Source organism: Amborella trichopoda, chromosome 3 (genome assembly GCF_054954075.1).
Source record: "Amborella trichopoda isolate Santa Cruz 75 chromosome 3, AtrichopodaSantaCruz75HAP2 v2.0, whole genome shotgun sequence".
Taxonomy (NCBI): Eukaryota; Viridiplantae; Streptophyta; class Magnoliopsida; order Amborellales; family Amborellaceae; genus Amborella; species Amborella trichopoda.
In genome coordinates this window covers 40,447,931-40,498,647 of record NC_142338.1, presented here as the reverse complement: position 1 = coordinate 40,498,647, position 50,717 = coordinate 40,447,931, and the positions used below count along the sequence as shown (strand labels likewise).

The following is a 50,717-nucleotide window of genomic DNA, read 5'->3' as shown; positions in this document are numbered from 1 at the left end:
TGCAATAACCAAGTGGAGGTCGCATATATACTGTCTCTTTCAAATGTCCATGAAGAAATACATTTTTCACATCCATTTAAGATACGGTCTACTGACAAATAGCGCAGAGGGCAATTACGGTTCGTACAGTAGTTATTTTAACAACAGGAGCAAACGTTTCATCATAGTCTATGCCATACGCCCGTTTGTAACCTTGAGCAACTAATCGGGCTTTATATTGCTCGATCCGTCAATCAGATTTAAGCGTCACAGAACAAACCCATTTACTGTCAATAATATATGTGTGAGGAGGACACGAAACAAGATCCCAAGTATCGTTTCCAACAAGGTACTGATTTCTGCATCCATTGCCTCTTTCCAACAAGGCATAGTCAAGGCTTGCTGGTAAGAGGGAGGAATATCCAACGAATCTAAAGGGGCAAATAATGATCTAGGGAGTAAATATAGATCTAGGTCTTTAAAAGGGACCTCAATCGTATCAAGAGAAGTAAACAAAGCTCTAGGCTGTAGTGAAAAGTCAAAATCATCAAGGAAGAAACCATATCGATCAGGTGCTTGAGGTACACGTAAAAAACGTCGTAACTGAGTAAAGCTATCAATAGGAGTAAGAAAAGAATTACTTATAAGTACGGCGGAGGTTTGATCTTACTCTGGTTGGTGAGAAGGAGTGTGCGTGGATTGGTATTGTTGGCCTTGATGTTGAGGTACTAAAAGGTGTGATGGTTTATCAATGCAGAAATTTGGAAAGAAAGGAGCAGAAGACCCTGATGATTTTGCTATTGAAGAGTAATAAAAGATGTTTTCCAAAAAGACAACATTCCGAGAAATATGTATACGACGAGTTGTTGGATCATAACATATAAACCCCTTTTAATTGGGACAATAACCCACAAAAACACAAGTGACTGCTTAAATCAAAAATTTTATTCGTTCATGCAGTGGAAGATGAACGAAACATACACACTAAAAAACATGCAAGAGTGAATAATCAGGATGAACATGAAATAATGAATAATATGGAAATTGTTTATGCAAAACCAAGGATGGGAGGCAATTTATGAGATAAACAGCTGTCGATGCAGCCTCAACCCAAAAACTACGAGGAATACTAGAGTCATGCAGAAGGGTCCTCACAACTTCTAAGATATTGTGGTTTTTCCTTTGAGCCATGTCATTATGTTGTAGAGTACATTGACAAGTTTTCTGTGATTGAATACCCTATGTTTTCAAAAATTCTTGAAAATCATTTGATAAATATTCCCCCTCGGAGTCTGACCGTGAGATTTTTACTTTGGTATTAAACTAAGCTGCAATCATGGATAAAAACATTTTAAAATGGTAGAACACTTTTGATTTATGGCGCATAGAGTATATCCAGGTATAACGTGTACAATCATCAATGAACAAAACAAAATACTTATATCCCATTCTGGATAAAGTTGGAGCAAGACCCACACATCACTATGAATGAGATGGAAAGGTACAATTGTTGTATTTACTCGAGTCGAAAAAGGCAAACTAGTTTTTTTATTCAAAGAATAACTAATACAAGATTTATTGATAGAATTCAAATCAAGTGCTTTATTTGGCAATCAACCAGAACGAAACAAAGTATCTAATTTATTTGCATTCGGATGACCAAGTCTTCGATGCCACATAAGCCATTATTTATTGAAAACAGAAAAATCAGAATTCGATGGAGAAAAGAAAGAAGTATTATGATTTGGTTTCTCAAAATCCAGGACAAACAAACGACCAATTCTACGCCCCTTCCCTGTCACTCTCCCGGTGCGTTGGTCATGTATTTGACAACCATCACGAGAAAATTGAACATTGTAACAATCATCAACTAGTTGGCCCACAGATATTAGATTGGCAGTTAATTTAGGAACAAAGAGGACATTACGTAAATGAAAATGTGTACCATGGGAGATAGAAAGTGAAAGATTATCAGTACCAATAATATTCAGTTTCTCCCCATTAGTGGTGAGAATCTGACTATTACCGTGGTATGGTTTAGTAGATGCTGGACTTGTGTGCACTCCAGTCATATGATTAGAGGCACCTGAGTCAATAAACTAAAGGGGATTTATACTAGGGGATAGGTGAGAGTTCATACCAGACAAGCCCATAGTGGAGAAAGCAGAAGAGATAGCCGTAGAGACAGAGTTTTGTACCAACTGTCGAATATCATCTGATGTCTGAGACATTGTCATATTTGGGTCATGAATAGTACTAAATGGAGGCTTCTCTACTTTTAGGCCCTTGGAAGCATCATTAACAGCTTGATATGTCCGGTACAAAGGTCTTCGTGTATTGAATGCCCGATTGCCTCACCGTGAAGGATTTCGACATTCTGTGATAATATGTCCAGCATGTTTACAATAAGTACACAATATTTTCTTCTTACACTGGGATGCTATATGACCATATTCTTTACACTCATAACATTGCAGTAAATAGGGATCCTTTTGTGATGGTGTTCCTCTAGCCCGTTGAACTACAAGTACCGACTCTATATCATTTTTTCCCTCAATGGTGGCTTAGGTCATGATTCTTGTTTCCTTACGAAGTAATTCACCGAGAATAACATCCATATTTGCTATTTTCGCGACTCAAAATATTGGCTCGAGTAACTTCATAGTTTGGGTGCAACTTCATCAAAAACTGCATCACCTTCCTGTCACCATTTATCTCCATTAAGCTCTGAATGCAACAAGTACTAGTGATAGCCTTTAAGTTTACATATTCATATTTTGTCCATAAGTTCATGAAACCAGCATAATATTCATGAATGGTTTTCTCCCCTTGATTATAGGAAAACATATCATACTCGATTTGGAAACGTCTTGCAATATTTGATTGCTGATAAACTTTTTCCAAATATTCCCACATTTCTTTCGCAGTATGGCAGCCTCTCATTGGCCTTCCAATAACCAAATCTACAGAGTCGAAGATCCATGAGATAATTTTTACGTTGTTGATCTTCCATTGTTGGGTATCTTTAGTATTGGGTGTAACCAGTTCAGGTTCAGTACCATCAACATACCTCCACAAATCTTTCCCTTCAACAAAGAATTGAAAATGGAACCATCAATCGGGATAATTTTTCCCATCAAGTTTTATAGCCAATACATCTCCTTTTCAGAAGACATGTGTAAGTTGTATCAGAACGCACAGACGTGATCAAGAATTTGGCTCTAGTAACTAATTCATGAACATAAAAAGGAGTTTTGATATAATATGGTCCCTATGGACCACCTCCATTTTTTTTTTTTTTTTTTTTTTTTTTTTTTAAGGAACCTCAAACTTGTAAATTTACGACAGAACATAAATATTAATCACAAAACAAACACAAGATCCCCAACACAACTCAAAGTTCCCGAAGAGTCTCAGTTATAAAAAAAAATGGAAAGCTTATCCCAAAAGGCCTATCTGGTTGGATTAAAAACTAATCTATGATAAAACAAGAAGAAAGAGACTAAACCACCATCTACTCGTCTTCTTGGCTGTGCAACCTTGCCAACTTGTTAGTAACTGCAATGTCAAGCTGAGCAGCCCTCTCCACAATGGATTTCCTCTTCAAAGTAGACACATTGTGCCTCTTCAAAGTAGACACACTGTGAGCAATCTCCGCACAGAAAGTCCTGTTATGCATCAACAGGAGGTCCAGTTCATTGGCATTGTGCACCACAAATTTCTTGAAACCATTGGGAATGTAATGCCTTATCTTTTTGTTTGAGCCGTATCCAATGTTCGGCATCAATGTGACTCCCTTGAACTTCCTCCTGACACGAGAGTCTATACCCTTAGGCCTTCGCCAGTTTTCTTTAATAGAGATCTTGCGGTTGCTCTGGGGCCTCTTAAACTTCTTGACCCTCTTCTTCACGATCCGGGGAGCAACAGATTGCTAATGGTAGATTAGATATCACAATGGCCGGGCAACAGTGGATAGCTAGTGATAGATCAACCAAGCTCTGATACCATGTTAAAATTCTGAATCCTCCAGAAAAATCTCTGTGTATTGATTAATAATCAAGAATATACAGAGTCCCCTATACATATAGGGTTAATTAATTATTGATAATAATAAACTAATCTAGGCTTATCAAGAGAGATATCTACATCAAATATAAGATAAACTTAAAATTAAAAAAAAACTATATTCAACTATCTTTATCTCCTCGACTATCTCTACATACTTCGACCTTCCTCGGCTCACTCTTTCGGGTATCCTCCGACCTCATCAAGGGATGACTCATTTATCCCTTATTAGTTTGTTTTTCTATGCCCAGGTAATATGGGTTTTACCAACTAGACTGACCTAAGACGTTAAGTACAATCTAGTATCAACAACTATCGTTTGCTTAGTATGGTCCACACTTGACACTCCCTCTGAGTTCATGTTCCACTATATAATTCATTTACAAGCACTCATAAGGCCTTTAACGTCAACACACACACCCAACATCTCCCACTTGGCCTTTGAAGGCCTTATATTCTCTCTTCCTCTCTTTCTTTCGTCCCCATCTCTTTCACATGTCTCACAAAATCATTAGGTGCAAGCTCCTTTGCAAGAGGGTCAGCTATCATTACCTCTGTAGGTCTATAGCCAATCTCGATCTCTCTCAATTACATTCTCTTTCTCTAAAGTATTTTTCACTTATTATCTCTTATTACATTAATCATGGCTTTCACCATCAATCCTTTCACATAAGGATTTATGGAGACAACGTGTCGTTCTCTTTGCTGCTCGGATCTCATCCCGAACGTAGTCGTAGTCCATCTTTCATTTTGCATCATGAATCATTGACCTATTGTCACATAAGATCATCATATACCCTTATTGTATGGGGTCATATCTTCATGGGTTCAAATGAGTTCTTCAATGAAGCAGCTCCTTTCTGTAGCCATACAACTAATGCTACACATCTAAGTTCCATGACTGAACAATATTATAGCATGTTGTTCCAGCTGGCCTGTCAAATACTAGCGAGTGCTCCCACTGGAATCTTCAGTTTATCTAGATCTTTCATGATAGAGTACTTGTATATCTGAATATCCAAAAGCTAAAAAGAATCGTGGAACTGTAACAGCTCCCACTCAATTATTGCATATATAACATATACATTCTTAGTATTCTTATTCTTATATCATGAGGTAGTATAGCAAGTTTTATGAAATAAATATTTCATTACCCATTGGTTTCACAATATGAAAAATCTTCCTGAACCATAAAGGTTCAACCACACTAATCTTATTGGTAATAAATCCATACAAGTCAAGTTATCTAATCAACACAACATGTGTCAAGGAAGTATAGCAAAACGACATTCTTACAACATTCCCTATGGTTCAAGGTCTTAGGTATTCTAAATAACTAGAAACATGGGTCAAGGCATATGGGTATTAAAAATCAGTGCATGAATAAAAGACAATTTCTTCCCAAGTTTATAAATGCCTTCAAGGCTCAATGTTTTTCTCTTCAATTAAAAGCTATTGATTTGGCATATATACATTCACAAGTGGACTTTGAAAGATTATGAAGTTTTCTCAAAATCGTATTCATAGACTTAGGTTTTTCTCGACATATTTAATTTTAAAATACATGCTTAGTCTTCAAAAATCATTATACCGCATTCACTTTTAATTACCTACCAAGTCATGTTTTACAGCTATAAGAACAAATCATAAAATCAATGTTACAATTTTATCTAAAATAAAGCATGACTAAATAATAGCTATTAAAACTTGACAAAATACTTCTTATTGGTAAATATGAAGACTTTATCATGGGAAGCCCAATAGGACTTATGGGCCCACCATGACAAATTAGGTAGGGCCTATTATGTGCCACAAAGGGTGGCACGACCCACCTAGGTGGCTTTCTATTTTGCATTGGTCAAGCTCTAAAGCTTGAAGGAAAAGAAAGTAATGGTTTTAGAAAGCTTAATCCTTAAGGAAATTTTGCAATAAATTTTAGTTTGTAAGAGAACGCTTATGCATAAAATAAGAAAGGATAACAATATCATATATGAATTTCTTATTTGAATTAATTGATGGGAAAATAGTTTAAGAAGTGGGGGATAATGGTTCTAGCACCTTCCATGTGATATTGATGACGTATCTATGGAATGGACGTTTCATAGCTCTCACCCCACAAGTCATCCAAGATTAATTATGCATATTCAATCTCACATTAATAAGCAAATCATGGAAAACTCTAAGAAACCCTAAAACCCTTGATGCAATATAAAAGGGGGGAGCACCCTTCCCAATATTCTCTACACTTTGAACTTTCCATCTCTATCTCTCATCTTGGAAACTTTCTCCCTCCCTCAAGAAAGTCTAAGGGGCACACCCCACTCTCTCAATCTCTTGGATCTCTCTCTCCCATAATATGAAAAAGGCTAATGGTCTAGGCTATGGAGAGTTGCTATCTCTCAAACTAGGTTATCAAAGAGGGTTCACCTATGTTTGAGTTTTGTGATTGAAAAAGAGGTTCATGTTCTATTGGTTTGGCTTGTCTTAAACCTACTTTCTTGGATGAGATTGAAGGTTGACCATTAGATCCCGCGCCATCAAAAGGTGGTGACTCGGTGTGGAGTGTAAGAATCCTAGTTGAGGTATGTGTCTCTTATTCTGTGGCATAGGTTATGTCTTTTCTTTGTTATTAAAAGAAAGGTTTTGAATGGCTTCAAGTTCTTGAGATCCTAGTTGTATTCTTTTTTTATTTATTTATTTGAAGTTATTTTATTGTAAAAAGACTACTTGTAAGTGATCTAAGCTGAGAAGAAAAAATGAACAAGAATTTTTTAAGAAAGAATATATACTCCGGCTAGATCGCATTAGTCCACATCTGATGGCTGTGGGAGATTGTAATATTCTTCAAAATAATAGGCTTATAGTACACAATCCCAATAGAAAATTAAGGGATTTTCAATTTGGGTTTTTTTCTCAAGGGTGTGGTTGAAAGGTTGCAATATTAGACAATCCAATTAAAACGCGCCTCCAAATTTTATTATAAAATGTAATTTTGGTGTAAAATTTTTTTAGGATTATCTGAAAATCTATTTTCATATCTAATTATAAGATTTTAAACTCAAAATAAAATCAAATAGATCTATAACATATGAAAATATTAAAAATGGACGGTCTAGATAATGTGTTGCGAGATGCACTATTTTTGGGACTCAAAATCTTTTTTTTTCTCATATTCCTACATCTCGATGTGAGATGATTAATTAGAGGGTCTTTCAGCCTTAAAATAATATTTTCCGATGGATTTTTTTAAGCTGCATACGCAATTCTACATTTTAAGGTTGCAACCTTATACAAACTTTTGCCTTTTCGAAATGCCCCTGGATTAAAACTCCAAGTTGACAACCGAAATTTTTCTTTCTTTGGTGGTCGGAATCAAAGTTTCAACATATTTTTTTTATAAAAAAGAATGGGTTGGAAGTTGGAGATCCAACCAGGTCATTCAAAAACCAATATAGGTTTTCAAGACCGGACCGAAACTTCACGTTCCAGCCCAGGTTTTTTTTCAAAAGCAAAAAAAACTGTGTAAGGGGAAGTTGGAGATATGTGCCAAACATTCAAAAACAAACAAAAACAGTTTTTATGATCACATGGGTACTTCATATTCCAACCCTTTTTTTTAGAAAAATCTAAGTTGGAAGTTGGGACCTGGTTATTCAGAAAATAAATTTAATTATTTAATTGAATGTGAACTTTATGTTTAGACCTCATGTTTCTTAAACAAAGTGTCAAAACTTGCAGTCCCAACTCAAAACTAAGCAAGAGAAAAAAGATTTGGGGGCATTTTAGAATAATAAAAAAGTAATGAAAAAAAGAATACGAGTGTATAGAGATTTCTAAATGCCAACTAAGAACTCAAATTTCTCAATTCCCAAAAATTCAATTCCTTAAAAATTTACTAGGATTATCCCTTAAAAATTATGTTATTAAAATAATCCCAAAAAACATATGTTGTTACATTCATACCCAAATTCTGTTATTAAAGTTACTATATTTTTTTAAAATAACCAAATTGCCCATACTTCGTCAGAAGTTTACTGTTGAAAATAAAATTTTGGATCTTGATCATAATTTTTTATTGATTAAGAATCTCTTGTTTGTACTCCAAAATTATAAAATACTCCTCCATACCACTTTTTGAACTTGGAGCTATGGGATTGCATGCTACACATTAGTTGATAAGTCATATTATCTATAACCACGCAGCCAAAGAAGAATGATTCAGATAAGTTCATATCCAATAGCCAAAATTTAACTTCATCTTTTATTTTTATTTTTATTTAAATATTATATTTATCTAAAATTTAGGGTATAAATTAATTTTTTATAGAAAATTAAAAAACTATTATTATAAAATATTTTGCATAAAAAATAACGTAATTGTGTTTTTTCAATATTTTTTATTAAAAATATTTTTTAACTATTTTTATTTGATTCCACTTATAAAAATCAATTTAAAAGTTAAATTTCAAATAAATAGATTTTTTAGATAAAATAACAATAAATAAAAATTATTTTGTAGCATTTGGATGAAGCGAAATTAAATTTGAGCGCTCACGCATTTAAGTGTGGACACTATGCCAACCTTTTAAAATTTTAGAGATAAACATATACAGAAGTTCACATATGTCAGAATCACTCATCCGTTGGATTGTAAATCAAGTGGTTGTGAATATGTCATCGTCTAGGTATAAAGTTCAAATAAAAATTTCTTCAACTTCATGACAAGCTGTCTAATTTAAAATCAGATGGCTAGGGATATTTGTAAGCTCCTTGTTATAAAAGTAATTGAAATTGTTTCTTGTGAGTTGGACTGCATTCCTACATATGCGGTCCAGAAAGTGTAAAGCATCCATCTTAGGTGTTCCATCTAAAAACAATGGAAACTAGCGGACCAAATATTTTCTTAATAGAATTATTATTTATAGTTTTTAAAATTTATTTATTTTTCATATTCATGAGCTCTTTATTAGAGATTACATGCCCTTAAAAATTAGGACTTAAAATCCATCTCAAAAATAGATTTATTAAGATGCCTGCACTTCTACATATGCAGGCTTGGCCGCATAGAAACCGGGTCCAAAAGTAAATGGTCTCGTAGTATATAATCAGGGCAAATAAGGGATTCCAATAAGATGTGACAAAAATTTGTACCGAAAGACGCTAGGATCTTTTTTTAGCTTGGGATATTTTAAGATGGTGGAAACTATTATTAAAAAAGATCAAAGCTATTAAAATATCATTAAGGGATCCAATTATCCCACTAGCTTTTGATTTTGAGGATATTTTATTTGGGAAAGCTTTCTATGTTCCCATTATCCAACCTTCCATTTTCGAATGGAGGGCTAAGATTGCCTCAATTACAATGTCACATCTCTATACTGTTTTATTTTTAATTTTTTTCTATAAACTGTTTTGAGACCAAATTTTGGACGTCCACTCCTATATTAAACTCGCACTAACGAAAAATATAAAAAAAATATTTTCAATAAAATAAAATGACCAAAATATTCCTGAAAGTTTCGAGGGGTATTTTAGTCATTATTTTTTATCGAAAAATTATTGTTAATATTTTTTATTGGTGCGCCCCAATGAGAAGATGGCACGTACCAAATTTCATATTAAAAAAAATTGTATTAAAAAAACTAAAAATAAAATGCTTTGAGACGTCAGATCTAAGATCAAACGGTGAGTGGGTCTCTTGATAAAAAATGGACGGCTGGATGATAAGGGGGACATAAAACTTCTATGTTGTAGGGGGAACATAGAAAGCTTCCCCATTTCATTTTATTTAGATACTTTTTCAGAATTTTTTTAAAATATCTAAATTACGCTTGTTCAATATTTGAAATGTGGAACAATGAAAGGCATTTCAATAATTTCACCTAAAGAAGCCTCACCCAAATGATATAAATAGCCCTAATTCGTTTTGCTCCAGATAAAAGGCTGAAAATCTTAGATTTAATGTCTAGGTTGAAACAAAGCAAAACCATGCTGTTATTTCGATTAAGTTAGTGCCGAGGGCTTCGTCTGCCTCTCCGATCGAAGCAAAGAAATATTTATATATTTTTCATTTTTTAAGTATTTTTTTAAATATTTTTTATATAAAAACATTTAATTTATTTATATTAAATCAGCGATAAATAACGCGAAGTTGGTTCATTTTTCTCACGGAAGAAACTCCAAAAGCGACTATGACAACATTGGTTTCATCCCCTTTAAATCATAATTTCCAGCCGAAATTTCATTTAACGAAACTAACGGGATTCAGTTATTGCGCGCTCGTCTCTCTCACATCTCTCGCCAGAGGAGCATCTCTCTCTCAATCGATGATGGCCCCCTCAGCTCTCTGTTTCTGTCCATCGTCTTCTCGCTTTTAAGTTCTTCTCTTTTAGGACACCTTGATTGACCTCGCAGCTCAGCCCCCTCCTTTTCAAAAGGTGCATCCCCTCCTCTCTCTCTCATCTATGCCAGGTTCCTCGTATTGGAACCCCGTTTTTCTCATATTACATAGTTTTAATCATGGGCCGTAAAACCCTTTTGATGGAACTGTCTTGACGGTTTGGAGGAGTTGGTTTTGCGTGGCCACTGAGGATACTAATAATTTGGCAAAAGGAAGTCTAGGGCTGCCTTCTTGGCTTACTGGGTTTTTGTTCTTTCCCCTCTTCGTTGCCATCTTGGCTTTGCTTTAATGCTTTTGTGCCATTGATTCTTACTTTCTTTGTTGTTACATTGTGTTGGTTTCTTATTAAGAGCTTTTCTTTCTTCTTAATTTTAGTCAATATATAAAAGGAGTTTATAAAATTATGCTTACCCATTTTCTGAGATGTGAATGTGATTATGTTTACTGATTTTGGGACCTCTATATCCATGAAAAATATAGGGTTATTGACTGTTTTGTCGATCGTTGGTTGGTACCCATTGCCTCCTTCTAACACATGAGAAGAGTACTTGTGTAATTGATTCGTAATTCATGATATATTGCATTAATCTATTCAATTTTTTCAATAATAATTTTGGCATTTGCAATATTCAATCATTGAGAAAGAAAATTAAAAGCATTTTGCTCAAAAAGTGAAATCTTATTCAATAGTTTCTTTCACTGCTATTGTGTAGTACAAAACGGTGGCTCCAATGCATTTCCCTAAGTATCGAGTGACAACCCCTCAAACTCCCCAAATATCAGGAGCTTTGGGAAGGAAGGAAGATAGATAAGACTAACTATTGCTACACCTTGAAGTCATGTTGGGTCTTTAACAACCTTATCAAGGCCATGATCAAGTAGGATGATATCACCTTGAGGAGAAAGTGGCCACAGCCAATCCCATCTTTGCGAGACCCTCAAATCACTGGGCAATATTGTAGAGGTCAATGAATGCGTAAAGTAGATCACCACGATTCCATCCGAGCCGTTGGTGTGTAGTTCTGTACAACAACTACACCTTAAGGATAAACTGGGTTATTCTACCCCAAAAGGCACATGGGGTAAAAGAAAGAAAAATGAAAAATTCTCCCTGTCAGATCCACCTACTATGATGAAATTGTGCCCAAAGCTGCAAAGGCCTCAAGAAGCTATTCTTTCAATGGTGTCCATGAGTGTGAATTTATTATTTCAATGGGTATCAGTCTGCTTAAGCTAGATTGAAGCTATAATAAGGAGGAGTTTGGGTTGGGGAAGTTAATGCTTGACATTGTTTGATGAACAAAAAGCTTTCATATGTGTTTTGGCATAATGAACATTAAAAGAAAAATTAGGTGTCAAAATATGCCTTCCATTGCTCCTGGATCCTAAGACCGAAATAGGGCCGATTGAACACAAGGACACAATGCTTTCTTAGTTGAAGCTCGTATATATTAACTGGATGCTATCAAGCAATGTGATGCTAGATGGTTCAAAGAAGTGGTTGGAGGTGATGACTAGCTCTATGAGTTTCTTACATAATTTCATTTGTATACATTCTGGAGGTGATGAGTGGCTATGAGGAATATTACAAGGAAATTAAGGTCAAGCATATCAAATGGAGGATCGTGAAGATGAGAATGACCAAGCACTGAATGTGACGTGGGTAGTCATTTGCGAGTTAGCATTGTGCATGATATTGCAACATGGAAGATAGTTTGTTGTATGGTTGATGATATTATGTTAGGCGATATAGGTTTCTAATTTTTTACATTGGGATCATACTTCTTTCTGTTGATTTAGCTACACTATGAGCTTAGTTTGGGATCATGTATCCTATAATTTTTCTTAATGAATTTCTTATACAACTGGTTTCATATATGGAATGGCAATAAACTTTCAATTCAAACAAATGATCTCCCTCTTTCTCGTGTAATATTAACATCTTGTGCATAAAGGTTGGTTGTCACTATAAGACAAGTCAATATCAATAAATAAAAGGAATGTGGAAAAACATGTTGGTTTGTATTTGTTTGTAGGCATCACCCCCCATGGGGGCCCCCGAACAAGAAGAAAAATTGGGTTTGTGCTTTTGTAAATTGTTTATTTTTACACATATTTTTTATGAGTAGCTTATATCTTTAATGGCGAGAGATAGTACAAGTTAGGTACAAAGCAAATATGTGCCTAATCGGAAAAATCAATGAAATTTGATTTTGTCTTCTTAAATGTAAATTTTTTTAAATATAAGACAATTCTAAAATATATGTAGATAGGGGTGGCAATCGGGTCGTGTCGACCCACTGGCACGATAAGTTGACCAAAATTGGGCCCGGGTCTAGGTTTGGGTCCAGGTCCAGGTCTAAGACCAAGTCCAAGTTTTGGATCCAGTGGGTCGGGTACGGGGGTTGACCCGGCCTGGTATAAAATACATAAAAATATATATTATACAATACATAATTTTTAAATTTTTATTTAATTTCTAGACCTGGGACTAAGTGGGGTTTGGGTCCAAATGACTTGAACTCGGGTTGGGTGACTTGGACCCCATTCCAGTCCGGGTCAATGTGGGACTATTTCGGGTCGAATTGAGTCCGGTCCGGGTCCGGGCCGACCCGGACCACCCGGCCCATTAACACCCCTATACAATCAAACTAGCACAAAAAAACTCAGGATATCATGTAATCTTGACATTTGAAAAGCAACTAATTGCTTTATTTAGATTTCCCGAAATTTGAATATTTAAATTTTGTTTTCTCAAACATACCATAGGGTGTGCTTGAGAAAACAAACACTCATGTTGGGAATATATTTTTGGCCCCAATTTCTAGGGATGTAGCCTTTAGAACCTAAAATCTCAATGAGAAAAAAATTAAATACTACTTTTTTTTTTAGAATTGTTAACATTGTATTACTAAGACAGTAATAGTTACAAAATTGTGATGAAACTGAAGACACCCTCTAATTATGGGTGTCTATCAGTAAAAAATACATCAGTCATTCATGTACAAAAAGGCTTGTAAGATCCGCCCATGTATCAAGATTTACAATAGTTTTACAAAAAAGACCTAGGAGCTGTTGGTTGCTCGAGTGGGGGACAGGCTATGTATTGCGGCTGTGGTCCTGAACAAAAAAGGAAGGGGACCTGGCCTGGTTTTCCATGTGGAAGCTAGCTCGCTCCTTCGCCATGAGATCTGCGAATTCGTTGGACGTCCTCCATGTATGCTTCCATAAGATGTTCATATCCCTACATATGTAAGTAATTTCATAAAAAATTGCTGTCAATTGCCAAGGGGGAGAGATCATGCCACTTGCCCAAGATATAGTGTTTTGAGAGTCTCCTTCTGCAATCAGATGTGTGCCCCAAGATGGGTTGAACGTTTTAATACCCAATAGTAAAGCCATAGTTTCTGCGTATTGGGAATCATTAATTCCGAGATACACAGAGTAAGTGAGGAGGACATTGGGTTTCCAGGTGAGCAGCCGTCAAAATTTCGCTTGATGCTGCCCTCTGGTGGTGGTTGCCAATTGCAAGCTCTTGAGAGTTTTGGTGGCCTATGGTGGAGGACATTTTCCCATTGCGATAGGAAGATGTTCCTCGATAATCCCAAGAAGATTTTGTGGTTGACGGCCAAAAAGGAGGTCAGCGAGGTAACCTTATGGAAGAGAGCTGGTGGGTGGAGTTGAATTCCATTGAAAATTCTGTTATAATCCATATGGTAGCAGCCACCGTGGCCTTCCATAAGGTTTTTCCGGCCAAAGGCCACTGAGCTTCCAAATTTTAGGATATTATGGCCTGACCGTGGGTGGTGTGACCCATTGGATGCCAAAGAGTTGTAGCACAAGACTCCATAGCTTATGGGTAAATTCACAATGAATAAAGAGGTGTGGGTTGGTTTCCTCCTCACAAAGACACAAAGAGCATCTATTGGGGATTGAAATCCTTCTTTTTTGTAATTGGTCCACCGTGAGTGCTCTTTGGGAACAGGCTATCCAATTGAAAAACTGAATCTTAGGTGGGGCAATGGTTGACCAAACTTTTGACAAGATTGAGGTGGGGTTGAAAGGAAAGGTGGGGGGTAGGGTGAGGCTTTTATAGAAGGAGGCTACTGTGAAGAGGCCTGAAGGGGAGAGGCTCCAAACTATAGTATCATTTCCATTTGTTTGGGAAAAAACGAGAGGAAAGAGTCGTCGAAAGCAGTTGGAATTGGTAGGTTTCCTCGTCTGAGAGGTTTCTTCGAAAAGAAGGATTCCAGACTCTTCGTCTGCCTAAAAGTGGCACTTCCTCGGCGATAGTGGAGTTTTTGTTGGATGCAAGTGAGTAAAGGGTAAGGAATGCCTGGCACAGTGGAGAGTTTCCAACCCATAGATCTGTCCAGAATTTTACCCTTTCTCCCTCTCTAGGATGGAATCTTATGTGTCTTCTGAACTATGACAAGGAAGAGGCTAAAGATTTCCAAACCCCTGACGCTCTTTGTTTGTGGAGCCTCTCTGGTACCCATGTTCCGTCCTGTATTTTGTATTTGCGACGTAGCACCTGCGAGAGACTCAGGTTGAGAGGCTAGGCGCCACCACCATTTGCTTAGGAGGGCTGTGTTTTGTTTTTTAAGGGTCCGGATTCCTAAGCCCCCTTGCTTCCTTGGTAGGCAGATGTTTTCCCAAGCTACGAGATGGAATTTGGTCTTCTCTGCCTATCCAGACCATAAGAAATTCCGCATAAGTTGTTCTATGCGGTTGGCCACTTGTGTAGGCATCTGGTATAGGGACATGAAGTAGACCGGGGTATTTGCCAAGGTGGCTTTGATCAGGGTAACTCTTCCTACTGGGGAAAGGTATTGACCTTTCCAACTAGCAAGGCGTCTCTCCATTTTATCTAAAATCGGAGACCAGAGCCTCTTTTTTGTTTTCCCTAGTCCCAAAGAAGGGCCCAGATATGTCAGTGGAAGGTCTTGCACTTTACATTCCCAACCTGGGATGAGGGCTCTTACCTCCGCATTTGTCATGGCTATTCCCATCATTTTAGATTTCTCCATGTTTACTTTGAAGCCTGTTGCTTTATGAAAACACAAGAGGAAGAGTTTGAGGTTATCGACTTCATTTGGTGTAGCGTCAAGGAAGACCAAAGTATTATCTGCGTATTGCAGATGAGACACTGTTGGGCCCTGATTACTACTTTTGAAGCCGAAAAGAAGGCCAGATTGATAGAGACGGGATAAGGTCTGGAGAAAACTTCCGCTGCGATGGCAAAAAGGAAGGGGGAATGGGGATCCCCTTGTTCCATTGATGATAATGAAAAAATGGGGATGGGAATAACAACCTCTCATCCAACTCCTCTATCGTTCCCTGAACCCCATTCTAACCATGGACTTATCCAAGATGGACCAGTTTACATGGTCATAGGTTTTCTCCCAGTCTATTTTGAAAATTAAGCCACGTTTCTTAGCTAAGTGTCTAGTGTGAATACACTCGTTAGCCACCAAGACTCCATCGAAGAAATGTCTATCTTGGATGAAGGCTAACTGAGATGGAGAGATCACAGAGGGGAGGACCTTTTGAAGTCTAGAGGCGAGGACCTTAGCTAATATTTTGTAAGTCGAGTTCAAAAGGCTAATTGGGCAGAAATCCTTGATTTCCTCTGCCCCTTCAATTTTTGGAGCAAGGGCTATGAAGGGGTATCGATTGCTTTGTGGATGACTCCCCTTTGGAAGAATTCCTCAAAGAAGTTCATGAAGTCAGGACGAAAAGTGCTCCAAAAAATTTTGAAGGGTGCAATCAGGGAACCATCCTGATCGGGAGCTTTGTCTTTGGCTAGGGCATTAATTGCTTGTAGAATTTCATCTTCAAAGAAGGGTTGCTTTAGCCAGGTAGCTAGATTGCCAGGGAAGACCAGGAAATCAAGATCAGCCATTAAAGGTCGTGGGCCAGCCTGAGTAGTGTATAGAGTTTGAAAGAACTATAATCGCTTGCTCTATTTGTGTTGGTTCGGCCGTGTAGCTGTTTTTTACTTTAAGCATTGCAATAGTGTTGTCCCTTCTACGGCAGTTGGCTGTACCATGGAAAAAGGCTGTGTTTTAGTCACCCACTTTTAACCACTTTATCCTAGATCTCTGGAACCAGTAGATCTCCTCTTTTTTAAGAGTAGACAGGTAATCCAGTTTGGATTGGGTTCTGAGGTTAATTTCGGAGGTGTCCAAAGGTCTGGATTCTTCAAGGCTGCCTAGTCCTTGAATGGTATCCAAGAGGTTGGATTTGATTTGAGAACAGTTTCCAGGTATAGCTTTGCTCCAAGTTTTGATAGAAGCTTTGAGAAGCTGGATTTTAGTCTGGAGTATATATCCTACTCTACCCTTAACCTGGGATGAGAAGGAATCCCACCAGGTTGATATCATAGTGGTAAGAGACTCCTCTTCTAGCCACACTAGTTCAAACCTGAAAGGTTTGGGCCCCCTTCTCACTAAGTTGGTGTCCAGGAAAATGGGACAATGGTCAGAGATAGGTTTGGATAAGGCCAAAGCACTGGCCTGGGAATTGTTCCTCCCAATTTGTGGTGAACAGGAAGCGGTCAAGTTTTGAGACGGAAGGGTTTTGGGCATGATTTGACCAAGTGAAGCGATTGCCTTGAAGAAGAATATCGATGAGTTCATTCCTGCTATTGAAATTAGCGAAATCCTTCATGTCCTGAGAGATAGTGGTAACGGAGTTTCTCTCATAAGACCATCTGGGAACTTTGAAGTCTCCTCCCAGGCACCAAATAGGTTGTAGAAGAGCTGCATTGTAATTCAGTTCAGACCACAAACTGTGTTTGAGTGAGGCAGAGTTTGGCCCATAAATTGCCGTGAATTTCTAGGGAATACCATCGGGGACACTAGATAAGAGAATGTTCACAGAGAAAACCCCTATGTGTGAAGAAATGAGAGAATGGCCCAAGGGATTCCAAACCACCCAAATACCTCCAGAAGCCCCATTCGTCGGTAGTGATACCCCTTGAGTGGGTCTTTTGCCCCAAATTTGGCGAATGAGCTGAAGGGTAGGCTCTGGTTGTTTGGTTTCGATAAGGGCTAAGACAGTGGGCGAGTGTTTGAGAACTACTAAATCTTTGACAACGTTCTTTTTGGGTTGTTGTCCCAGTTCCCTAACATTCTATGTGACTATCTTCATGAGTCTGGAGGGGAAGAAGAGAAGAGGCCAGCCTAGATGACCTCCTGGGGTATGAGGTTAGGGGAACTGATGGGGAGTCACAGGGAGGGTTATCTTGAAAAGAGGTAGAAGAGAAAAGACTAAGTAATTCTCTTTGTCCTTTGGGTCTCACCTTGAATCTGCTTTGCGCATCTGCCGTTAAGAACTTGTGAGTCGGTCCTTCTAGGCCATCATGATGGAAACCCATGATTTTGTACACTTCCTTCATTTTTGCTTTGATGTTGTTGTTTCTGTCCTCTTCTGACTCCTTTGTGTTCTCATGGTATAGGGGGGGGGGGGGGGAGCTGGGCAAACTTTGGCCCTCTGTTGGTTCTTCCACCGGTTCCGACTGCACCTCTATATTGTTGGGGGGGGTAGAGTTCAGTTGGTAAAGGAGGAAGGGACTTAGAGACGGCCCCAGGCAAAGGGATAGGGGTAGGGGGACCCGGTTTGGAGGAAGGGTGGAAGGATGGTTGGGCGATAGAGGGTTGTATCGAAGGAGAAGTGAGCTGCATAAGTGTGAGAGAAGGGAAGTAGGGCGAGAAGAGGGCTTGTGGGTTAACCGAGGTAGGGTACTGAGGCAGGGGAGGGGACGAAAGGGATGAGGGAAAATAGGTTAGGAATTGATGAGTTTGAACAAAGGAGAGAGTAGCATATTGAACAAGATGAGAGGGAGGCCAACTAAAATGGAGCGTATTAACCCTTGTGATTTGAACCAGGTGTGGGGTGTAGGAGAGATAAGGGGCCAGCATGGAAGAGATTGAGTCAAGATCCGGGGGGTAATGGTCTCAGGTTTGGGTAGAAATGATGCCTTGGGGGAGGAGGTTCCTATCCATTGTGAGGAAATGACGAAGGTCAGAGGACTCCTCTGAACTAAGTGAAGGTGCGAGGATATCCGAGAGGCAGAAGGGCTGATAAGTAAGGGAGAGGAGTGGGATAGAAGGGAGAGGCACCAGAGAGGAGGAAGATGGAAAGGCTGGCGAGCCAAATGGGGAGGGGTTAAGAAGCTGGTGTCCCCTTTAAGAGGAGAGAGATCTGAGGAGGCATGATCAGGACACGACCCTTTAAAGAGATGTGGCGGGAGGGAAGACGGGGGTGCGAAAGTAGAGGGAGAGGGTGATGTGGCCACGTCGACTAAGGGGGGGGGGGAGCCGAAAATGGCGTTAGTGACAAGTGGAGAGGGGAAGGTTGTGCTGCTGGCGAGTGTCGGTGATCAAGAGGGCGGGCTTCTTCGAGTTCTGGGGCAGTGAAAAGAGGGCATGACACGTTCGTGGGGTTAGGTGAAACGGACGACAGGGAAGCAAGGGTAAAAAGGGGAGGTGATGTGGCCCATCACTAGAGGGGGGAGACGGCAGTGGCGGTGCAGGTGACGCATGTCCTATGATGGTAAGGGCGGGTGACACCTGGAGAGAGGCCGCTGTCGAGGGAGGCTGAGCCTACGACAGGTGGGCAGGGGGTGACCATTGAAGGGATGGAAGCTGCAAGGGGGGCAGGAGGGTTGCAGAGGACGGCGCTGTCGCAGTGTAATAATGGGAAGTTGGTGGACGCGTGGAGGCCGCGGACGACACCTGACCCTAGGGAGCAGAAGGGAGCAGCAGGGGTACAGAGGAGGACCGGGCACGTGTCAGGCCGGGGAGGAGGACGGGAACGCGTTTGAAATAAGGAAGGGGGGATTTCGAGAAAGACGGGCCTAGGTCCTTAATGGGGCCCGAAGACAATGAGGAGTGTGGTGAAGCACACTGGGCCTCCTTTTCAGGTAAACGACAGATGGTTGGTGAACCATCAGCGGGTGGGCCAAGTAAGGCAGGCTCACTATGGGTCAGGTCGGGAGCAAGCAGCGGTGCAGGAGGCGGAGGGAGCTGGGAGATTGTGGTGGCGTACTTTACCAGCTGCCAGATCTGGAGGTTGGCGGCGTCTCCTACGCAGATGAGCTTTCTTAGAAATGAGGGTCCATGGATCACAGCAAGCGTCCAATGATTTAGTTGGGTCATCATAGTGGAGGAAATGGGGAGAAGGAAGGGAAGCCGGGGACCAGGAGATTGACACTGGAAAGTAAGGGTCCTCAACTTCAATCCATAAAACTTGGGGAATGCGTTTGGGGTCCAACACTTCCACCAACACTCGTATAGAACCAAGCGGGAGGGTTTCAATCGAAATCCAATGAATTGAGATGAGAGAGCCGCATGCTGCCACAAGACGCTGGAAAGTTTCAGGAGACATGCTTGGAGTGGGATATGGTTAAAGGTTAGCCATACCGTTTGTTTTCTAATAGATCCCACTTTGGGTGACCAGGCCCAAAGGTGGCACTGACCTCCATGGAAGGTGAAAGTTTTGGTTTCCTGTAAAGCGAGTTGGACGCTTTTCGAAGAGGGGAAGGTAAAGAGGATATCGCCACTTGATAGGCGTTTTTAGCTAAGGTTTGGTTCCCCCTAATGATGTTGAGCAGCCTTTTCAATCCCTCTGATATTATGGCGACCAGGTTGGAAGGTTCCAATCAGGGACGAGAGAAGCTTAGGCTTGTTTTTCACAATCTCTTCATGTGGGACAGAGATGCAAAAAGGAAGGAAGGGAGACTGTTCAGCAGGATGAGGTGGACTTTGCAGTGGTGGGATGGGGTTCAGAGAAAAGATGGTGGACGACTTGGTGGAGGCTAAAACCTGAGAGTAAGAAGCCCTGTGAGGAGGTGGGGGTGGTGAAGTGGCCGCAGATTTAGGTGGTGGTGGAAGGATTCTGGGGTAAAGTTTGTAGATGTCGTTCCAGCATCTCAAAGGAGGGATGGGACGATGACGAGCCTTGAAGCCTCTCATGTCCTAGGTATTAAATACAATTTTTTATGTGCCATAAAAAATTTAATGTCCCAAGATTGAACAGGAGCCATCCAATTTTTGGAGGACAATATCTAAATGTTTAAGAACTTAAAAAATCCAATTTTTTTCTTAGAAATAATCATCTGATGATACTTAGATGGATCCCAAAATTTCAAATAAAAAAAAATCCTCCATAGTTACTCTTTTATTAAAGGGAGTTGTTGTATAGTATGCTCCCGCCAAGGTATGAGAGGACGGGCCATCGCCTACATAAGATCTAAGTTATGAGTTCATGGATAAATTCAATCTTTTCCATGTTTGGGTTACTTGTGCATTTCCTTTCCTCAAGCCTAAAGGCTTTTGGGCCGGTCTTGTTTTGGACAAGGTTTGGGCTATATGATAAGGCCCACGGGTTGGGCCTTGGCTGGGCAAGTAGATTCAAGCTGGATCAAGTCCAACACTAGCCAGGCCTAGGCTCGGCAAATTTTTTTTTTAAATACATATTACTTAGAATCAATATTTTTCCTTCCACATTTATATAGGGCTGGCTTGGCGTAGCCCAAGTTTTTCGTTCTAGGCTAGGCTCGTCTTTGATATCATGTATTATGGGCCAGGCTGTGCTTGGGTATGTTTGAACTGTTTTAGGCCTGTCTTGGGCTAGGTGCTAGCCTAGCCCTGACCTGACCCATTAACTGCCCTATTTGCATTGGTTGTGGATTCTAGTCATAGTTGTTGGAGGCGGGAGTAGGATCAATTCAAGGAACACCAAAACGCCATAAGGTGGAAGCTCCCTGGGTTTAGGATCGATGCCCCTACATTCAACAAGTTAAGGAGCTAGATCCTAGGACACTTGGGAGTGAGATCCCATATTACTAGGATGAAGATTTTGACTTGGAGGTATCTAAGTTCCATTATCAATTAATATTATATAATAAAATTATGATCAAGTCAATACCCACTCGATACATGGTCATGCATCTTAGCTTATTACCAATGCCATATTTATCGTACTCCAATAGACTACAATAATACAGTTTAATCATCATTATCATCATCATAGCCTTTTCCCAATTAATTGGGTCGGCTACAATAATACAGTTTAATAATATCATAAATTGGCTTATGATGATCTTAAACTGTAGTTTTTTAATACTATAATCCTAGTGTAATACAATGTGATAGGAACCAGAATTTAACATATTCTAAAGAAATAAATCTTTGTTACTAAGGAGAGGAACAATACTTCAATTAATAGTATGGCTCATCTTCTTGGAGGGATCCTACAGGCATGTAGACAAAGATCCCTTTATATAAGGAGTGAGATGCCTTATTTCTCTAAACCCAGCCTCTACGATCCCTTAGAGGAGCTGCTAGATCGAGTTCTTAAGGTGAGACCATGGCCTCACCCCCACGCTTATCACAACTATGATTCCATTCCTACATTAATGAAGTGAGATGACGTGTCACCCTCACACTATGAAATGGTGGTGACACCCATAGTTGCTGGAAGTGGCAATCCCACTCTGGAAACTCGCTCTGGTGCTCCAGAAGAGGGATCTTTAAGAGATCTTGATTTCTAAATTTAGGGATCTCAATCCCTATGAATTAGGGACCTCTATTCCCACTGTTAGGGATCTTGATCCCCACCTTAAAGACCAAAATAATGGTCAAACTGATTATTTTCTTTATTTATAGCCTACTAGCAATGCAACTATACTTTTAATATGGCTGCACTACTTGCTATTTATAAACAAGAACATCTTTGCATCTGTAGTTCTTGACTACATTTTCTTTGAGGTTGGGAGTGAGATCCCTATAGGTTTTGGATTGAGATCCCAAAAGGTTGGGATCTCGATCCTTAATACTTGGGAATATCAATCCCTGACCTATGCATCGTATAGATGACACTCCTATGTGTAGGGATCTTCTAGCTTTTCATGATCCCTCGCTCCCAATTCCGATCCCGCATCCGAACCCAACAACTATGGTGACACCCTCCTTGCACATAGAGGAATGTGGGAAATAAAATTATTTTTAAAGTAAATGGTTGAGATATTCCTCTTTTAACAATAATTGAATTAATCCATTTCCTTTTGGAAGTTGAGTCAAATATATTACTTAAAAGAATCTATATAGCAAGAGGATGTATAATTATGTCGGCAGAAGAAGGAATTACAAATACATGACGAGATACACCGAATCTGTAAGGCCAACTTCAAGTACGCAACCATCATTCTTGTAGCAAACCACCAAGCTTCATTCAAATCTTTTAATTAGAAGTGCATGTTTGTTAATGCCTTCCTTTGCCAAAATATCAGCATGTCCATTGGTCTCTCTATTGGTGTTCAAAACGATCGCCTCTCGATTATTTAGGCAATTCTTTATCTCATCAAGGATGGGTCTCCATTGTCATGGACTTCTTTGTGATGAGTTTCCCTTGGCACTAACATTGGCCGAGTCTACTTTGATGATAACTTTGTCTGGATAGGCAGAAGGCACAAAACACCTTCTTTTCAGGGTAAGAAGTTTGACTTCATTGAAATCTCCTCTCTTGGTATTTCCCATGTGGCAATTGTGGTTATGATTTCCCTCTTGATTGTAAGAAAGTCGCACAGTCTATCTTCAAAGGCCATCCTATTCCTTTATTTCCAACCTTACCAATTGTTGCTACTAGTGTTTCAGAAAATCGACTTTGCCAAGGTACTCGGGTCCTGGCCGAGGCGAGTTACTCAGGCAAGTCCGAGTAACTCACCTTAGTCCGGCTTCTTTTTTTTAAAGAAAATGAAGGAAAAAAATAGGCATATATAATATGAGCGCCACTTTTATCAATAAAATTATAGACTAGTGTGTTGGTTAGTTTCCCAAATATAAATGAACTTTTTTTACAAGAGATCTTGAGTTCTATTCTCACCGGGGCAATATTCTTTTTGGAACTCTAAAAATTGATATCTATAAAAAAAGATGATGGACATACTCTCTAGTGAGATTCGAACCCGCTGGGGCAAAATTTATTCGTTAGAACTAACCAGTAAACCATTCAAGCATTTTTAACATAAAATTGAGGTAGTAGTAGATTTAAAGTTTAAAAACATGTCGTACAACCTACTCGGCCAAATGGGCGAGGTCTGAGTTACTCGGCCGAATCCGAGTTGCCTCGGCCGAGTCCCAAAACAGTGGTTGCTACCATTGCTATCCTCCACAGTTTAATGCACCATTTTTTGGCAGAGTTGGTGAGCCCCTATGCAACATAAGCTGCTCAACCAATGGAGGTATTACCCAACTAAAATCAAAAGTATCAAGCAACCAATTTCAACGGGGGTTAGCTACAGGGCTGTGCATGAAAATCTTTACATTAGTTTGTTCATCTTTCTTTCATAGAAGAGAAATGTTTGTAATTATCATCCCTCGCTTGCTAAGCTGATCTACAGTGTGGTCTATGTTTCATACAACTAGCCAAATGAAAGCTTGGGTGGGTTGGGACTGGCAAAGAACAAGCTTTTTTTGCAGCTGGCGCGACTCAAATTTGTCTATCCATCTTTGTTTTGTCATAAAGGAAGAGGTTGACAATAAACTCTCCTTTTTGATTTAGTTCCCACACAAGTTCATCTAATTATTTTGGCATGTAATAAACTGCACCGAGGATCTGCAGCAGCTCCTTGAATTGAGTGGCAACATCATCACTGACCCTTCTGCTTCTTAGCCTGAGATCACAAACTGTATTTCTACTTGCTCCAGTTGCCAATTTTTTTACTATGACCACTGTCCTAAGACTCGGCTGAGGCAACTCGGATTCGGCCAAGTAACTCATCCTCGACCTATGGGCGAAGCGAGTTTTGGCCTAGTTTTACAGCATGTTTTTAAACTGTAAATTTTCGCAATTTTATATTTGATATGTATGAATGATTTACTGGTTAGTTTTAACGAATAAATTTTGCCTCAGTTGGGGTTCATATTCCACTAGAGTAGGTATGTTACCTTTTTTATAGATATCATTATTGATATGTATGAATGATTTACTGTTTAGTTTTAACGAATAAATTTTGCCTCAGTTGGGGTTCATATCCCATTAGAGTAGGTCTGTCACCTTTTTTTATAAATATCATTATTTTGCCTCAGTTGGGGTTCATATCCCACTAGAGTAGGTTTGTCACATTTTTTTTATAGATATCATTTTTTTAGAGTCCCAAAAAAAATATTACCTCGGCAAGAATGAAACTCAAGACCTCTTGTAAAGAGGTCCAGTCTACAACTTTATTGATAAAAGTGGTGCTTATATTATATATAACTATTTTTTTCTTTATTTTCTTTAAAAAAAATGGAGCTGGAGACTCGCCCTAGTAACTCGCCTCGTCCAGTTCCCGAGTACCTTGGCTGAGTCGATTTTCTGAACACTGCCTGTGACATTAGGTTTGAGGGCTTTGCAAGAAAGGTCTGGAAATTGGATTTTGAGACACACCATCAATCCATTTTGATGTCCAAAGTAAGGTACCTGAGCAATTGATTATCTGTAGTCTGCTGTGCTGAAGAAATAGGAGCTTTGTAGTATCTATGCCTTTTCAAGAAAATGAGGCTGACTTACTGTTACTTAGCCTTTTAGCAAGCAGACTCTCTTTATCAGCACCATATTTTTCCCTGAGTATGGTTTTCCATAAAGGGGGTTATCCAATTGGATACATTGACTCTGCACCCATGGTCTTGCTAGAGAAAGAGTTTCACTCAATTGGCACCACATTGGTCTGCAACCAACTAAAACCAGTACATTTCATTTGTCATGGTTGGTACTTGAATATTTGAGACTCTGAAGGAAAATCAATATATTTTATGTAATACCATGGCCATTATGAGTTACTATCAAGGTTTAAAATCACACCTTCTATGTCTGTTATATTGGTAATGGTCCCCTCTATTATGAATAATTATATGTTGGTGCATAAAAAGCACCTTATATGGCATATAATTTGCATTGTATTCAATATAATGGATATTATCTAATGGCACAGAAGCCATTATGTCGGGTTTGGAGTTAAAAAAGTTGGCTCTGAAAAGGGAGATTTGTAAGATAGCAGGCAACTTTTTCACAAGTCACAACTTCACTCATGGTGTAACGTGGAGGTTGAGGATCATGTAGTCTTCATAACATTTTCATTGTCTAACAGACAACCATATATACAAGATTTTCACACTTTAATGCAATCAAACCTTGTGGTTTCTAGAATACTTCTGGAAGGATTCTCAGTTCTTATTTTAATTTATTTTAAGTAACAATTCTTGAATCTCAGAAGAATGAAATTTGGAGCTAAACTAGTCCATGATGGCTTATGTTTAGAAAAGTTGGATCTTTCCTCATGTACATGTTTGAGAAAGGGTTTTCCTTGTTCTTGTTGTTGGTTGTGTTTGATAATTTTGATTTTGATTTTTCTGTCTAGGAGGTAAAAGTGGTGGAGCATGGGAGCAACCTTGCACACCTCAATATTAAGCTGCAGTCTCACTGCCCTAAGCACCAAGCCAAGAGCCCCTCTCACAGCATGTCTGTGATGTTTGAGCCATAAGGCAGGAAGTGCCACTTTTCAATGAGTCCTGCAACCTATTTCTAGAGCTTGACTGCATTTTCTAGCAATTGACGCTTCCTCTAATTCAATTTTCGAGACTATTGAATTCGAAATTCACAGATTATTCAAACTGAACTTCCTTTCAAGAATCCATAAGTATTTGAAGAACTTGGATTTCTTGAGTGTTTATGATTGTTCTTTCATGAGTTCTTTGAACTGTTGGGAATTAAGTAAGAGGACCTTTACTTAACCACAACCATAATGGTTGCTGGAAAGTTTGTTTGCAGATATCGGCTGCAAAGATATATAGATGTTATAACAATGTCTCAAGGATTACCTAGGAATTCTTTGTGGAGAAATTGGGTTAACCATCTTACTGAAATATGTTTGGTGCATCCAATTTGGTTCCAGTGATAGGATTGGAATGGACGATGTGACTGGTTTGGAACAGAACTGTCTCCTGTGTGGTCTACTTCAGATATTTGACCCTAAAATTCAAAGAGTTGGTTACTTGGGGTGTCCATAATCTAACTACCTACCCGCCTGAGTGTCTCTATCTGACAGCATGAGCGGTCAAGCGGCTTGTATTAGACTGATTATTTTGAATGAATTGCATTCCAAGCTTTTTTCTTCTAAGGGAATTGGGTCCAACTGGTTTGATTGGTTGAGAGGAAAGATTATACTGATAGCCTTCATCATTTATGGACCAATTCTTATCATTTGATCCTGTAATTCATGTAGATACTTGTGTTCTACTATTTCTGGAAGCATGAATGTTTTGATTTTGATGGGGATGGCATGTCTGTGAATGCTTGTTTGGACGAATCAGATATGCTCTGGTATAGAGAGATTTGAAGGTGTTATCGGAATGTTATGGTTGAGTACACATGATTGTACCATATGCATGTGTATTTTATGTGGAATGGGCTGTGAATATATTCTGCATGATAGCTCAGAAATTGCCACTACGTTCCTGGATATATATAAATAATTTCATGCGATGTCTGGGCAATTGTCATTGTACATGCAATATCAAGACTTCTGACAATTGTCATTGTACATGCAATATCAAGACTTTGCATTTCCAATCATTCAAGAAAGCTGTTTTATACTTCATTAATATGGATTCTTGGCCCCAAACAATTTATGTTGTGAAAATGTAAAGAGAACTCAGTTTGATTTTGCACTTCCAAGATATATGGATTAACATGTATTGGAAAAACAGAAATGTGGGCTTCACCCCATATATTTCCCAATTTCCATTATTGTTATGGTTGGTTGTATACGATATGTATATCGTGCTCTGAAGCATGTTTGAGAATTAAATTGCAACAAGTTTATCCTTATTGTCTTCTTATTGGGTTAATATTCCCTATGAATGCATTTATCTCTAGTGACAGGAAAAGTGGTGGTTCTTGAAAACTCCTCTCACCAAAGAATGGTAATGCAAATTCCTTTGTGAACAAGTTCATTATTGTATGATTTGATGGAGAAAAGAATTTGGAATAATTATACAAAAGCTGCCTAAAAACTTTTTAGAAAAAACCCTTAGTTTTGGGCATGTGATATACCTATTCCTTCGGTTTTGACATGCCCAATACTTGTCTCAAAGTTTGGGTACTTGGAGAGTTAACATTTAAGTTTCAGGCTACTCGTAGAAATGTGACTTTGAATTTCTTGTCCTTGATATTAATGCCAGCATATTGTCAATAAAATTAGTGTAGGCAGAAGATATGCAAGAGGATGGCTTGCACATCATTTTTTTGAAAATGATGTACTCGTTTTTAATAGATATATTTAGTTATAAGATGACTGTGCCCCTTATGTAATTGCTGACTGTTGAATTTCATGGTCATTGAAGAGGGAATTAATTCACATATTCGTGCTTCACCTTGCTTGTTGTCTAATCACTTAAATGGAAGGGATCCATATATTCACCAAAATGAGCTTTATAGATATCAGCCATAACTAGTGTTTTAAAAAGCGGCGAGTCGAACCGGACTCTCCCGGTTCAACTCGGAAACACGCGTGCTCGTGTCGGTTCCAACCGAAAATCGGGAACCGCCCGGTTCTAGAGTGGAACCGCCGGTTCCCATCCGGTTCAACCCGGTTCTAGAGTGGAACCGCCGGTTCCCATCCGGTTCAACCCGGTTCTATAGTGGAACCGTCGGTTCCCATCCGGTTCAGCCTGGTTCTATAGTGGAACTGCTGGTTCCCATCCGGTTCAGCCCGGTTCACACACGTAACACATGACACGCACGTGCGAGCGTGCCCCATGCACACTCACACGGGCACACGTGTCCGAGCGCACGTGCAAGCGTGCCCCACACACACTCACACTCGCACACGTGTGTCCGAGCACACGTGCGAGCGTGCCCCACGCACACTCACACTCGCACACGTGTGTCCGGCGCACGTGCGAGCGTGCCCCACGCACACACACACGTAACACATGACACGCACGTGCGAATGTGCCCCACGCACACTCACACACGCATACGTGTGTCCAAGCGCACGTGTGAGCGTGCCCCACACACTCACACGAGCACACGTGTGTCCAAGCACACGTGCGACACACACGTGCGAGGGTGCCCCACGCACACTCACATGCGTACACACGTGTGTTCGAACGCACGTGCGAGGGTGCCCCACGTACACTCACACGCACACACGTGTGTCCAAGTGCACGTGTGAGCGTGCCCCACACACACTCACACGCACACACGTGTGTCCAAGCATACGTGCGACACACACGTGCAAGCGTGCCCCACGCACACTCACATGCGCACACGTGTGTCCGAACGCACGTGCCAGCATGCCCCACGCACACTCACACTGGCACACGTGTGAGCGTGCCCCAAGCACACTCACAAGCGCACACGTGTGTTCGAACGCACGTGCGAGCGTGCCCCATGCACACACATGCGCACGCGTGTGTCCGAGCGCACGTGCGAGCGTGCCCCCTCGCACACTCACACGCGTACACGTGTGTCCAAACACACATGCGAGGTTGCCGTAATATTTTTATACCCATTTTATAATTCATATTGCATAGGTATTTATGTTCCAAATTTGAATACCCATCTTTTGATGTGGGATAATTCCCAAACATCATTAAATGAAAACGAAATGTAAATATAGTCTATTAATCAGCAATTTATAATTACATGTAGTTAGATGGCTTGATGGTTATGACTTTGAATTTTTTACTTGAGGTCCCAAGGTCGAATCCCCTTGGGCACCCCCTTGGGCATGTGTTGCATTTGAATCCCCTTGGGCATGTGTTGCATTTGAATCCCCTTGGGCATGTGTTGCATTTTTGTTGTGTATATAGTAGTTGGTATAAATATTTTTGTTGTTTTCAAATCCCCTTGGGCATGTGTTGCATTTTTGTTGTATATATAGTGGTTGATATAAATATAAATATTTTTGTTGTGTATATAGTGGTTGGTATAAATATAAATATTTTTGTAAATAATATAAAAGACATAAAAAAATGAAAAATAAAAAAATTAATTTTTATATAACCGTTAATTTTTGTTGTATATAGTGGTATAATTATTTTTGTAAATAATATGAAAGGTATAAAAAAAATAAAAATAAAAAGTTTATTCTATTTGAAATCTCCATCTTTCTACTAACAATCTCTTTTACTAAATTTATTATAGAAACCTAAAAAAATAAATTTTTGAAAAGTTGAAGTGTTATTTCCAAAATTTGTACGCATTTTATTAATTTTTACATTGATAACCAAATCTTTTATTTTATTTATGAATTTTTACATTATAGTTCATGTAATGTACTATTTTTCTTACAGTTGTCAATAATACATTTTAAATTAGATAATATTATAAAATATTTTTAATTTGTTATTATTTGTCTAATAAAATAATTATAAAATGTAAACTAATAATTATAATTTCAGTATATAATATTATAATTAGTGAGGTTGTAATAATTTTGGATTATAGTTAGTTAGGCTGTAATAGTTTGGGTTTTTTTAGCGGGTTAGGATTTTTCGTCAAAACGAGATTTTAATGGCCATTCTTTTATTGATTAGCCTACTCTTTATAATAGTCCATATATAATTATATATTTTATCCATGATAATTCTATGATTTTTCTTTTATGTGATGCAAATTTAATAGTTAAAATAAATTATACAGGGAAAGAACATCTCAATATTCACAAATTGATAAAAAAAATGAAAGTTAATAATGTAGTACCCTCATTTTTTATTGGATTCCTAAAAAATAACATTTATAATGAATTTGAATAATTTTTTCGGATTTTTTTTAAGCTTTAATCCGACCGATTCAGCCGATTCCCGATCCGGATCGCCGATTCGTCGATCCGGATCGGTTTTTGAGGTGTCCGATCCGGGTCACCTATCCGTTTTTTAAACCATTGGCCATAACTAAATGTTAATTCATGCTTTGTTGCAGGAACTCAGATCCTCACCTACCAATCATTTCAGGTCACTTCAAGGGTATTTATCTTGTATTGTTCAATATGGTGGTGACTAAGATAGTATTCTTATTTTCTTTCTGCTATGCATCAAATTTGCTTTTGCTTTAACTGTTTAGTGAAGAATTTTCCTCATTATGTGAGGTTGCTATGGCAATACAAGAATGCATGGACTTCCATTCATGTGCTTGTCATTTTTTTGAATGGTAAGTTGGGTATGTGTTGCTTAGGCTATTTAGTGGACTATAGATATTTAGTTAAAATTCTACCTTCATGTACAATGTGTTCATCTTAACAAACATTACTCCAATAAGTCATGTAATAATCTATGAAATGGTGGAACAATTGGTCTTGATCTTGTATGCAAGTACAAAAGTGTGAAAGACATACATGAACCTGATGGTATACCTAAGGAACAGAAATGTAGTCAATTTTAAAGAGGGAACCCTTTTGATTATTAGTTCTTTTCTAGTGGAGTTGGTCTCTTCATCAAAAAAAAAAAAAACACAAAAAATACAATCGCTGTATAAGAAAGTTCTAAACATAATAATTTTAGTCTTTTTCCATCTTCTAGTAACCACGTTGAATGAACTCGTTCAAGCGCTTCAGCTCCCCACTCTGCTCGTCTACCACTGCTTGGACAACATCTCGAATGGAGACCATCCCGACCATCTTCGCATCTATCACAGGTATGTGTCTGATGTGCTTCTCTATAGACATAATTTTTAGATGCATCATAATTCTTTTCATTAGAGATTAAAGACAATCAAGAGGCAGCAAAACTGTAATCATGAGTGATGGCATAGTAAATTAGCGAAATGGAGAAAAACTAGAGGTCATTATTGTGAAGAAAGAGCTCCAAGCAGCTGTAATAGACAGTATTCACTACATCTTGGATGCCGTGAAGTATGAGCTAGGATGTGACGTGTAGGAGCAATGTAGGGCAAAATTGTGATCTTGTGCAGGAGCAGTGTGGGGCAAGTGCTGTAATTTTATAGTTGTTAATGAGTAATGTATCATATTTGTAGAGGGAGTAAATGTAAAATTATTTCCTAAAGTCGTAATATATCAAATATCATTTTTCACTTGGTATCAGAGCAAGGAACAAAGATCTTCTCAACATAATCAAGGTACCAATAATCTCCTTGTTTTCTTCACTCTTACCTCTACTTCTTCAAAACCCCAACTGATCTGCTTATCTTCTTCCTTGATATTTTCTTTCCACCTAAACCCTAACTTGAAAACCCTAATTGATATTCTCTTTCTTCTTCAGAACCTTAGCAATCTGCTCATCTTCTTTGTAAACCATAACCTGAAAAGCCAAATCCTCTCCCATAAACCGTATTTTCTTCTTCTTTCTCATTCTTCAATCTGATTCCATCCTGTTGTCCTTCATCTTAAATCTTATTTTTCCTTCCTCTATTTCTTTTGTCTTAATCTTCATCTAATCTTCTCCCTAAACCCTAACTTCATCTCTTGATTTTCTATTTTGATTATTTTCCCAATCCTCTTTTTATCCTCTACCTTAAATTCTTTCATTGAAAGTCTTTTATACCTAATTGCTTTCTTCTCTTTTCTTTATCTCTTATAAAAAAAAAATCTTTATAGCCTCTCTCCAAAATCAGTTTCTTAAAAAAAAAAGAAATCTGAAGTCGTTTACAAAATGGGGACCTAAAAATAAAAAATAAAAAGATGAAACACTGAAAAGACAAATATCTGTTCTCATCCAATGACGCTTCCCTGAATTCTTCAGTTCTTCCCCCAACTTGTTTTTTAAAAGTTAACCTCGACGAATTTCCTTACATGGAAACATCGAATCTTACCTTCCATTTGAAATCTTGGCCTTATGGGTCAATGGATCTGATCCTTTGCCGAGTAAAAAAAATTCATAGAAAAGAAAAAGAAATGTAAAATTGTCTACATGAGACCTATTCCCAAGGCTCAGAAGCAAGGTCTTTATTGTTGAAAATGGAATTTCAAAACCTGAAAAGTAACTTGCCCACCACTATCGAGTATTTGAAAAAAATGAAGACTTCCATTGATTAACTTGCAGCTATTGGACAGCTGGTATCTGAGGAAGATAAGGTACAATGAACTCTTGCTGGCCTGGGTTCCTAGTGCCATGTGTTTATTGCATCATTGCCTTGTCAGTCACATTGTCGTTCTTTGAAGGACTTCATCCTCTGTTGCTGAAACATGAGGCAATGTCCATTGCACCTAATGCTCGTACAATGAGAAGAAGGATCTCAGTACTAAGGGTGGCAATGGATTCAGGCTCGACCCATACCCGCTGGGTATACCCAACACGGGTCGGAGTATGGGTCCAAGTTTTGGACCCGCTGGTAGGGTCTGGGTCCAATAAAGGATACCCTGATAGTCCCGGGTCCAGGTTCGGGTCCTTCTATACCCGACCCGGTGGATACCCAGACTCAAATTTTTAGTTTACCCAAAAGGCCAAAGCCCCAACCCTAAAATTGTTTCAATACTTTTCGTCTTCCCTTGGTTCCCAAAATGGCTAAACCCCATCGCCATACTCCCTCTCTCTCTCAGTTTCTTGGAGACATAGCTCTCTCTTTGAATCTCTCTATCTCTCTCTCTCTCTCTCTCTCTAATTGCTCCCCCTCAAAAATCAATTCTCTGTTATTCACCATTGTAGGCTACAAAAACGAAGCTCATAGTGAGGGTGGCAATGGACCCGATCAGACCCAGGACTCGATGGGTACGGGTATGGGTCCAACTTTTGGACCCGGCTGGACCTGGACCCGAATACATTTGGGTCTGGGTCCGGGTCCAGGCAGACCTAACCCATACCCGACCCATTGCCACCCCTACTCAGTACTCACATAATGTTCTAAATGTTTGCATTTTATTCATCTCATGGTCATGGGAGGAAGAGGATGAATTCGGAATACTAACTTTCGAGGAAGATGTATATAAACTTCTCCTACTAATTGCAGTCAATACTAATTGTCATCAACTTAGCTTACAAAGAATATTAGTAGCACATGTCAGTTATGTGAAAGGAGGACATGCCGCTGCCAACATCAGTTCAGATTTAATGCCAACTTTAATGTTGGAATTTCAGATGGCACATTGTGAATTTTGGGTTTGGAGATCAACTTTTTTGGGTTTGGAGATCATCCTATTTCTACAACTTTTATGGGTTGTCGATTGATGCGACAATCTGATGGGAGATCAATCAGATTAATGGTGGTGCATGGATTGTCAATTGATGCAACAAATCATGTTTTTGGTGATGTTGGTAAGTTTTTTTAATTTGATTCCATATCATGCAGAAAGGAAGTTTTGGGAGATGAAGGATTCAACCCATCACACATTTAGGAAGTGCATCAATGTGTTCGTCTCCAAACTCTTTATTTTTTTCCAACACATTTATTGATCCACACATAAGAGAAACATTGATTTTGTTTCACAGCTAGTTGTGATTCAAATTCCTATGTATTTCTACTCCTTTCTTTAGGAAGACGCTTGCTTAAGGGGAACAAAATGGAAATTTATATGTTCTAAAAGAAGCCCCATAGCCTATGTTTCAATTGAAGTTGAAGAAGTCATCCTTGCTTATGTTTGAAGTTGATGTATCAAAAGCGAAGTGAACTTATGTCACCATCATTCAGCCCATTGCAATATATCATTCCTCAAGAGTCTTGTTGGAAAGGGCCTTTCCCCCTCCTTTTCTTTCCAATTTTTTTTTTTAGTGTAGACACCTCACTTTGGGTAAGGGAATTCCCAGGTGCCCAAACCCTTAAACCATTGGGCTTAGACTTAGACGCCTTCTCCAACCTACCAAGAACCTAAACCCCATACCAAGCCACCTTAGGGAACAATCAAGGGTAGAAAGTCCATAGTGTGCATATCCCCATACTCCATGCTTCTTTAGGAAACAACCTTAAAATGCCATAGATGCCCTACCATTAGGAAAGACAATTAGATAACCTTAAAAACCTCTTAGTTGACCCTAAACCTTCCTAGTCAACCTTAGCTCTTAGGAAAACCTTCCAAATTAGGCTAGACACCTTCCTGATCAGGTTGACCCCATTCAAGGACCCTTAAACCAACTCTCTGGAGTTCAAGAACTATAACCCGCCAAGAAATATCCAAATTGTGCCAAATTTGATTTTATCTTTTAGTGGACATTATAAGGTTTCTAACAGTCTAAGAATCACTCAAATTGGGCATATACTTTGAAAGTTATAACCAAAACAAATTTGTCCACCTAAAATTCCATTTTGGTCGCTCAAAGACGCTTTATATGTTTTTGACGACGCACGTTATGTCGTTGATGATGCAATATGTGTCATTAGGCCAGAAATGCCCATAAACAGCTAGAAATGCCAAATTTAATGCCATTGTGGAGTAGAAATGATGATGATGCAGAGTGCATTGTTGTAAGAGACAGCCCACATTTGGCCTACACTTCATGAATGATGGTTATAGGTGCCCTTTCAAATCTTTTTTCTAGCATTGGAAACCTAGGTATTTGTGCCTTTATCCCTTTCGGCCATTTGACCATTTCAACCTTAAAAGAAGCCCTAGAACCTATGTCCTAAAGAAACCCTAGGATCCCTAAAATTCCAATAAACATTATCTAACCTTTTCTAAACCAAAAGTGAATTGAAATATTCAAGGAAGCTAACCAAATGTAGGTCCTAGCCACGACCCTCGATTGCACTAGGTTTCAACCCTGCAAGCTATCTTTACCCCATTCAAGTTCAAGGTAGTCCTTTTAAGTCATCTTTCGTTCAATTCATCTCGAAGGACTGAGGAAGTAAGGTCGCTTCGCATCTGTAAGTCTGATCTAGGCCCTCAACTCTGGATGTCCATCCTATGAGCTCGCGTTGAGCAAGTAAGTTATTTTCTTCAATTTTCTTTATGTTTCATTACAATGGCTGTTAGTTCTATTTCATCTCATTGAAAGGTACTTTCAAAGCTGTTTTCGTTTGAGTTTGGTGAATCCTTAGCCGGCACAACCAGCGGATAATAGGAAGTAGGCCGAGAGTTCCTCTTTTGATGGTCTGTAATTTGATAGAACCCTGAATCTCTCTACTTGATTCAAGTATAAGTGATCTTGTTTAGGCTAAAATCAAAGTGGAGAGAATCTTAATTCTTCAATGTTTTAAAAAAGGTCCGCCCGGCACCTAGGCGGCATGAACCAAAATACCGCATGCCCAGACCCAGGTGGCTCTACACCAGTGGATGTACCTCGGTGGGCGCCCAGGGATGTGGCTTTTTTTTCTTTTTTTTTTTTAAATACCCAAAAGGGAAAATGGGGTAATTTTGAGGTTTAAATAGGTTATGGCGGTTATTTTCAATCCTCAAAGTTAAAAGAAAATTCCATAAACCCTAAATCTCTTAGCTATACCTGTTTTTGAGAATCAAAAGTATTTTTTGTGGTTTGAAGAACCTTCCTAAACCTTTTCACCTATTATGAAATATGGAGAGTTTGAGACTATTACTAATACATATCCTATTAGACTTTTAAATTTTGTATGGTTTGAATTTTGAAATTTTGAACAAATTTATTCTCAACATGCGATATGTCATATTTTTGTACATAAAAAAATATGTTACAATATTTTCAAATATAATAAATTCTAAAATTGACACAAATATATGTATATATACTACATATCTATATAACCTTGTACACCAGGGCGCCTGAGGTTCTTGGCGCCTGCCTGAGCGATGGACGCCCGGCCGGCCACCTAGCGTTTTTTGAAACCTTGTAATTCTTTCAATCTCAATTTTGGCTATAAACAATAAGAAAGTCGAGATGCTCTAGTTGTCGAGTTTGTAAGAGTCATGAATTTCCATAAAATTAAATAATAACTTTTTTTTTCATTCTAGCCTATCAATTCAGATGTATTTGGGCGATCTCCCAAGGGCACAATTCACATACTTATTTTTTGTTTGCTTTATTGATGATTATAATAGGTATACCTGGATAATTTTTATGAAATAAAAAATTTGAGGTGTTAGATATATTTCAACATTTCCATTCATTTGTAGCCATTTAGTTTCCGTGAAAAACAGAAACTTCCAAGGCATGGTGGGAGTGATTTACTTCTGATGAATCGCAAAGTTCTTTCAGGATCATGGAATAAATCACCAGAAGCTTTGCCAAAATACACCTGAATAGAATGGTGTAGCAGAAAGAAAGCATCCACACATTGTGGAGAGCGCACTCTCTATGATACATGTGTAGCACCCCTCTTGAGTTATGGAGTGAGGCCTTTCACACTGTTGCGGATGTTATAAGCCAGCGATTGTCTGAAATTCTCGATGAAAAGTCTACTCATTTCCTGTTGTATGGAAAGCATCTAGACCATGGACACGTGTATATGTTAGGTGCATGTTGATAAAAGCCTAAGGAACAAATTTTCCCCAGACTTTGAAGTTTGTCGATTTGGGGTATACACCAGCAATTACAAAAATTACCTGTATAATCCAAGAAATTGGTGAATTATTATCTCTTGACATGTGGTGTTTGATGAGATGCATCTAGTTGTGAAGTAATCACAAAGTCAAGAATGGGTTAGTAGCATCTGAAGGTAAAGATGAAGCGGCTAGAATCTCATTTCATCAAGCTGGAAATGCCTACCGACGACAAAATAATGAGGGATACCAGCCTTGGTTGAAAATGGAACTTTTCCAAGGATGTAGCGTCAAAGATGTAGTACATGAGTAGCAGAATTGCACAAGTTATTCTGATGCAGGACAGAGTTATTCTTGTTTTAATTTTTGTTTAATTCCAAAGGATGTATATTTAATTTAGCATTTTGTTTTAGGGTTTTTCAAGTTTTTTAATGGATTCTAGGGTTTGTTTTTATATTTTTAGGACCAGATGTTGTTTAGAAATGTAGTTAGAGTGCTTATGAAATCATTTGCTTTATCAAGAGTAAAAATATCATTTCAAATTTTTCTTAATTAGGTTTTTTATTTAATTAGAATAAGATATTTTGGGTCCTAAGGTCTAATTACAAATGAGGGCAGATATGGAGAATTTAGGATAGAGAGTTGAGTTTTGAGATCTTTTTTTGGTTTAACTAGTGCAGGGCCATTGAAGCATGGCTTGTAGGCTTCTCCTTGAACTTTCCAATCAATAGATTTTATTGGATTTCTTCCATGCTAAATTCTTTCTAGACCAATTGGCATTGGAGCAGAGGATTTGTGATCAGCAAGGGAAAATGTTTTTGATCAAGCTTAGTGGTTACAGATTTCAGCCTAGGATTTGCTTATTTTCAACCTAGGATTTACTGATTTTGGCCTAGGATTTGGTTTTTTATTTTTTTGGGCCTCAGGTATGTGATTTTAGTGAATCCATGGCAATAAGAAGGGGTTGAGGAAGAGGAGCTTTAGAAGATTTACCTCGCGAAGGCAGAGAGGAAAAGGTTGAAGAACTCAGAAGGCAGGTTCAACTACTTGCACAAGAACTCGTGGGCATCACTCATGAGCAAGATGATAATCTTTCCCTTAAGAAGATGTTGAGTGCAATCCTTTTCACTATTGTGCTCCATGTCAGAAGTTGATTGAAGAAGAAAGCGATTGAAGAAATATTGTCTAAGAAGATGTTTAGTGCAATCCTTTTCACCGTTGTGCTCCACGTCCGGAGTTGATTGAAGAGGAAAGTGATTGAAGACCTCGCACAGAGGGCATCACTGACGGTGGAAATTCCTGATTTTGATGAGCATAATTTGACATATGTTTCCATAATCAATAGGTTGTAGATTGGGATTCACCATCAATTCTCAATGCAGGCATAGATAAAGAACAAGATCTTATAGGAGAATGGATCTATGATGAAGAATAAGATTTCATGGTTGAATTGATATTGGACGAAGAAAAAGGTGAAGGGCTCCTAGGAGAATCAAAAGGTGAAGTTGTTGGTTCGACTATCGAATCTAGTGCTCATCTCAAAGATGCACTCGTGGCAATGTTCAAGAAGACAGAAATGGCCGCTGGGTGGTTGGGTCCCAATGCTTGGGCAGCCGTCGGCCACTGTGTAGGGGACTTTTTTGAGGGGAGGGAGGGGGGGGGATGTTGGGGTGACAAAAGTAGGGGATTGTCAATTATAGAATGTAATTTCTTATAAACTAAAATTTACATGTTTAAAATTTAAAACTGTAAATTTGCGAAATTTTGACATCCATTAGCCATTTAAGCAAAAATACAAAGTTACATAACTTTAAATTGTAAAATTGCCCCAAACATAGCCAAATGTATTACCCAATATGAGTAATATTGTCAAATTTTGTATTACAAATTGAAAACATAGCAAAAAGATATGCAAACATATAGTAATATTTTCAATTACGCATTATAACAAAAGCAAATAATACATAAACATATATTACGAATATTCAACTTTGCATTATAAATTATAAACATAACCAAACAATGTAGACCAAAATATATTATAAATAAATTTGTATCATACAATGGAAATAAATCCAAACATAGACAAAAGTACATTATAAATTTTCAATCTTGTATTAAAGCTAGAAACAAAGCCAAACATACCTAAACACATGTTATTATAACAAAAGTAGCAAGCAAAAAAAACACTCAAGAAGTTTCACCATAAAGGTGATACCAAAATTCAAACATAAACACAAGAAAATTATGTAAAAAAAATATATAATAAAATACTCATAAGAAAATGAAACCCTAAACGTAAACATTTAAAACTAAATCGAAATAGGCTTCAATTGCTTACTTTAGGATGCGAAAACCTCTCTTTTGCAACATTTTTGGCCTCGAAGCAGACCCATGACGAATGCCTTTCGATATCACAATGTGGAATCGAAAACTTCGAGTTTGAAATTAATTTTCAAAAATATTTCAATTCAAGGTAAAAAAAAAAAACAGTGTTTTTGGGCGGAAAATCTCTCATACTAGGGTTTTGAGGGGTCAAAATACCTCCATAATCTATTTCCCTCTTTTCAAGGGGGAGAAATTCACTAAAAATCCCATTTGGGTGTCGCTAGTGATGAAAAAGTCGGCCACCCGGGCCGCCTAGCAGGCTCACCGACAAACTGCCTAGGTGTAGCCTAGGCAATGTGGTCTAGACAGAAATGTCTAAGGCAGGAGCCTATGGGGGTTCAAGGCAGGTCTTGGTGCCCACCTAGTGCCACCCCTTACAAAAAAAAGAAACATCAAATTCACCCGAACAAAAATTTAGGTCTTTGTAATGCCCTCCTCTCTCTCTCTCTCTCTCTCTCTCTCTCCCCCCCCCCCCCATGGGCCCATGTGCTCTTTCTACATATGAGAAGAAGAAGATGGCCTCCACGTGTTCGATGCGCAGCCTCCCTCTCTCGCACACACACATATATACGCATATAAAGATACACATGAACCCATATGCTCCCTCTTTACATGTAAGAAGAAGATGACTTCCAAATGTTTGATGCAAGGTCCCTCTCTCTCTCTCTCTCTCTCTCTCTCTCTCTCTCTCTCTACATGTTAGAAGAAAAAGTAGAACATCCTCCAAGTGTTCAAGACCTCTCTCTCACAAATATGGATCAAAAAGAAAGAAAAAGAGAATGATCTTTAAGAATTTCATGCGAGGCCTCGTGCACACACATACATGCGCATGCGCACACACACTACACACACACACACACACACATACAAGACAACATATGCCCCCGACACCAAACCCTTCCCTTAGTGCCCCCAAGGAGGCCGCCTTTGCCTTTTTGAACATTGGGTTCACACACACACTACATACATACAAAACAACATATGCCCCCAACACCAACCCTACCCTTAGCACCACTAAGGCAGCTGCCTCTGCCTTTTTGAACATTGGGTGTCGCTTATTTTTGGCTCACCGAAAGGGGCCAAGGTGGGGAAGGCCCCCAAGCGGTTGGGGTTGGGCGTCCACCCAGGTGACTAGGCGGGTGATTTTTTGGACCTTGACTTGTGGTTTGTTCTAGGGTCGAATTTAAGCAATTTTAGTGGGTCTATGTGGTTAAGTTGAGGGGAAATCCAACAAGTTTATGTGGCTGAAGAAACTCGATTGACATACAATAATATTTTCCTTGAGGTGTTCTTAAAAGGGTTTTTGTGGTTGTCTGTTGATTTCAAAAGCCACCACGTCGCAGAACGGAAGCTCATGTGGAACCTTGGATTTTTGGTGTAACAGCGGTAGAACGTAAGCTCGTCAGGTGCTGGCGTATAGAATTCTTCCTCCCGTTGCTAAAGCTTTCTCTTTAAGGCTTTGAACTCCAGTTATCGTTATTCAAGCGGTATCATAGATAATCTTTCCTTTCGTCTTTCTGGCAAGGGTTTGAAGAGGGGCTCAGTAGCTAGGAAAGTCAAAAGCGGAAAGAGTGTTTATAATCAACCTTCGTTCCAGTCGAGTCTACAATCCCTTCTGCAGTGCCGTACACCTAGCAGTAGAGTCTACAATCCTATTCCTTGCTCGAGAATTAACTACGTGGAAGAACATGAGGCGACGAACTGAACAGAAAGCCGATAGAGAGTGTTTGAATCCGTGCTTGCCCTCGCTCCAGCTCGTACACTGCCTTGCCCAGTAGGAATGGGAAAGAGTCTCTAATCCCTGCCTCAGTAATTGTTGTGTTTTAATTGGGCCAATAACCCATAGGTCCAAGGATGCGAAGCATAATCTTCAGGTTGAAGAAGGTTGCAAGGTTAATGCGAAATTCACCTTAGCCTTCAAGACTCGAGTACGAGTTTATTCAAACCAAATGAGTTTGATGCAAGAAAAATTATTCTTATTTTTATTTTTTTAAGTTCAAAGGATGTATATTTTAATTTTATTTTTGGGGTTTATTTCATGGGTTTTTTAAGGGATTCTAAGGTTTTTTAATATTTTTAGGATTTTAGGAGTTGTTTAGAAAGTAGTTAGAGTGCATATGGATTTATTTGTTTTGTCAAGGGTAAAAATATCATTACGAATTTTATTTAAATCATGGTTTTATTCTAATTAGAATTAGGATTTCATAGTCTCTAAGTAAGGTCATATATTATACATAGGGACCTATGTAGAGAATTTGGGATAGAGAGTTGAGTTTTGAGATCGTTTTATGAGTTAACTAGTGCGAGAGATACTGAAGCATGGCTTGTAGGCTCTCTTTTATTTTTCAATCAATAGATTATTGGATTTTCTTCCCTACGAAATTCTTTCTACATTAATTTTAGTAAAAAATGGTTGATTGTTTCAAATGGTAACAGTCAAGGATCATTTACAGCAGGTTCCAACCATAATATTAATGTCATTGCTAACTTAAAAACGATGGCACATATCTGCACCGTTTGATACAGAGTTATAGACACTAGATTGCTTTTCGTGAATGCAAGGCAGCGATGATAGCTGCATCATCATCATTTGAGCGTTGTTAAATTATTTAGGATCGCTACATGAGTCCTGTTTTGTTATTCTACTTTATAAAGGGTCATGCCTTAGTCAAAACATAAGTCATCATATCTCTTTCACTACTTCCATCCATGTTTTTTTGGGCCTTCCCCTTTCCCTTTTAGAGCCTTCTATTTAAACGAATTCACCCCTCCTAATTGGTGTTGTATTAGGTCTATGTTGAACATGGCCAACGTATCTAAAGTCTACTTTCCCTCAACTTATCTATTAAAGCCCCCCCCAAGTTCCATCATATGTATTTTCTGAATTATATTCTTTCTTGTCTTGCCACTTATCCATCTCAACATCCTCATCGCAGTTACCCTCATCTTATGGATATGTTGTTTCTTGTCTGCCCAACATTATGTTCCATAAAGTGTGGCTAGACTTATAGCCGTCCCCTATAAAACTTTCCCTTTTGTTTCATTGGTATGTGATAATTACATAAAACGTTGGATGCAAATCTCCACTTCGCCTACCCAACTCTAATTATATGTGCAGCATCATATTCAATCTCTCCATTCTCATGGATTATCAACTAAGATACCTAAAATAATCTCTTTTTGTTATTTCTTAGTCATCAATCTTAACTACTTCCTCATTTCTACTCGTGTTATTACTAAACTTTCATTCCAAGTATTTTGTCTTAGTCCGGCTAATTTTAAAGCCTTTTGACTCTAGAGCATTCCTCCAAAGTTATAACTTTACATTGACGTCGTCTCTATCAATCAAAACTATGTCATATGCACCATGGTACCTCATCCTATAGACGTCTAGTTAACTCATCTATAACCAAAACAAAAGAGATATGAGCTCAACGCTGACCCCAGATGTAGGCCTAATGTCATTGAAAACTCATTGAATACATTGCATCATGGAAAAACAAAACATACAGAGATAGATGAGCATTTTGTTCTAGAAGAATTATTAGACCAAGAAAATGAGCTATGTTTGTTGTGACTGAAATCAGATCAGATTGTTGATTCCTATAAGCTGTTGATGCTTCCAACCAGTATACAACTTTTGGGGGGGGGGGGGGGAGGGGGGCTGGGCTGGGCTGTTAGGAATTGATTTCTAGGGGCAGTGTAAGAGCTGAGATGTAATTTTGATGTGTAAGAGCAGTGTGGGACCAGTGCTGTAATGTTATAATTGTAAAGGAGATGTTATACATTATATTTTTGTGAAGGGTATTGTTGTAATCTTGTGTCCTAAAGTTGTATATTATATAAAGTGAAAAGAACAGATCGTCCCACCAATCTGAATAAGGTGCAAAACAACGTGCAGCCATCTCTCTGTACAAATCTCATTTTTCACAGTATGTTTATTTTGATATTTTGATTGGAGCTGGGAAGTGTGGAAATCTTAAATTAACACGGATTGAGCTTACTTAGAATAAATATGGCATAAACCTAAAGAAAGTTTTCTTAAGACTTCCTGTAACATAGTCTAAGGGACACATGCAGTTTCAAATCATCATGCCTTCAATTGCTAACATTGGAATATTAAAAAAGAGTGGAGTCAATTGCTAATATGAGGATAGCCGTCATCCTCCATCGAACCTACCTTAAATAAAATCAGTTAAAAGGATGTCCTTAGGACACGAATGATAGGAATACTCGTCCTCCATCGAACCTACCTTAAATAAAATCAGTTAAAAGGATGTCCTTAGGACACGAATGATAGGAATACTCGTGGTTGCTGAGTTCACAATATAGGAAGGTGCGAGAGAAAGAAATGAGGTTCTAGAATCAAAGTGAGCACATCGAGTTACCAGCAAAAGAAAATAGGACAATTATAGCAGTCAAAGAACGACATAAATAAAAGGAAATATGAACTCATGTCTGCCTTAAAAATGGTCAATTGTGAGCCTGACAAAAGATATGTCACAGGAAGATTGGAGTGAAACTTCACCAAAGGTCTAAAACTCTAGCTGAGTATGTCGATGAACGTGGTAACAAGGATTACTTTAGCTGCCAGTAACTTGGTAATAAAGAATGTGTCCTTCATGGGTTAAAGAACAGTTGGATATTTTCGACTGCTCATTCTATCAGGATTGAGGCAATGGCCATGGTTTGGGCCTCTCTCATTCTATTTCCCTTTCTTAAAGAATGAGTGCTTTGACCTATAGGGCTTTAAAATCTCGGGAGAATGGGGCGCCCATGCTTTCTTAGCATGATAATATTAGAGTTCACTGAGCAAATTGAGAAACTGAAGCAGAACAGCATTAATGGAAGCTAATACAGTAAATGGAAGTTCTTTAAACTGAATTGTTTGGCAATATTGTAGAGAAGTGTTTCTTTCAACTATTAAGCATAAGAATCATGTCTCTTTTGTATATTTAGGAGCTGGGTGATGCAAAGTTCTCTACTTCATTTGTGTGTTCTTGCAATAATTATAATATGCAATTGTATATTAAATATACAAAAACTCAACAATCAAATAATTTCACACCTGTCATAAGTTTCATTGCTTGTAGAATGCTTGTATCTGAGGTCACTGTAATGAGTTTATTCTGTAAAAAAAGGGTGAGGTGGTAATCTAAAGAGGAATGTATTGAAAGACAGGATTGCATTAACTGAGCACTTATCGAGAGAGAGAGAGTGAGAGAGATTGCATGAACTGAGCACTTATCGAGAGAGAGAGAGAGAGAGAGAGAGAGAGAGAGAGAGAGAGAATGACAAGAACCAGAATCTTGAATTTCAATGTAAATTTTTGTCAAAATGTGTTCTTATATTTCATGAGTGTGTTTTGTAACTTTCTGGAAGTGAGAAAACTTTCAAACTTACTTTTGAACGAAGTTTTTATTCCGAACTAATGGCATGATTTTAAATTCGAAATTGAGCCAAAATTTAAATTGTAGTCAAGTGCATCAAAATTTTGTGTGAAATATGCTGAATTTTCAGTTCATGGCAATATCTACCTCATCAGTCATGATGTCCCCTACTCTTGTGAACTTGGAGGATCGTCCCTGCAGTATCATCTTCTTGAGATAGTCTGTCAAAGACATTTTCAAACTTTTTAAGGCTCTACACTGATCTTCTAAGCCATGCAAGACTAAGGATTATAGGCAGGAAAACCATGTGAAAACAAATAAATCTTGCTTGGGCTTTGATTGATTAGCAGTTGACGTTGGGAATGTTACATCTCAAGTTCAATTCCTACCGCTCAACTACCCAAAATGATAAAAGAAAACCATTTGAAACTTTCATCTGCCTAGGTTCTCTTAACTGATGAACACACAGACTTTCGAGTACAGACCGTCGAACACAGGCATATCGAAATGACTTACTTGAGAACAAGCATATGAAATATCATTTTTGGAAAAAGTAAGATGCTTGTCTAATGCTGTGAAACTATGCAAAACCAGAAAAGATTGGCGCCATTGGTGTCCCTGAATTGTTCCATTTTGTGTTGAAGAATATATGGTGGACTTTGGATATGTGCATGGATCAGAATTACCTCTCTCAGTAATGATTCCCGTTATTGATTTATATTCATCTGGCTTGGCTACCACCAAAGATCCAACATTATGTTTTGTCATCTGCATTTGTACCATCCAACAAATGAATGTGAGAGAGAATGTGTGTGTGTGAGACAGAGAATTTGTGAATGAAGTCCAAACACACAATGTTGATAGCATCATAAACAGTGTCCTGGGTTGTGCACCAGTGGCAAATGACGTTGCCATCTTTTCTCTTGGCCTTCAGAATGTCTCCTATTGTGGTCGTCACGAAAACATTCTCTTCTGTGGATGGACCAGAATTTGAATATGAGAAGGAATATGGTCTGAAAACGGGATTCTTGGCGCGTGCATATTCTTTAATGGCACGTTTGAGTGTATTTCCATGATGCCTCATTGATTCAATAGATCCTTGCATAATACCTGTAATGCAACAAGAACAAGAGCTATAGTGAATTTGTCATGAGCTTTGCCACAACTAGGAATATTAATTGTTGCATTTTCGCTAAAATTATGGTCTGCTATTGTGTGTAGATGGAAGGCATTTGGCAAAAATTATGGTCTGCCATTGTAAAGAGGGAGAGAGAGATTCACTTTGTGCGTCTGAGGAGCGATTGCGATGGTAGGTCTTAACAATTTTGAAAATGCTGAGCTTAGTGTGTGACATTCCATCAATTGGCCAATGTTATTATAAATGTTTTGCAGAGAAAGTATCACCCAGAACGGGCATGGGAGAGAGAGAGAGAGAGCGAGATTTAGCCTACAAGGCAAGCAAGGCAAAAACACATTCAGCATCTCACTAAGTGAAAGCATCATTCTTTTCGTGTGTATGTTTGCTAAATGAACAGCTTGTAGTCCTCTCTCCCCTCTTACTTTTTCCGATGATCTTCCTTTCGTATCCTATGATACGGGTATGGTTCTCCCTTCCATTTGGAAAAGGTGAAATATAGGCCGTATATCATTGGTGAAACTATATGCCATATACAAGGATATTAGGGGTGGGGATGGGTTGAGTCGGGTCTGGTTGGGCCCGGGTGGATGCCAGCCCATTCCCAGCCTGACTGAGTTAAACTCGAACCCGAACTAGGGTCTAGGATGGGTCCAAGTCAATTTGACTTGGATCCAATCCACTGGACCGACTTGGGTCCAGGTCCATAAATAAAAATAGGGTGTGGTTTGCATAAGGTTTGTAATCTTTTTTTTTTTTTTAACAAGATCATGACTTTATTACTCAATCAATCCAACGATTACAGTGAAGAGATGAAAAACACAACAATTAAAAAGATAAGGAATTGAGCACCAAAGACGGGGCCAACACTCCATCCTTAACAAGCAAGTTTGCCCTCTCATTTGCTTCCCTAAAAACATGATTGAAAGCCACTACTTTATTGCGACAAATATCTAGAGCTGCCAACCAAAACCTTCTCAAGCTCCAAGATGGTTTATTAGATCCGGACATCCAGTCGATAACATTAAAAGAATCTCCTTCTACCAATCATGTGAAATGATCACAACGATCTTTCAACAGCTTTAAGCTTTGAAACATAGCTAACATTTATGTGATTTATCTCTACACCTTGATAATCACTAACCACACCACCAAAACTAGCACATCCTGGATTTGAACTACCATCAAAATTCAACTTAAGACATCCAGGATCAGGTGGGGTCCATTGACAATGAATAATGGGTCTAGAGATCTGTTGGTGTAATAAACTCCTCACATTTAGCTGAACATCAATATTTGAAACCCCAAAACCTTCTTTTGTAGAAAAAAACCAAACCAAACATTTTGAAATATCTTATCTTTTTACACGATCTATCTCCCAACTGAAACCCTCGAAAATTCACCCATTTCTCTCCAACCAAACTTCCCAAAGCATTGAAGCCCTAAAAATCTGCCAAATCATCACCCCCCTTTTAGGCAAAGAAGGAATCGAGAGTTAATCTAACAGATCAATAAGATGTGCCGGTAAAGGCATTTGAAAACCAATAACTTGAAAGACCCAGGTCCACAATGCTGAAGTAAATTGGCAATGAATGAACAAATGCTCTCTAGTCTTTTCAGTATTTTTTACACAACAAGCAAATATTGACAATTATTTCTCCCTCTTCTTCAAATTGTCAACTGTAAGCACTTTATTTTGCGAAAGAGTCCACAAGAAGATTTGAATCTTACGTGGGATTCCCCATATTTCCAAATGGATATGAGCTTTGGTTGTTCCCATCTTAGTCTATCATGAAATAATAAATGATACACCGAGTTCACTGAGAACATACCATCTGTAGTTAACTCCCATACAAACTCATCCTCATGATGCCTAGATATATAAATCACATCAAAATCTAGCAACAGCTCACAAAACTGATTTAGAACAACATCTGACACCCTATCATAGCTTAAACAAATATCCCAGAAAAATCTATCAACAGTCCACCTTATAGCCTCCTCTACCTTTAAATGTTGATTGACTGTCCTACCAAACACTTCCTTATGCTTAAACCTCAACATTCCATCACCCAACCACTTATGATTTCAAAATTCAATAGTGGACCCTCTACTCACTTCCCACCTAACATTTCTAACCGCCAATTCCCTAGTAGAGTATATACATTTCCACAACTGAAATTGACAATTTTCTCCTCTTCTCTTATCAATAAAGCCACTATTATCCACACTATATTTGGCAACCAAAACTTCTTTCCACAATTGATCACCGTCATTTAAAGACCTCCACCATCATTTGGATAATAGAGCTAAATTAACTAGTTTGCTCTTGTAAATCTCCAGACCCCCTTCAGCTTTAGGAGTACAGACTTTATCTCAACTTACCAAATGGTATTTTTTGCTACCATCAAATGAACCCCATAAAAAGTTGCACATAAGCCGCTCAATTTCTTTAACAATAGGAGATGGCATATAAAGCAAGGATACCAGGTAACCTTAAGCAATCAAATTAGAGCACACCTCCAAAGCTTATCATAAATGTAATTTTGGTATAAAAAATTATTAGGATGGCTTAAGAATCTATTTTTATCACTAATTATAAAATTTTAAACTCCAAAATTGGTTCAAATCAAGTAGATCATAAACACATGGAAATCTTGAAAATTGACAGTCCAGATAATGTGTTGCGAGATATACTATTTTAGACTCAAAATCCTTTTTCCTTTTCATATTCATACATATCTATGTTGAGATGATGGAGAGTTTTTCAACATCAAAATGACCTTTTATGATGGATTTTTGAGGTGCACCTAAATTCTACATTTTAATGTTGCAACTTTATATAAACTTTTTCCTAAAAAATATATAAAAAACTATTATAATAAAATACATTATATTTAAAATTATGTCATATGGTGTATAGAGAATATAATGAAATAATAGTAAATTATATAATATATAATATTATAATAAAATAAAGTGATTTCTTCCACTATATTGTATTAAACATTATGTCATATGGTGCATAAAAATATAATGAAATAATAGTAAATTATATATTATAATAAAATAAAGTGATTTTTAAAAAAAATTTCTTGAAAGATATTATTTATAAGATATTGGATTCTTAATTTTTTTTTATTTTGACTTTGGCTCTGACCTTTTGTAGGAGCATAAACTAATTTATTTGTCCTTCTTCAAAGACAAAACCCGTCTTTTTCTCTCATCTTACACATTTTTCACCTATGTTTTCTGCCTCCCCATTGTCTCTCTCAATCTAAAAGCCCAATTTTAAGCATATATCTCCCCATTCTCTCTCTAAAAACTTAAAACCCAATTTTAAGCATTTATCTCCCATTCTCTCTCTAAAACTAAAATTAACTCTTCATTCCTTTTTCCATTGTCTCCCTAAACACCCAAACAAGTTTTCTCCACTTTCACATTCTCTCTCTAGAACCCAACCCCTTCCTTATCTACTCACATTGTTCTTTGATTTCACTCTTTTCTTCTTCGATATTTCTGTTTTTAGAGAGAGAACCCAACCCCTTCCTTATCTACTCACATTCTTCTTTAATTTCACTCTTTTCTTCTTCGATATTGCTGTTTTTAGAGAGAGAAAATGAAAGGGCGCACAAATAGACAATATTTTTTTAAAAAAAATATAAGACATAGGAGATAGGCTGGTTTTTAGAAAAGAGAATATGAGGGAAAAAAGGGGTTAAATTTTTAGAGAGAGAAGGCGAGAGGAAGGAAAGAATGCATTGGCTTTTCAAAGAGAGTATAAAAGAGCAGCCAAGATACCATGGAAAAAAGTATCATTAAAAAAAAAGGGAAAGGTTTTTATGTTTTTCTTATAGCATAGAAGTTCTATCATCCCCCTACCATCCAGCTGTCCAATTTTGTTCAATAGAGTCACTCACCGTTTGATCTTAAATTCGATGTCTCAAAGTATTTTATTTTTATTTTTTTTATAGGAATTGTATGAATATGAAATTTGGTATGTGCCATCTTCTCATTGGGGCACACCTATAAAAAATATTAAAAATAATTTTTTGATAAAATATAATGACCAAAATACCTTTTAAAAATTTTAGGAGTATTTTGATCATTTTATTTTATTGAAAATATTTTTTTTATATTTTTCGCTAGGGCGATTTTAATAGAGGTTTGGACATCAAAAATTGGGTGTCAAAATAGTTTTAAAAAAAAATTAAAAATAAAATGGTGTAGAGACATAACATTATGATTGGGACAATCTTAGCCTTCCATTCAGAATGGACGGTTGGATAAAGGGGAGGATAGAACTTCAGTTGTAGGGAAACCATAGAAAGCTTACCCAAAAAAAACACAATGGCTAAGAGAGTGAGAGATGAAATAAAAAACTTTCTAACATTTTTCTTTTAAAAGAAGAGGGGGGAATTGGTCAATTCGCCTTTCTATAAAAAGTGGAGAGCTAAAGTCAAAAACAAAATATCTTAAGGTCTGGTTTCTTAAAAAAAACTTCTCCTAAGGTATTTTTCTTTAGGCAAAACGTTTCTATACTTCCCTTATTTCTATACTTACCCTTATTATATAGCGGATATATACTTCTCCTCCATCCAACCGTCCAATTTAGATCAAGTGAGCTATTGATTCTTTGATCTAGATATGACGCCTTAGAGTATTTTATTTTTAGTTTTTCTATAAATTATATAAATATAAAATTTGGTATGTGCCATCATCTCCATGAGGCGCACTTAAAAACAATATTAAAAAAAACTTTTCGATAAAATATACTGACAAAAATATCCCTTAAAACGTTCAGGGGTATATTGGGTATTTTATTTTATTGATAATATTTTTTTACAGGGGCGAGTTTAAGAGAAGAGTGGATTCCCAATATTTGGTGTTAAAATATTTTGTAAAAAATTAAAAATAAAATAATACAGAGACATGACATTGTAATTAAGGCTATCTCAGTCGTCCATTCAG

General features: G+C 38.1%; 1 protein-coding gene, 1 long non-coding RNA gene and 1 pseudogene across 8 annotated transcripts; 1 reads left to right on the top strand and 2 right to left on the bottom strand.

The window, feature by feature from the left end:
• Positions 1 to 3,478: 3,478 nt before the first annotated feature.
• LOC105420847 (large ribosomal subunit protein eL32z pseudogene) lies at positions 3,479 to 4,593 on the bottom strand (annotated as a pseudogene). The gene is made up of 2 exons (XR_016050993.1): positions 4,549 to 4,593; positions 3,479 to 3,910 (listed from the first exon to the last, which is right to left on the bottom strand). The product of XR_016050993.1 is annotated as a large ribosomal subunit protein eL32z pseudogene (transcript).
• Positions 4,594 to 10,210: 5,617 nt separating this feature from the next.
• Positions 10,211 to 46,478, top strand: LOC110007437 (uncharacterized). 4 transcript variants are annotated; one of them, XR_016052512.1, is made up of 5 exons: positions 10,236 to 10,481; positions 30,419 to 30,462; positions 31,015 to 31,129; positions 45,833 to 45,920; positions 46,004 to 46,478. It is a non-coding gene; the product is annotated as an uncharacterized LOC110007437 (long non-coding RNA). The 4 variants fall into 4 exon arrangements; XR_002281236.2 differs by lacking the exons at positions 45,833 to 45,920; positions 46,004 to 46,478 and adding an exon at positions 42,809 to 43,094; XR_016052513.1 differs by lacking the exons at positions 45,833 to 45,920; positions 46,004 to 46,478 and adding an exon at positions 36,550 to 37,363.
• LOC18422639 (CBS domain-containing protein CBSX3, mitochondrial) lies at positions 30,745 to 46,000 on the bottom strand. 3 transcript variants are annotated; one of them, XM_020668474.2, is made up of 6 exons: positions 45,893 to 45,993; positions 45,465 to 45,721; positions 45,298 to 45,379; positions 44,759 to 44,832; positions 44,290 to 44,350; positions 30,745 to 31,150 (listed from the first exon to the last, which is right to left on the bottom strand). In XM_020668474.2, the coding sequence occupies exons 1-6, from the start codon at positions 45,963 to 45,965 to the stop codon at positions 31,011 to 31,013; spliced, it is 687 nt and encodes a 228-aa protein (XP_020524133.1). In that variant the 5' UTR covers positions 45,966 to 45,993; the 3' UTR covers positions 30,745 to 31,010. The 3 variants fall into 3 exon arrangements, with proteins under 3 accessions (XP_020524133.1, XP_088718672.1, XP_088718671.1); XM_088862545.1 differs by lacking the exon at positions 30,745 to 31,150 and adding an exon at positions 36,655 to 36,778 and having other exon boundaries at positions 45,893 to 46,000; XM_088862546.1 differs by lacking the exon at positions 44,290 to 44,350 and having other exon boundaries at positions 45,893 to 45,998.
• Positions 46,479 to 50,717: the final 4,239 nt, after the last annotated feature.

Excerpts from the sequence above, each read along its gene's own strand:
- LOC18422639 (XM_020668474.2), bottom strand. The coding sequence starts at position 45,965 with ATGTCACACACTAAGCTCAGCATTTTCAAAATTGTTAAGACCTACCAT. Across the intron at positions 44,833-45,297 it reads GGGAATCATTACTGAGAGAG|ACTATCTCAAGAAGATGATA; the intron begins GTAATTCTGATC and ends TGTCTTTGACAG. Across the intron at positions 31,151-44,289 it reads AGCAATGAAACTTATGACAG|AGAAGCACATCAGACACATA; the intron begins GTGTGAAATTAT and ends TTATGTCTATAG.